Raw genomic sequence first — 72089 nt, 5'->3', positions numbered from 1 at the left:
CACTGACATAAAGTGACAGACTTTCTTTCCTGCAAAAAAGCCCACAAACAAAGAAAGCAAGAAATTATGCTCCACAATGGCCCCTAGTGACCACAGAGTATACAGCACTCCTCGCATAAAACTTGAGTCAGAAGTGCTCACAGCAGCCTCCAGAGAGCAGCAGCACACTTTAACACTGACACAGAAACCTGCAGATGAACACACACACACACACATACACATATGCACGCACAATCCTACACAAACACACTGACAGGCACAGATACATATAGAGCTCATAGTGTCCTCAAATGATCCAGGGACCTTTCGAGATAAGGGCTAAAACATTTCGGAGTCAAAACCGATCTTTGAATAATAAATAAATGGTATACAATACATTTTAGAATAGGCCTGTGTGTCTGTGCGTTAGCCTTTCTCTGTGTGTATTCTTCAGAGTTAGTGAGTGAAAAACCTATAAGATCAGAGTCCAGAGAGATGTTTTTGTGTGTGTTAAATGTAGACACAAAGCAGCTCGACTGTGATGCATACACTTTTAATAACCTCAATAATAATAAAAATCTATCTTGGTAAAAAATAAATAAATAAACAGCTCAGTCTGTACCCACAAGCAGGATAGCAGTGAATGCCAGAGCTTCAAGAATGTTTTCCATTCATAATTTACACCCAGCTAACATCATTTCGTTATAAGAACGTTCTCCAAATATTCAGTGTTGGTTCTGGGAACGTGAAAAATTTCCAGTTGTCTTGACGTTAGAGGAACGTGTTTTAAAAGGTATAATGTTCCTCAAACGTTCTTTAAACGTAATTTTCGATAAAAAATTCAACATGATAATAATGTTGACTTCTAACGTTCCAAGAACATTAAAATGTCCAGTTTCCTGAATGTTACTACACAACAAAACTCAAGAGTGTTAAAGTGTTGAAATTTGAGTGTTAAATTAACACTGAAGATGTGCTATTGCGTGATGATTGGGCATTTTTGAAGACACCTGATGATAACAAGCAGAATCACTGAAGAAAACTCAGATTTTAGTCACCATTATGGAGATCAGTGTTTGGTTTAGTTGGGCAGTTGACCTCTACATGTTTAACTTTAGATTTTGTTTGGCTGATGTACATAAGTTTGGATTTAAATAGGCAAATGTTTAAGAGTTCTTAACTGACACATCATGGCCATATTTCAGGATGACAAAGTCAAGTTTCATCAAGGTCAAATTGTCTCGATTGAAATAAAAGTAGTGATGTTTTTTTTTTTTCTCCATGAAGAGGTGCATCAATATTTGGTCAAGAACTTGTATTGACAATGCAAGAGTCCAGGACTCTGTAAAGTCTCCTCCAGCACATCCCAAAGACTTTCAGTGAATTTAAGGTCTGGACTCAGATGTGCCAATTCATGTGTGAAAATGATTCTTCATGCTCCCTCCCAACCATGCACAATTTGAGCCTAATGAATCTTGACACTGTCATCCTGGAATATGGCCATGATGTGTCTTCCTAAGTGGTTGTTTAATATATTAAAAGCTATACACTCCATCAATTAGGGTTAGAAGAACTGTATGCACATACAGCATACAGTACATGATTTATGAGTGATTCTATAATTGGAGATACTTTTGCATTTCAGGTTCAAGTTCAGGGAAAAACCTGTTCACTAACAGAATTATTTTCCAGTGTCTTATTGAAAACATATTCAAATTTTATAAACCAGTGCTTGCAAAACACAAGTTACATCCTTTTTTCATTTTTTTTCTTTACTATAGTATTGTTTGTTAATTCCGTTTCGGTCAATTCTGTTGTTGAAAAATACTCTAGCTTGGTAACAGAGTTTGGTGGCAGTAACAGAATTAACAATTTTAAACTTTTTAGTCCAAACTGTACTTGCTAGCATAAATGCTAAGAGCACAAGCATAGCACCAATGAAATCACGATTAAAAGACTTGATCGGTGATCGGTGATAAATTCTGTTTTCATTTTGATATTCTGGTAACTATTTTGACGTTTTACAAAATAATTTTTTTGATTCAAAAACTTTCAATGCTTCAGATCTTATCAGTGAGGTAAAGTGACATCATTTCTTGTATCTTATGTAGTTGTGGGAGATAATACCACCAATTTAAAGGCAAAGTATCAGCCTAGAAATCTAGACGCACCCTAGATTTCATGCGTCTAGATTTCTAAATAAAAACCTAGACGCACCCTAGATTTTAAATTATTTCGCAGCCATTGTGGTCTAGCAACCAGAGTTGGTGGGCGGGCTTCACATAATGACGACAGAGTTGCGACGGTTCACTGCTACTTGAAAACAAAGAATGGCAAACAGCTGCTGGTGAACAGCTTTCGGCTTTGACTGCTACTCTGGTTGATTTGAACTTAAGCTTTTCTTTGAAACCAGAACAAAGAAAAAAAAAAAAAGAAAAAAAAAATTCTGTTCAGAGTTTTGTCGACTGGATACGATAAAAGTTTAATATATCAACTTGCTCCGCTGGTGGGAATGGGACTCAGCCGTCATCAGCCTTCTTCGTTGCTCTGATTGGTTGTAGCGCTATCCAATTGTGTGCAGAGAGAATTTGAAAGACAACCGTTTATCCCGCCCCTCGGATTGAGCCCTGCCAATGATAGTTAGTTTGATTACACAATTATAGATGTAAAAAAAATATATACTGTATACACCAACCAATTCAGACAAGAAATCATGATTTTTAGCTATACTTTTTACAGAAAATATTATGTTGTTATGACGTGTCACATCTTGTGATCCATGCTAATATAACAAATTATTGATTAAAAATATAACCATTTGAAAAAAGCAGAAAAAAATAATGACTCTGGACACCAAATGTACCAGCAATTATAGAATCACCCATATAATTACATAATCATCATTTCTTAAAACTACATTTGAATTATTGTGATAAAATATAATATAAAATCTGTGTCCCCATAATGTATTTTGATTTCACAGGTATTGTGCAGATCTGCTGAAAAAAGAGTCTTAAACTCTACAATTTACCCAACCGTGTCTGTGTGTGTGTCAGGCCAGGACTGATATTGTTCCCCTAGTCTAGCCTGATTTGTTGCAGTCAAGCTCACAGAGGACAGAAAGAGCGATAGAGAGGTGGAGAGAGGAGGGAAAATAAAGAGAAACAGCCTCAATTAAATGATAACCATTTGCTCTTGAGCTTTCCTTTACAGAGCGAGCGAGAGTGAGTGAGATTGTTCATGGAGGTGAAGCGGAAAACAGGCAGTTAAGGTTAAATCTCATTCAAAGAAAATATGTGCAGCGGTTTATTTTCAGGAACAGCATAAATTGCTTCCCAGAAATAATGGCACAAAAAACACAAGCTAGTCTATGTGTGACTGTAACACAATAACAAACAGCTCATGTCTTTGAGTTTTCCTTCAGCAAGTTATATGACAAAAAAATAAAATAAAATAAAAATCACAAAAAAGTGAAACATTTATGATGTACTATTTGTTTGCTTACTACGCTGTCCTCTCTCGGCTCTTGTGGCACTCACGGCACATACATAAATGTTTAACTAGGGCAAAAAAAAGTGTGCTCATATCTGTATAGAGAGAGAGACATTTTGACGGAGCCTGTCCTATTTTAGAGTTTCATCATCATTGAATCTGTCTGTTGATTAAACAGTCTGTCCGTTGCTAGGTTACAGAGCGACACTAATAGGAAAGGAAGAGGAAGTCTGTAGGAGGGCCAGAGATAACGAGAGCGAGAGAGACAGAGGGAGAACGAGAGATTTTGACTGAACTATAATGACTTTAAGTAAAAGAGACAGGCATCTAAAGAGAAAGGATCGGGAGAGTGGGAGGATGGAGATAAAACAGGAGGGAGAGGATGAACAGGAAGCTGGAGCTGAAGTGAAGGCTCCCTGCATGTAAATGAAAGATGTCTAATGTAAACTGCAGCTAAATGAAATATGGGGAGACATAAGAGATCTAGCTTAACGAGAGCCGCTGTTACCCAGCATGCCTCACGGGTGGCATAATTCACCTTGATCATGTACAAAAATAGATTTAGATAGGTTTTTTTAATTACATTTATGGATTTTCTTCACACTAGTTTACTTAATTTGTCCACTAACAATGTCCAGCAGGGAACAGACACGCATCACATGAAAATTCTGTAATTTATTTCTGAAAGTCGTGAACTTTCCAGTTTTTCCACCATATAAAATATCAAGTATTGTGGTTAATAATTCTGTAATGGTAAAGACTAATTTGGCTAATTTCATGGATACCACTAAAATACACACACAGTTCATTTAATTTGACAAATGGTCTATAAAAATACTCACAAGTGATTTACCTCTATATTTCTTTGTTTTCTTCACACATCACACTTTGACATATTTTAAGATCTTAAATGACTCATTGTTAACAGTACACTATCTTTACAAAACTTTAAGTTGGTAAAGTTGTTGAAATGACATCACAAGGACAACTTTCATTTTCACATAATAAATATTTAAATGGTTTATGTTGAAGCTTTAATTAACACAGTAACATTTTTGTCACATATTTTTCTATGGTTATACTAAGAAAGAAGTCTAAAAGTTAAAAGGTGGTTGGAATGGAAAGTGTATAGGCCTACATAATGAAGGTATGGTAAAAAAGGTTTTTACTTTTAATGTGACCTTCAATAAGCAAAAAAATGTTTTAATAAAAGAAAAAAACACATTTCCTCTCATATTACAATCTTGTTTATCTATCATCATACCACCATCTGCAGACAGGAAATCTTCTCCCACACAGGTTATATTATTCTGCCATTTCAATGAGTGCTTGATGATTACAAAAATGATAGTTTCAAATTTATTTATGTTTACAAACATGCATTTAGAGACCATGTCATGGGTTTTAGCATACAACAATAACCCATGGGCCATGGTGTTAACAGCTACTGTATGAAGCAGAAATGAACTGCCTCTTTTTGTTTGTTCTCAATATCTTCACCCTTTGCTGTTTTGACCTCTTTTCTGTTGTTTTGTTTTTTTCTTTCATCCACATCCTCCAAACCTCTCGGTCTCCTTGTTCTGATCTTTCCCCCTTCAATCCACTCACTTTCCCTCCAAAATCAACACTTTCACTTCCAAATCAACACACACATGCACGAGCGCACACACATGCACGAGCGCGCACACACACACACACACACACACACACACACACACACACACATACACACACACACACACACACACACACACACACACACACACACACACACACACACACACACACACACACACACACACACACACACACACACACAGGGCTCCTGCCAACAGTGCAGCCCATGTCCAGAATGATTTCATATTTCAGCTCAATCTGTCAATGTAGAATAAATTGTGTGTGTGTGCGTGTGTAAATCTGCCAGCAGCTCTGAGAGTGAGCTCAGTCCTAAAGCAGAGACAACTCCAAGCATAACAATACCCATCTCCTCTGATTTATGCCACTCTCTATCCCTTAACAAACCTGCAAACGTCTGCACACTCTCCAGCAACATTCATATACACTTAAAGTCACCATGAAATCAAAATTGACAATTCTTATTTTTTTTATGGAAAATTGCAGTATAGGCCTATTTTTTTTTTCAGAAATGATTTATCCATGCATATCATTTATTAAAATTCATAAGCCCTCATATTATTAAATCAAAATAACTTCCTCTTGCAGCTACATCCCTTCTCTGATGAATGGCGTGAGGGCGGGACAACCTGTCACTCACATGAGATCCACCAATAGCAAAACACAACCACATCCAAACAATTCCCAAGACATTTTTGACCCTACATTTTTTTCTTGCTCAAAAAGCTGTTTCACTCTCTCTGATATATGTCACAATAGGGAAGAAAACAGCTTGTTTCATGCCGACTTAAAGCTCAAACACACTAAAACATGATTCAAAATGATCAGCTTCCATTTAAAAAATATTCTTGCTTCAGTACAAGCAGAACTCAATCGACAGCATTTGTGGTACAATTTATCAATTTTAGTACAACACCAAAACAAAGGCACACACATGTTAAAATACTCACTGTTTCAACAGTAAAGCCACTAGACAAACAATATGCTTTAGTATACAATACACATGAATTAAGATACTTAGTTGTCATGACAACAAAACAGCTAAAGCCATAAAACGACCATAAAATTGTGATTTTACAGCTCAAAAAATGGACAGATTAATGTAAGTGATTTTATCAAATTATAAGCTTCACATTTTAGCTATTACAGCTATTTTTCTATTTTTCTCGAATCATCCTCGACATTTGTAAAACATTAAGTGCATTTCGCAAAACAATTTGTACAAATAGCAAAACACAATGGATTACCAGCAAAAGCCAGTCTCTTGCTCAGAATCCTTAGTTCATTTCTCAAAAGTAAATATCTGTGTCAATGAACATGTCAGTGCGATCAGAGACATTGAACAGAGGCTATGAACTAATGCCTAAATGTTGTGGGGGGTGAAGCAATTCAACAGAGACCCATTATAATACATTTTGATCAACATGACATAAGCAATTGATAATGTAGGAAACAGCAGAGAATTGTACGTAATCATTTGCATGGATGTACCAAAGCATTTGTAACTTGTTCAAAGCAATGAGAAACTGCTTTTTTGATGTGCACAAATGACACAATGATGTGAAGATTGAACAGGTAGTTTTGAGAATTTCCATTCTGATCTGAGAAACGTACCAAAGAGACTGAGAAAAACTGTAAACACATTTCTGGAAACTATCTTAAACTATTCTCAAAACACAAATCCATAACGTCTCACCCAATTGGCCTTATGCACAGCTGCATTACTTCCTGATCTTAAGCCAGCTCCTTGTTTCCTGTCTGCCATTATTGGCCAAACTTGATTAATTCAGGTGTCTGATTATTGTTGCTGTGACTACTGAGGTCAGGCACACCTGAATTAATCAATTTGACCAATAATGGCAGACAGGAAACAAGGAGCCGGCTTAAGTTCAGGAAGTAGTGCAGCTGTGCAAAGTCAATTCCCCAAACATCCTATTTTAACATCCCTATAGTCATACCATGGACAAAGCCATGGGCAACTAGAGTGGCACTGCTTGTCTCTTTGGCCTTGCCCTTCCCCTTCGTCATCATCTTCCTCCACTCCCTACTGCTCTTCCTCCTCCTCACCTTGTCCTCTTCCTCCACTCCCATCTAATCCTCCTCCTTGTGTCCTCAACCTAACTCCTTCATGTTTTTTCTGGATCCATTCTTCCAAAACCCAATGAACCGACTCTGGCCATTTTATCTATCTATTGGAGGTTCTGATTGGTGTGTCATTTGTTTCCACTTGTGTAACTGTGTGCTAACTGAGCTGAAGCTGTGTGGTGAGTGAACAATGCTAGTGCTTTCTAAATGACAACATGGTGTAGACAATGAGAAATAAAGGAATTTGTGTGTAGAGTTTTGTTCAACAAATCTGACTTATGTATCAAAACAGGAGAGTGTTAAGTTTAGGGAGATGGGGGTGCTTTTGATAAATGGCGTTATGTAAATTTTAGTTCAAAAGCCTGGTTATAGAGTTTAAGCAATCAAGAAAAACTGTAAAAAAACAAAAAAAACAACAACAACCTGTAAATGCTCCAAAATTGCTGCCATTCACTTCCATTGTAAGTGCCTCACCATAGCCTCCATTTTTTTTTTTTTTTTTTTTGGATGGACAAGTCCTAACTGAGCACAACTCTCCTTCCCTCCTGTCTCGTCTTAAGCTGAGGAAGGAAATGTTCCTTGAGCACCAAATCAGGATCATGTGACACTGAAGAGTGGAGTAATGGCTGCTGAAAACTCAGCTTTGCCATCACAGGAAAAATTTGATTGAACAAACACAGCCTTGGGGAGCATGAGAGACTTCTTCTCAAAAACATTCAAAAATCGTACAGACCCTGAACTGTACAGGCCTATAAGTATGTATCTTTAGAATTAGAAACTGATTGGCTCTGATTGTTTGTGTTCTGATATCAATTTTCTTTAAAAGACAAGATTTAGGATCTAAATAGGACTGGAGAAATGGTTTTACCCATATGGTTTCACCATAAATCTGACGAGTAAAACGTTTTTTGTTTTTTTAAAATTAATGAGGGACGAGTCGAAATCGAGCACAACTCTCTGCCCTTCCTGTCCAGTATGGTATGAGAAAGAAACATTCAGATGGGCCACACTGCCACATACACACACAGACTCACTAGACCCATCACTCACACACATGTATACATACACACACTTCGCATGCAAGCCTTTCCGGCTCTGGCAGCCAAGACAAGCTGTTGACAGGTAACAGGCACAGCCGTCACTAACTTCATTGCACCCTCACCTCAAGTTCTCTCGCTTTCTCACTTTCGGCTCTGCGTCGCTGTTCTCCACCCCCATTCATCCTTCTTTTCACCCCTTTCCCCTCAATCTTCCCAAGAATAAAATGATAGGTAGACAGGTCCTGTGTTGTTGTAAACACTAGCCAATCTGCCAGTGTTCTGTGAAGAATCTTTTCTGACTGACACACAAAAACATGCTCGGACAACAGCTGTCAATTTACACCCACATCTATGACATATGGCTAAGATAGATGAATCACGATATATCAATCAGCAGAGATGTTTCAGATAGGTGAGTGACATGTGGGTTTATAAATGTCTATTGAGATTTTATATAATTCATAGTTAGACCGCGTCTTGTTATGATATAATGATAAAACTTCAAAAGTTGTTTTTTTTTTGTTTGTTTCAAAGTTCATTGCAAAGTTTTTTTTGTTTTTTTGTTAAGGTTTTGTTTACTGTGTGTGATAATGGAAAGTAGCCTGACTTCGTCATACTCATATTCTGGTCAGAATATGAGTCTGAGACCGCTCCGTAGGGTTTTGATTATGGGGCATGTCTTAACCGAACCAGGAAAAAATCATAATTACTCCTCAATGGATCTAGTCAAGACCGAACTTCCCGACCAAAAAATGTTGTGGGCTGAGTTCGGGCTGGCATCCAGGCTAAATGGAAAGCACATTCACTTGTCTTGCTGTTAATTTTAAATAGCAAGTAGCTAATCAGATTGTCTGCTCATTTATTCTAGACGAACGTCGCTCTGCATACGTCATCTCCTTCAGCGCTCTGATTGGTTTTAGGTCTATCTTGCGCCTTTGAGGCATTTGAGCTACGTCCGTTGGTGACGCCCCTCTGGAAATGATTTGTCTATGAAGCTTTGCCAGACCATAACTCAGTTACAAACTGAGATGGTCTGGTTTTAACCAGGCTAGGATATCGATTTATGTGATTCATATTTTTATTTGCAATTAATATTGTGATATTTGACTGTTTAATTAAGATATCACCTCTTATAAAACATTATACAAAAAGTTATTATACAAATTTGATATTATTGTTAAATCTCGAAATGTATTAATTAATAATCATTCTTACAAATGTGGTATGAATGTGGAATCAACAAAGCAAGTATTTTAAACAATATGTTTTCAATGCATTAAAATTAGAGACAGTATAAAAGACTTTTATGTACATTGTAAAAAAAAAAAAAGAAATAAAAAATCAGTTTCAAATAAATTTCCTTCAAACTTTCTATTTATCAAAGAATCCCCGCACCCAAAAAAATGTTTTCAAAAAAAATATTAAGCATCGTAGCTGTTTTCAACATTGATAATAAAAAAATGAAATAAAATTTAGGGCATCAAATCAGTATATTGGAACGATCTCTGAAGGATCATGTGAAACTGAAGACTGGAGTAATGATGCTGAAAATTCAGCTTTGACAGGAATAAATATATGAAAAATATATGTTAATAAATAGAAAACACTTATTTAAAATTATATTCATATTTCACAATACAGCTACTGTATTTAACTAGAAGCAGACTTGGTGAGAGGTTAAAAAAAACCAACAACATTTGTACAATACTGTATGCTCTTAAAGGGGTGATGAACTGAGAAATCTATTTTTCCTTGAGCTTTTGACATCTAACAGGTCATCATATTATAAGAATATCCTGTAAATTTCAGAACTGAAAACGTCCTTGTTAGTCCAATAAAAGCTTTTATTGACACCAGGCTCAGCACGCGTTTTTCAAAGTGGGGAACTATGACGAAGAAGAGGATAAAACACCACCCCCACAGAAGAAGATCAACTCCTACTTCAACACGACCGGTTTAGTCCCGCCCACCGATTCGCGCATTACACGCATAGCTAAATAACATACATGCCTACCTCGTGATGACAATCCGGATCGAGCTACCGAGCAATACAGAATATTGTGCAGTGCCTGGTTGTGGAAGAAGACAGTTGCAGCATAAGCCTCCTCTGGATTCCAATAGGATTGCATGGATAAACTTTATTTTTAATGACGTTCCAGCTGATGAGGTAAAACATTGTCCATCTGTTCGCTTCATTTCACTGAGGATTGTTTTGTAAACAAGACTGGATTTGCAGACCGATTAAGATTAAAGAACAGTGCTGTGCCGTCTATATTGGATCTGATAGGAATTGTGCAACACACTAGCCTGGTAATACCAGACTCTGCTACTTCACTTAGCGGAAGTAGGAAGTCTAGCATAGTCAGGCTAGAAACACATGGACTCTGGGTCGAACATGTATGGGCGAATCATTCCGATAACCATTTTTCAACATCGGACGTTTTCAAAACAATTGCACCGACGAGTGAGTTGAAACTCATTATAATATGCAAAACTGTTATCCACTCACAGCAGTGGGCGTTTACTTCCAAGTCTTTAGTGAGACGCCCATAAAAAAACGAGCGTTTTTCAGCTAGGCTCAAAACTAGGGTAGAAAATAGTTTATTACTTATTCATTTTGATGTTTTTGAATGCAAAAACCAAGCGAACGTCATAAGTTGACCTCAGACAAGAATATAATAAAATTTAAAAAGCCAGTTCATGACCCCTTTAATCATCATAGAATTAGAAACTGATGATTTTTTTCCCAATCAAAACATAAATGCAGGATTCTATCAAGACATGATCTATAGGATTGAAGACCAAAGTATCACCCACTTTAACATGAGTTTACAACAAGTTTCCCCAAAATAAAATTTTAGGAGCATTTTATGGCACTTATCGGAACGTGTTGAAACTCTTTAATGAAGCTATATGGTTATTTTTGTATGATTGTTAACCTTTGACTTTGATTGGGCAACAAGTGATATTTAAGGGGCCGTTTACACAAAATTTTTTTATGTTATGTGTTTTGGTCGTTCATTTACATCACAACAGCTTTTTGTGGGGTTGAAAGTGCAAACTTTTTAAAATGGATTTCAACGTGCAAGTTTTTGAAAACTATGTCATTATCATCATGTAAACTACAAAAACATGAATTTGTGAAAAAGTGACTTATATGCACATGCATATTATCAGCCCGTTCTCATCCCAAGGAGTCATATACTGACGCTTTTGCCAATGCGTAGACATCCAACACACATGCACCCTTTAGCGTCAATATGAGACGCAGATATATATGGGGCAGAAGGCGCCTCCTAGTGGTCTAACCCTAACCCTACCCCAGATCTAAACCTACCCATACTGTGTGGGTGTTATATTGACGCTAAAGAGTGTCATGTGCGTTGGATGTCTACGCATTGGCAAAAGCGTCAGTATATGACGCCTTGGGATGAGATTGCGTTGGTATTATTGTTCAGTCTTTATCCGTGTTCTGTTTCTTTACAAAGTGGCATCGCCAACTACTAGCCTGGAAGAACATTACAGCATTTTTTAGTAATGTTCTGCTATCTGTGTGAACAGGGATCATTTGACAACGTTGTCATGTGCACTGGTAAGGAAATTTTTTTTACGTTTTTAGCATCATCGTTTGGAAAACGTGCCCTAAGATTCAAAACATTTTGCCATGTGTGTCTATCATCTGTACTGTACTGTGCAGCATTATTTGAGGCAGTACTCAGCACAATGAGCACATAATGACTATTAGACCGCACTATTGTTATTTCTTGAGTCTTGGTTAAAGTATTGAACCAATGCCTGCTGTAACTTTATTGAAGTTACTCTTTTAGAAAAATACAGAGCCTATAAGCCGTTACATCACAAAGAGGCAGAACAACAACAGCCCCAACTTTAATCAATCCGAGACCGAATCAAAAACTGTCTAACAAGCTTCTCGCTACTAAGACTCTTCATTCACTCAGACTTGGACACATTTCAAAACTAACATGATTTTAAGGCTTAATCTGCACGACGACCGAAGATTTTGGGTTTGGCCTACTGAGAGATGTTTTGTTGATTTTACTGATGAGAATTTTAGAGAGAGAGCACACGTCTGCCTTGCGGGCTTTTGCTTTAATCTTATTCAACTAGCAATTTTAACACAAACCATCTGCCCCTGAGCGACGGAAAGTGCAGATACAAATATAAACGAGATAAAAATAATGACAAAAGGAACAATTAACTCATAATGAATACAAATAACTTTCATGTGCATTCACTCAAAGTCTGTTCATGATTAGAACTCCACTCCTTAAGGATTCACGCTGTGAATAGTTTTTTATCACAATTTAATGCATCAGTTATTAATCGGCATATAGAGAATCCAGCCTTATTGAATACTGTGAATGTTTTGTCAATATTAGCCTATTTTATGCAACATTTGCTTTTTCCATTACTCTTTGAATGAAATCTTTGGAATCAGATGACAGATAAAAAGTAAAAGAATCTAGATCAGTTCTCAGATCAGTGTGGGGAGTTCTTGGCTATACGGTCGGTCTGTTTGGAATGCACAGCTCATTAATTCAGCTTGGATGACTTCTCATTGGCTCACTATTCATGAATTTAATAATTTAGAATGTTTGGGCACAATTAGATAATCCAATTAGAAAATTAGAATCCAAATCATCAGGATTAAGTGATTATTCTTGATGAATGGCAGATTAATGGGAATAATTAAATTTTCATCATCTATGCAATGTTGTATGATTAGACATTTTGTATGTACATGTACACTACAAAAGTGTTTCAGTTTCCAGTCAGTCATATATTTGCCCTCTAGTAACTGAAATTTCTTGAACCTATTCTAACCAAACACAATCGCATCCTTGTACATTCTACAAGATTTATCCATCCATCCATCCATCCATATACGATCTATGTCTTCTATGCATTAATAGCAACAAAAAAAATCAGGGACTTTCAATAGATAGTCAAACCTGTACTTCTTCTGGTCAAAAATGACCACTTTGGAAATGAATGGGAGACTAAATTCATCTTGGAAACATTTGGTTATTTGGAACACAACTTATTTCGATTGATGGCTTTGGTTTTCTCACAGTTTTAGAGTAAACATAGTATTTTTGTGGCTTTTTCATAACAATATTATTAAAATTCTATATAATTTTCAAAGTTCACTTAAAAAAAAGAAACATTTTTCACTTCAGCAATAATCTGCCATGTGTCGTTTACAAAAAAACAGACCAATGTGTCGTTTACAAAAAACAGACCAAACTGAATCCTGTCCTCCAAAGCATTCACGATTTATGACAGTTTACATCAGAAATGACATATTACAAACAAACTTTATTGAACTACAAAATAGTAGCTACATTCATTTTTATAAAAAAAAAAAAAAAAAAAAAACAAGAACACCAGAGGGTAAATTTAATTTACTTTTAATTTTTCGGAAATCTTTGGAATTCACTGATTATTCTTTATGAATGGCAGAATAATTGAATAAATACATTTTCATACTGTATTTGCAATTTATATACATAAATTATAAATTATAAGTTATATAAGTTATTTTTTTGTGTTTGAACAATCAGTCAGCTATACTGTATACTTGACAGTTTGCTTTAAAGACTAAAGTACCACTCACAAACTTTCTTTTCTTTCCTTTTAACTATTCTTTTAACTAGCTTCCTCTCTCACACGCATATATCCTTGTACTCTGCACGATTTTCCCCGAACTTTCCTCTGTCTGAACAATGTTGAGAGGAAAAAAAAGAGATTCATTCGTTTATCAAAGCCACATTCTCTTATGTGATTTCTCACTCTCTTCCTTTTATCCACCTCTCCAGGCAATCACAAAGCCATGTGAATGTGTGTGTGTGTGTGTGTGCAGGGAGCTTCTGACGTTATCTCTCAGTGTGTGTGTGTGTTTGTGACAAAATTAGTCCCGTAAACACACTGGTCCAAATGACACGTCCTCACACACTTTTATCTAGGACTCATTATCTGTCACACACACACACTGTCCAGCCTTCCCTCGGCTCAGCACCCCCACCCTCATTGATCAGGGTGTTTGTTGACGTGTCTGATGTTTTATTCATCTTAGATTTACAGTGTGTTTGCAGAGCTGTGGAAAGGGAACTGATTTTATGCTGATGGCTTTTGATGAGACAGAGCCCCTGCGTGCAGGAGGAGGCATGAATACATTCTCTTCGGTAGGGCTGACTGGGCTAAACCTGTTAATACTGTGTGACTGTATGTTGGATTAGACCTGGTCGGTGCTGTAGCAAAGTTCAATACTCCATTCGTTTTGTTTATAAGCAATGGCCTGCACAAATATTGAGGTCAGATCGCAGGTTGCAGAAGTCACTCAAACCAATCAGAAAGCAGAGTGATTTATACTGAACTCACCCGCAGGGAAGGAAGAAAATATTCCACCCACAGGACGACATTGTGCACACATGCAAACACCTGCGAGCGCATTGGCACGTACAGTACGCCGTAAACACCACCGCTCCTATAATCTGTATTACGTATCTTAGATGCACAAACAGGAGCCACACAAACACACAGCCGTTTGAAATGTCAGTCCCCTCAGGGAGCGCTTTTGTGTTGGAGGAAAAAAAAAAAATATGGAAAGATTTTTTTTTTTTTTAATGCCACACTTTAACACCCTTGACTCAACCTCTGAAAATCCAGAGCGGCTAATTAAAACCTTTATTCTGAAACACAAATAAATCAAAACATATGGATTACTCCTGTAAGCTTTAGATCCAGTCAGTCAGTCAGTCAGTCATTATTGTACAATATCATAAAGGGGTTTGTTTTGCAATATTTCTGCACGGTACAGGGCTACTCGCCAAATAAATAAATACATATTCATGAAAGATTAGAATTATCGGTAACACTTTAATTTAGGGTCCAATTCTCACTATTAATAGTTGCTTATTAGCATGTGTGGTTGCAACACTATCTCACAACCAATTCGTACGAATTCGACGCATGATTAAAAAGTGTCTAATTCGTACTAATTCGTACGACCTCACTCGTACTAATTTGTACGATTTGTCTAAACCCACGTCATGGTTAAGTTTAGGGGCGGGGTAAGGGGTAGGTCATTCGTACGAATTCATACGAATTGGCCAATTCATAAAATATGTACGATTTAGCAAAATCGTATTAATTCGTACGAGTGAGGTCGTATGAATTGTTACAAATTAGCCACTTTTTAATCATTCGTCGAATTCGTACGACTTGGTCGTGAGATCGGGTTGGTATTTCTAGGCTATTAACTGTTTATTAAAACACATGATAATGCCTCATTATTCTACATCCCTCAATCCTGATTCCTACCCAATACCTAAACTTAAAAACTACCTTCTGACAACTAGTGAGCCAACGCGATCTCACAACCAATTTGTACGAATTTGTACGAGCGATAAAAATGTGGCTAATTCGTATGAATTCGTATGACCGATTTCGTACGATTTGTCTAAACCCACGTGATGTATAGGTTACAGGCGGGGTCAGAGGTAGCTCATTCGTACGAATTCATACGAATTTGGTAACTCATAAAATTTATATGAATTAGCAAAAAAAAAAAAACGTAATAATTTGTACGATTTAGGTCGTACGAATTCCTAAGAATTAGCCACCTTGTAATTCATACGAATTACCGTTTATATAGCGCTTCATACAATAAAAAGCAGCTTTAATTATAAATGATTTTAAATTATGAACATTAAAATAACTCCTGTCCCTCTTGCAATGATATTTCTTCTCTGATGATGCGTTAACTGGCATGAGGGAGGGACACCTGTCACTCACATGACATCACCGCGATAGCAATCCACAACCATCCAATCCATTCCCGATTGACAAAATCAAGTCCCACCCTACATTTTGTCTTGTTCGAAAAGCTGTTTGTACATCACATAGGGAAGAAAAGACTATGGCAACTTTAGTTTCACGCTGAATGTGTGATGTTTCCGGTGTAATCTACTTACTGTTCCAAATACACAATTTAGCTGTAGAAACAGTTAGTCATGCTGCTTAATATTGCAAACTACAATTTGTTATCATATTTCAATCTATGATCACATCACACTGGTTTGAGCACAAATAGTTTAACCATTTGCTATTGCAGAATTCTGTGATTGACCCAAAAAAAAAAAACGATTTAATGATATATCAGAAAATAATTCATGCACCAAATGAACTTCCAATGTAGTCTCATTCAAACAGAACGTGAACTTATGTATCATAGCACTTTAGTTTATTCAAAAAGACTAATAGTGGAGCCCATACTGAGAAACTGTCATCATCCATTGAGCATTTCGACAAACAAACAAACAAACAAACAAATATTCTGTGACACATCCGTCAGTGGACTATATAGGAGCGGAGGAAAAAAACATGGAGAATTGGCACTAGAGGGCAGCAGGATTGTGTGATTGTGTCAAAAGGACGCTAGATGTCAAGATGAAAGAAGAAACAAGAACTTTCCTTCTTTCACAGCTCACTGCTTGAACAACTTAATTACCATGACTTCTCTTCACTTGAGGGGCTTTGTGTGAAGAATGCACATGTGTTTGTGTGTGTGTGCTTTGATGCACCCATCGAAACAAGCACATCACACCTACAACAGCTCACTTAACTTGCTTATGAATTTTTGTCATATTACCTATTTTTATGAAAGTATCAAGTGTAATTCACAGACAGCTCCAGTCCATCACAGAAGTGCTATTACACAGCACAAAAGGTGCAGGAAAAGGGTATTATGAGGAGTAGAAATCTCACTGTCTTAAAGCTGGCCTTTTCTCATGTCTGTTCTCCTGGTTCTCTTCATATCAGTAGAGCTTTATACAATCCACCTGTTTATTAATACTCCATATGGTTCTGAACCTGCTTTTCTCAATTCATATCCAATCATTATTTGATTAAATCATGTTATCTTAACACTGTTTATGAAACAATGTAAAAAATGTCGATTTTACTTTTCTTGCATGTAAGACTGTAAAAAAACAAAACAAGTCTGTAAAAAATGCTACAGTAAAAACCCGTTAATTGGTTAACAGTAAATTAAAACAGTAAGGTAAAAACTGATATCTAACCGTAAATTTTATGTAATTTCTACAGTAAAATACTGTACCATGGTTGGAAGTAAAAAAACCCAAAACAAACCATCTTACAATTTACAGTAAAAAGTCATAAACTGTCAAACCCAGAATACCCGACACCACATATTTAAGGGTTTTATTACTAAAACTAATAGTTTTAGTAATTATGTTTCTTCTTAGTTTTTATATATATATATATATATATATATATATCAGTGTATAGTGTTGGAAATCCACAAAAACGTAATCCATCACACCTGATCTAATTATTTGACTCATTAACCCAATCATCCAAGAAAAAAACAAACACAATGGTCAGAAAAATCCAAAATAGTTACCAATAGCTAAATACAAAAAATGAGCTAACACAAAAATTTTGAGAATGAGCTCCAAATAAAGACCAAATAAAGATTTTTATTTATTTCTTGTTGACTATTTTGGATTTTTCTGGTCATTGTGTTTAAAAAAGAAAACAAAACAATAAACAAAAAGTCAACATTTCTCTCTTCTTTCTCACAAATGAAAATTATTAATAACTGTAAAATCATGAGCAATTGAATGATCATGATATTTTCACTTCCAGCACTTCTGAAACAAAATAAATAAGTTAAACCTTTTGAATGGTGGATTAATTTACCATCAGAAGCAACACATTGCACAAATTAATCGCATATGCTTAATATTAATCTCTCTCTGCTTATATTAAATTCTACTGAATACAGCCTGATGATTAATGATCTGTCCTGCTAAGGTTAAAGGTTCAATAACAATTATTAGTGATAGTGACCCGGGAGCTAATTATATCCCAGTCCTGTCACTATCTGCTCCGGTTTTCCATCATACCCAACCACTGTGAGCCTCTTAACCCCAGGTTACTCCATTGGGAATGTTTTTGCAGTTGCTCACTTGAAATGGAAAAAACGACTATGCTCGAACATGGGTTCAGTTATCCAAGAAACAAATGTTATACTGGACAATAAAGCTAGTAAGAACCATATGTTTTAGACAAGCTCACGTCATTCGAACAGAAATGATTAAATATCATGTTGTTGAAAATGTATTTTTTACTGTCTGTATGTTTGAGGTTCCAGAGACCCAAATGATGTCCAAAATGAAAACATCCAAAATAAAATCAGACTACAGTACAGAAAATCTTAGCATGTGGAAATAATTTTATGCTTATTAAAAAGTAATTGATTTTAAGATACATTTCTGATATGGACATTTCATGTAATTAATGTTGTTTATAAGTCATCTTCAGGAAGATGAGGGAAAATTAAACACTTAAGTTCAGTGTAAAATTATGTTTGTTTTTTTGAGCTATTAAAGGGGCCTTAGGGCCTCTCAGACACCAAACATAAGAGTTAAACATTGTGTGTTTGTGCAGGTTTGCTCACGAAGAGAGAGAGAGATAGTGAAAAAGAGGGATTACATACCATTTACAAAGACAATATGCTTGGCGTCTCTACACATTTAGCCCCTGGTCAGTGGTAATCTACTCAGTTATCAGACACACAGTGGATCAGCTGTGGACAGATTAAAGAAAGAGGTTATCCAGACACTCTCGTGCCTCTATCATTTGATCATCATTCGATTTCATTCACACAGCGGGTTCATAATCAAAACAGAAACATGATAACAGCATGCTGAAGTCCTGATGATGATGGCCTTATTTACATACCCATTAACATACATCTACATAATGCTCACTGTAGATGGAAACACCAGTTTCAGGCACACACACATTGAGAGAGAGAGAAAAAAAAAAACGATAATTAGCAGACCAGAGATTTTCAGACTTCCAAAAAAAAGTTCTGAAATATTGAATCACTATCAGTTATGCAAGATTACTATTCCATTAGCATGACTATTTCTAAATACTCTTCTAATGCTCAGTTTCTAAAATTCTCCCAAGTGGCAATATTCATAATTTTCAGCGCATCTGCTCAGTATATACAGTATTCATGTCACAATAATAAGACAAAAATGGCTCTGTGACTGTTATGCAATAATTAGCAACCCGATCTTCGCTCTCAGTTGTCTGTTTGATCGTCTTTCTCTATCAAAAGACACTGAATTATTGACAGACAAAAACGATCAAAATTCAATGGAAAATGTATGTACATAATAACATGGGGATCAAACCTCTGGCCAGAATCTCTCTCTATTTTTTCTATAACTGTATGTGTTTCACTCAGAGAGGGAATACAAGTGTTTTGATATTAACTATAAGCTACTGGCACAATATTCTTATGAACATCTGGTCTCAGTGTCCATGAATTGATAAATATATTTCAGGACACGAGAGAAGTTATAACCTACTTAGTCTCATAGCCAGAATTTATTATGGTCAAAATTAGGGATGCACGATATATCGGCCACCATATCGGCATCGGCCAATGTTTGTTCATTTTTATGTTATCTTCATCGGCCCGATAATAAAATTTGACTGATGTATTAAAGCTGATAAATAATGAATTATTTCCTTCAACACTTGACTCTTGAGACACTTAAGATGCGCACTGTTCAACATGATTGATCTTAATTGCTTGAAATATGATTGGAATCAAAAGAAAAATATAGTTAAGTGCAAAATGTGCTGGCATATCGGCTACATGAAAGGATTTTAATTGTGAAACGTTTGTTTTTGCAATCAGGCTCTGAGATAAAAATTGGATTTAGATTTATCGGCCGATATATCAGTTATTGGCTTTCAAGTATAAAGAATTATCGGTCTCGGCCAAAATGTTCACATCAGTGCATCCCTAGTCAAAATATGCACTTACAATTTGTTCTAGAACCACCTAGACAGAAAGAGCCAATCACAGTGCTCTTCGCAAGTTTATTTTGGATCTATATGAAGAATAGCATTTATTAGATACTGACAATATGTACATGAAGACATTTTGTACATAATGCCTATAGCAGTAGGTTTTTCTGAGAGAAATATACAACTCTGCTTTTGGACATAAGTACCTAAATCAAAAGTCTGAGTATCATTCAAGTATTTGATTCCTCAACTGTCAGACTTTGACAAATTCAGTGATGGGAAGAAAAAAAAAGAAAAAAAAAAACATAAACGTAAAAAAAATGTCTTGTCAAAATTGTCAGTTAGATGACGCCTTGGGATGAGAATGTGTTGCTTGTCAGCATTTATTTTAGCTTTAAATAGTTCTATGATATCTTGTGCATCATTTACAGCTACTTTTGCATTGTATTTCAATTTATTTTTCAATTAGTTTCGTTTTCATGGACTTTCAGTTTGCTTTCATTCATCACATGTTTTCCTTTGTTTGAGTTTCCCTAAAGACAATATTGGAACCTGTGGAATCTGTTTTAATTTAATGTTTTTAGTTTAATGTTTTTTTGTGTTTTTTTTTTTTTTTGATTCAGGTCCCACATGCGGATTTGTAATTGCTCAATCTTCTCATCAGTGATCAATGATAAGGGTCTTGTGGCCTCACGCTTAGTATGTTCTTAAGATTCAGCTTTCGAAATAATAAGGGCATGGAAAAAATAAACAGATCACAGATCATAAACTATTTATGCTGCAGCTATTCACCCAAAACTTTTCTGGGTTGTTGGCACAGCTGCTCCCTAATGGACATAGAGAAATATGATGAAACAGAGTTTCACAGTAAACAAAACAAGCTAGACTGAAACAGAAAAGTATTCCTAGAGGTCCTGCATTAACTGGTAGTTTTACTTGACAGATGTTGGGTAGTGGTTTGTGTGTAGTGCTATTTTTATTTTATTTGGAAAAAACAGTTTAACAGCTATTTAAAGTATAAATGAAATATTCATCATCTAATAATAATAATAATAATATGAGATCAAATATTGGATAACACTAATGATAAAATGCCCTAAAATGTGCAAAATTAATGTATAGATTGATTAATGCTAAAATATTATTTGATATCATAGGTGCAATGTCAAAAAATGGCTAAACAAGCTATTTATTTTTCCGATTACATATTTCTTTTGCATTGTGCGCTGAATTATTTTGCTTGTGAAAATATACTTCAGACAGCTTCATGCTACAAAACAAATGCAAATTTTTTAAATTGACTGCTGTCCACATGACAGGTTGGGATTTGCTTTCACATTTTCGAAAACCTGTTTGAAAAATGGTTTGTGCATATCTTAACTTTTGGTTTGTGACTTCCAAGTACTCAAGCTACTTAGAGAACAGATGGCAAAGTTAGACACATTTAGACTGCGATAAAGCGCGTCCAAGTGCCACATTCCTAGCAAGAGATGTTAGGTGTTTGATATGAATGGGCAAAAAGTGTGATTTGCAAACAAACATTCAGATTAAACGCAATATATAAACCTCAAATTAAAAAAGAGGAAAAGTAAACTTTGGCTAACGGCACAGATCCCATATGTGCACACAGAACTCTTTCCTTGCCAATGATCACATTTGACATCTCTTTTTGAACATTATAATAACATTATAACAATTCACATTAGCAAACAATCAGTAAAACAAACAGGACAATACAGCTTTTTAAAATGTCTCACATGTATATAAAATAATGTTTTTAATGTTTAATTTATACTGACATTTCAGTATATATTTCATATTAAACCTGACAGACAGACCTTTAGTATCGGTTTCATTCTTCTAAGTGTCTCCTGTTTGTCTCTAGCAAAGTAAGGTATTGTTCCTATTTAAATCACGAATACTATTGAGGTGGCTGGTTTCCTAAGAATAATTACCACCCTCCACCAAAAAACCCAGAATAAAACCTTATTTTGCATATACATTTGGAAAATAAAGAAAAAAGCGAGACCAAGTCGGCAAAGTCAGTGAGACTGAATTGAGAGAAGTGCTCATACCCGCAAACACTTCTTTCAACAAGGCAGATAAAAACGCACTTGAGTCTAATTGGCCCATCTATGAAGGTGTATGAATTCAGTCTCACAGTAATTAAAGTCAGGGAGTGAGGGACAAGAGAAACGTGGAAAGTGAAAGAGAGAGAGATCACAGGTCTGAACTGTTTCTCTATGATGCCTTTGTACATCTATGGCAAATTAAAGCACAGGGTCATGCAGTATGTAGTCTATGTTGATCTATCTATCTATCTATCTATCTATCTATCTATCTATCTATCTATCTATCTATCTATCTATCTATCTATCTATCTATCTATCTATCTATCTATCTATCTATCTATCTATCTATCTATCTATCTATCTATCTATCTATCTATCTATCTATCTATCTATCTATCTATCTATCTATCTATCTATCTATCTATCTATCTATCTATCTACAGTATCTATCTATGGTTTGAAACCCCGTAAAAATGGTCAATTATTTATTATGAAGTTAGAGATCAAATCATGTGTCTAATGGATGCATAATCTCAAAAACAAAAAGACAAAGAAAATAAATCAGTATATATCAAGAACATTTCAAGGCCTCAATAGAGAAAAGGTGTATTCAAAGAAAAAGCTGAATTATGTTACTCACAAAAGCCCTTTCTGATGTCAATGAAGTGGAGGACTGCTGAAACTCATGGAAATAGAATGTGCCAACAATTGACAGTTCTAATGACGTTAGAGTTGAGCGTTGTGAGAAGAAAATGTTTGTTCACATATATAAGTGAAGCCAAACATTCCCAACATTCTTATGACGCGATGCCTCATTAGTCAATATTGGGATGTATCGGTTTTGGGTCAAGAGTGTCTTCAAAATCCATTTCATTGAGTTCCAGTTTTCACTCCAACAAATTCCATCTTTCAATTAATTATTTGAAATGAATAATGGATAGAGAGCTTGAGTATAAATTAACGTCCCCTCAAAGGACTGCAAATCTGCTTGAATTATATGATTAGATGAAAGCGCTGTTACATATTTCTTCATTAGCATCAGTGGCGGTTCTAGACCATTTCAACTGGGGGGGCAAGCTGCACTCTTAGAAGAAAAGGTGCTATATAGAACCTTTAAAGGTTCTATCAGCGCTACATATTTGGAAGCCCTAAAAGGTTCTATACAGAAACCTTTTTAAGGGTTCAATAATAAGAACCCTTTAGGGTTCTTTGTAACCAGGAAAAAGGTTCTATATAGATCCTTTTGGGTTCATTTTTTATCATTTGTTTTGTCCTTTCTGAATTAAATATTTCATATTATTGACAAACATCAAGACCCTAAAATGTATTTATGAATGCATGTGAATGATCACAAAATTCAAGATATGGGGGTTAGAAAATGTATATATTTATATAATCTTATGAAGTGTATCAATATCACACGAAGAGTGCCATTTCAGTTTTTCTCCTCCAAAAATCAGCATGATTAAAATGTGATATTAAGTTACTACAACAGTTTAATAAACAATAATTTAACAACAAATCTTCCCACGAATTATCCTATGGCCTTTTAGGGGGCTTTCCTCTCAGGGTGAATGAGAGGATGCATAGTTGATTTTTTACCTGACATATTTGAAAGACAGATGTAATGATTAATGCATCCATTGCGAGGATATAATTATAAAATATGACATGATTTTAAAAGTGACCTATAACATCGACTATGCAATACACTTAGTCTGAATTAGGTAAATATGTGCTTCCATTTCAGTTTCCACAAATCCCTTCACTCGATTGGGATGTTCTCTTGTATTCTGGGCGGCAAGTGCAGTGACTGTAACATCGGGCATATTTTATTAAACACATATTTATACTGACTTCATAAGGCTCTGAAAATTCTTCACAAAGAACACAAAGAATGGCCTTCTCAGCTGCCGTAGTTGCAACTCTTGCGTCATCAGAACAGTGTGTTCAACGCATCACCGTTTCTGTTTAAAAAAATGTTTTGGGTTGAACACAGCCCTGCATGAACTCCAGGGGAGACACACTTGATTTCCAAAGAAATTGCGGCATATTAAATATATTATAAATAGCTTTTTCGCATGAGAAATACAATGTGTGATGGGAATGCATGACAAAAGACCGAAATGAGTGACTGTCACACTCAATGCGTGACACTAAAAAATGATTTCACACTCAAGGCCACAAGGGGGTCCAAGCTTGTTGTCACAGGGGCACCCATGGCCCTTTGGAAAGCTCTCAATCTCCTCCCAGAAACGCAAAAAAAAAAATTGGAGCTGTGCCATTATTTTGAACACAAATTCTTCATGTTGATCTAACCAGGGAGGTTCAGAATTCATGTGATAAAATAGCCGAGGCTCTAGTCAAGCCACAATAGATCCAAATGGTCATCACTATATCAGCATCAATTTCCAAGAGGAAGTCTTGGAAGACGCTGGATTATTATTATAATCAACAAATTCATGGAAGGTAAACCCCAACGTACGCTGATCTCAAAGACTTCACATTGATTAATTTTACCAACATAACATTATCAAACCTTTGCCATGTTAAGAATTGCATTTTTGATGTGGGAGAATGAGTGAAAATGACAACCTAATCAGTTTTACTATGCTACAGTGGTGAAAACTGGAACCCTTCTTTTCTCCTATAGTGGGCAAACCTAATTACATATCTAAATTAACCTGCAGGAGGAATTTAATAACACTGTTGGGCCGCAGGTGGTCTGCGGTCCATTTTGGAAACCCCTGCTCTATTTTGCTATTTGATCAATGTTGTCATCAGTCTTCTTTTGATATCTGCTGTTGTATCCTTGATAGAGGCAATTACCGATGAGTCATAGCAGGTAATGTAGTGTGCTAGAATAGGAGCAGGTAGCCGTGTCTTGATCCATTAAAAATGTGTCCTCTTTTGCTGCCTGATTTTAAGCCTGACTTAAACCACCAAAAAAGACTGAGCCATCAGAGTCGCAAATGGAAATAGTATGACATCATCTGCGCAGACAACAAGGATGTTAGAGGTGGAGACAGAAATCGGGATGAGATGTCATTTTATTTTTGTTGTAGAATTGATTAAAAGCTCTAGTCATCAGTGAGTCAGTATGACTAATTAAACCCAAGGGTTCAGAGAATAGAATTAGGCTAATTAGCGCTTCTTCAGTGCTCAGTAGGAGAGTAGCACATCTTTCTCACATGTAACGCACACACACACACACACGTTGTGTTTTCATGTTTTATGGGGACTTTCCATTGACATAATGATATTTATCCTGTACAAACTTTATATTCTATCCCCTTAGACGAACAGTACCCCTAAACCCACACATACACACACCTGATTAAGCACATATATCATGGTCGATGAGACCACTTTTCAAACATTAATGCTATAGTTCGATTAATAAATTAAATTCTAAAATATTTTAGAATAAAATGTGTCCTTTTTGTTAACTTTTTATCATCTTCATTCAGACAAAAGTTAACAATATAATGATACATTTTAACAAAAAGGTTCAACTGTGTACTTAGTAAAGGTCTTTTTAAGGTCTTGATATGAAGAGTTCAGATTCAAAAGCCTCTAAATGCCATTTGAAATTTTCTTCTAAAATGACCATTTTTATCAAGCTTGTATATTTAAGTTCAGTAATTTCACTTAAAGGACAATTAATAGGTAATCTTCATTGCCATTTAAGTGAAATTACTGAACTTAAAGGACAACTCCGGCGCAAAATGAACCTTTGGTCTAATTGCACATTGTTACCTATTCAACCGTTATCTGAGATTTTTTTTCATGATTGCCGAATCTAAATAGTTTTATCTATTAAAACAGTTTAGCCTATAATGCTAGTATAACGCTAGTCTATAGGGCATAGAGTAATGACAAATAAAAATCGCTTTTTATTACCACTAACAAGGCTCAAAATAGCCCCACAGTAACACGGTAGCACAATAAGGATCCCTACATGCAAAACGAAGCATTGAGAACTTTGTCAGTGTCCATACAGTTTAATAAGAAGATATTTTATACACACAGTCAACTTCACGAATACAGGAAGAAGCCATCTTTAAAATATAGTCTCTACCAGTCGATCTACGAACGCTGATCCAAGTGCGCTGAACTGTGCAGAATCTTATATGGTCCATTGTTTCCGGAAGAAACACAAACACGAACCATTTTCTTCTCTTTAAAATGTACATGTTGCCTACTGTTCGCGCTCACATTATCACTTTATTCACATCTCACCAGCGCGCTTGGATCGGCGTTCGTAGATCGACTGGTAGAGACTATTTTTCAAAGATGGCTTCTTCCTGTATTCGCAAAGTTGACTGTGTGTATAAAATATCTTCTTATTAAACGGTATGGACACTGACAAAGTTCTCAATGCTTCGGTTTGAATGTATGGATCCTTATTGTGCTACCGTGTTACTGTGGGGTTATTTTGAGCCTTGTTAGTGGTAATAAAAAGCGATTTTTATTTGTCATTACTCTATGCCCTATATACTAGCATTATAGGCTAAACTGTTTTTATAGATAAAACTATTTACATTCGGCAATCATGAAAAAAAATCTCAGATAACGATTGACTGGGTAACAATGTGTAATTAGACCAAAGGTTCATTTTGCGCCGGAGTTGTCCTTTAAATATACAAGCTTGATAAAAATGATAATTTTAGAAGAAAATTTCAAATGGCACTTAGAGGCTTTTGCATCTGAACTCTTCATATTTTCTCTTTTTTATTGTTTACAAACTGAATAACATAATTCCCATTATGACAACCTTAAACATGTTCTTACAAATGGTCAGTGTGTTTAATGAACTGTCCGTTTGCCTGTTCATGGTCAATAGCTTTTTAGTAGCCACAACTTGGCATATCTATACAAAGATAAAACTCACAATGAGAAACATTGACTGGAGTGTGACAACAAAAGAATGAAAATATGTTTAAAAGGGATTCAAAATGCAAGCTGTGTTTCACAGGCTGAGGCACAATCCTTTTGAAAAATGCAGAGACGGGGACAAATAAGAAAGATGTCTCAGCAAAACACATTCACAAAACACAAATCAATATCTCGGGTCCTCTTGTCTGGTGAAAGCATGTGAACAAAGAACTAACCTTTAAAGTCCCAATCAGTCCTCACGCTCCCTTTCAGCCAGAAACTACTGCTCTGTCTCCTGGAAGAGAAATGCTTTGGTGACATTTTGAATGTGAGCAAAAGCTTTTGTTCTTTGTGATTATGCGAATGTGCACGTGTGAGTATGTGTGTGCGCTTCGCTCCTGTCAGTATGAGGCGGGCGGCTATAACAGGGGAAACAGAGTTAAATCTCAGAAAGCTTGGCTCTTTCTCCTCTTCATGCTTGGCTAGTTAACACCTGACATTTGGTGTTGGAGGGGCAATCCCTAAGCACTCATCTCAGAGAGCGAGAGAGACAGAGAAGGAAAGCGAGGACAGGAAAAATGTGGATCAATAGCATTTGTGAAACCTCCTCCAGTTCTGGCAGGAATGCAGATATCCTTTTACCCAAACACTAGAGAGCAGAGGCAGAAAGGACCGTTCTGCATGAGCGACTTTACATCTTCACCAAACAAGCCCCAGATGGGTTAGTCTCAACAGAGAGACGCCGACTGTCAGATGGACAGACAGACAGAAAGAGCAAGAGAGATTACGGTGCAGGAGAAAATATAAATCAGATACCCAGGACATACTTGATCCACTCAATACTCATTTAGCAATTTAGTTCTACTCCTGATAAGTTACCATAGCAACAGACTTCCACTGCTCCAGGATAGCAATAGAGCAGCCAGGAAGTTTGTGTTTGGGTGTGTGTGAGCACTAAAGAAAATTAGGTTAAAATGTATATGTATACGAGCCCGATCTCATTAAAGTTTGTATCTGTGGCACGATGTCATTTCTCGTGCCATTTATACGCCAAAAACAGTTTTTGGGTGAAAACCATTTTTGGCGTATAAATGCCACGAGAAATAACATTCGTGGTATAGATACAGTACGCATTTTCATGAGATTGTGTTGATGTATACACAGTCCTGAATGAATTATTGAATTATATTGTTTTAATGAATCAGTTGAGTGAATGATTTAATGACTCATACTGTATAAAGACAGTCAGTTGTAACCTATAGAAAGAGTCAAAATTTCCTGCCTAAAATTTAATAAATTAGAGTAACTTTACAACATTTGAATCAACCTTCCTCAAGTGTTTCAAAGACGGTTTCATTCCTGAACGAATTAGTGTTTAACAAGTGGAGCGGATTATTCAATGACTCATTACTGAATAAACAAATCGGTTGACTGAATGATTTGATCACTAATAGAGACAGTCACTTGTAATCTGTAGAAAGTTACTAAAAATCCTCACCACTGTCTGAAATGCCAGCCTCTTCTCACGTAAATGCGTCTCTATAACACACATTGTGTATTGTTGTGTAATTTATACGCGAAAATGAGTTTTTACGTGCATATGAGACGCAGTTTTTTCGCGTGCATTTGATACATTTGCATGTAATACACAGGCACCCCACACCTAAATCATATGCATACGTATCATATGCATGTAAAAACTCACTTTAGCGTATAAATTACATGACAATGCGTGCTATAAAGACGTATTTAGTGTGATCTGGTTGGAAATGCGCAAACACCAGCAAGCGTGATTAGAACAGCGAAAAGTCCCAGTGCTGTTGAACTGTTAATTTAAACACAGCTAAGTTAATGTGCACTTTTGACATGCACTTTTTAGATTTCCTACTACTGAAATGTGCCTTCTCTACATTGACCACTTGATGATATTTCAATTCCACATATTTCCCCGTCAAATATGTTTATACTTAAGATTTGCATCTATGGTTGTGTACTGATTTTAATTACCAGATGTCACATTGCAAAAGAAGGATCTGTGGTGAGCTTACAATGTTTTGCACCTTACAACCATGACTGGATTTAGTTAAATTATAACATAAAATCTCATTTTAACACTAGTGAGGCAAAATTCACAAGTTGGATTTAGACTTCAATGGCTCCAAACTATGCATGCAGCATCACAAAAGAGCACTTTATTATGTGCAATTCATTCATTCATTTAACAGATGCTTATTTCCAAAGTGAATCACAAATGAGGAACATTACATAAGCAATTCCGAAACAAACAGAAATGTGAGAAGTGCTGCAATACACAATTCCAAATGTGAGCTAGAACAGAAATAGATGTTGTGATAGTGGAACAACTGTGAAAGATAAAAAGACTCATAAAAATAAATTAATAAAAACTTTCCAAATTCTGAAACTTTTTTAATGATCCATTATTTATTCATTTATTCTGATAGCTTTGAGCTTATCTCATGTTGACTAAATTAACTTTAAGCAGACATATTTTATAAAGACTGCTTCATAACATTCACATCTGTGGAAACTGAAAAAAATATGGATGAGTCATTCTGCAGGGATTTTTTAATGAGAATGTCCTGCCACCCCTGAATGTCATCTGACAAGCAAGTTTTTTTTTTTTTTGTTTTTTTTTACAACTGCCAACTAGCAAATTATAATTTGGAGGCTATTGGCTGTTAAAGGCTATTGGATGTTAAAAAAGGATATGGGGTTGATATGTCTTTCCCAAACTTTCTATTTCAAGAGGAAATACCAAAAAAAAAAAATCGCATAGCAATTCTTAACTTTTTTTTTAATTTTATTTTTTTTACGTTTTTCTTAATCAGTGTCTAATTCATACAAAATTGTATGATCTCACTTGTAAGTGTTCGTACGATCTGTTTAAATCCTAGTGTCGGGTAAGTTTAGGGGCAGGGTTAGGGGTGGGGCTTCATGAGTTTCTTTTGTACTATTCAAATCGTATGAATTGATACGAAATCGCCATCCCGTAAAATAGTTATTTTCCTGTGAGTTCAGGTTGGAAATACTGTGTGTCAGCACTGGTAAGAAAGTTTCACTTGACAAGCTAAACAAGTGTGGTTGTCATCCATTACATTGCAGAAATAGTAAGACTATGCTATTCCAAATTCACCCGGAGTTATAAAAAGTATAAATAAAACTAATTTAGCCTTCCTTTCTGCCATCTTGTTGCTCTGAAACCAATGTATTGTAGATAGGAGAACGTTTTATTTAAAGAATGTACATTGTAGTTTCTCAGTTGTCTGAATTGTACATGGACTCTGCGTTGAAAGAGATGCTGTTTAGACATGTAGCTCTTAAAAATTGGAAGACATACTAATAAGGATGAAAATACTCTAGATTAACCAAAGAATATGTGCATTCACATCTGAGTTTGTCTGAGGGGGTTTAAGTTTCCATTCTGCTGGTTTAGTATCCTTTGAGATATGAAGTTATCAGCCTACTATCACAGGGTCTGGGAAGATGGCAGAGGCAGACGTGCTCTTCTTTAATTTAGTAACCTAATTCCCTCGGTGGCCCATTTGCTAGGAGACAGCGGCTTGTGCAGCGCTGCTGGTGAGGATGACTCTCACTCCCGATTTAATGGGCGTGCAGGTTTATCGATAAGCCTTTGGGATAGGTACAAACCCTCTGTGATTTCCGCTGAGCAACCAGCAAGTACATATTTTATGCATATTTAACAATCGATACAATGAAAAGCATTTTGACCCGGTTTCACAGACATGGCTTAGATTAAGCCAGGATTCAATTAGTTCAATTTAAGTAGCTTTTATAAACGTGCCTTAGAAAAATTACTGGTGTGCATCTTGAGATAAAACAATGGCAGTGACAAATTTTAAGGGTAACGCAGGGTAACGTTAGAGTAACTCGGTGAGATGTGCGAACGCTATGTGTTTACTGTATACATACTCAGTTTGTAATGACACAATAACCATAACGCGTCGTTCATTATAATCGTGAGATTATTAATTATATTGAGAATGTTGTACATAGAAAACATGCCGTAATATACCCTTAGTGTAAAGTTAAACCGTAGCCGCAATCATCGTGAAGCTACTTCTTCGGGAGGTGCAGCAGGAACACGAATAATTGGTACCGATTCTTTTTTCAGGAGCAGCTTTTTAGCAAAATCAGCTTTATTGACCCTCGTTTATAAAGCACTCTGGTGAGAAAAGATTTGCGAGTCTACTGTACTTCACACAGAGAACCTGTCAATCACAGCTGTCAATTATGATGTTACAGCACCGTTTTTACAGCATCAAATAACTAAAAACAAACTTATTTTAAAAACAAACACTTAAATTAAATCAACGTGATATAAACTACAGTAAATGACAGAAACTATCTTTGGAAAAAGGATATGTGAAGGGTAATGTAATTGTTTAGTTGGTCTCACGTCCCGTTGAATAACATGGGGAGGTGGGGTTTATGACCTACTGTATACTACTAGGACCGGTCAATGGGGGGCGATTGAGACGTTTAGGCTTCAGTTTTGAGGGCTTGTGCGGCACACTTCGTTCAACCCAAGCGCTCTTTGATAAAGTGATAATTAAATAAACGTAACTGCAGATGATCTGTCCATCATCGTATCAAACCCCCTCTGGCAATTTGATTGACCCGACGATTTCTGAACCGTTCATAATTACTCCTCAATGGATCGAGTGCAGAGTGCGAACTTCCCGCTCAAGAAATGTTGTGGGCGAGGTTCGGGCTGGCATCCAGGCTAATGGCTGTGTACAGGCACTGCCAACTCACACTTCAGTACAGTCAACTCGAAAAAGTGCATGTACCATTACATGACCCCTTTAAGATATGTTGCAAGTTGCATTCAGTCAAAACAGTTATTTAGCAGTTATAAAACATTTTAGTCAGGGACTGGCGTTATCATTATCTGTGAAACGGGTGGATAAAATCTGGCTCCCAGTAAGGTTAATGTTGAATTACATCTTCCTGTTCTTCATGTAGATGAGCTTGCACAAAATAAACTGGGACATTTGCAATTTGTTAAGTGTTGTAGGTGAATCTGGGTGTGGCAATGAAAAGAAGGTAAACTAAGTGTCACACATTTTTAACTCTAGTAAATATTCTTAAATAGGTTTAAGATTTTAGCTATAAAAATTATTTCATAAGCAATTTTAGCTTTACATGCGGAAACTTGCCCTAAACTTAACATCTACCATATCAAAAGTCTCTGTGTTGTTTTATTATATGGTTAATTTGTGAAAAAAGGGTGATTTTGTCATTTTAATTTAGACCAGAGATGCTCAAGTTAGGAGCGTCTAACTTTTAACATTTTAATATAATATTGTTGGTTATAATGTAACATTTACTGTACTTTGGGCCCACAGCCCTCAATCAAGTGTGATTTTTGGGAACTTTGGGTTTAGACGGAATTCACAATGTTGTTGTGTAGCAGTCTTCTTTTGCTACAAGCAGTGGCTCAGTAATAAAACACTACATCTCTGTTTTTATGGCATGCACGTTTTGCAATGTTCCATCAGTTCAGTATGTAGGGGTGCTGTTAAGCACAGACAAGAACCGAGTGAGTTCACGAAGCAGGCAGAGGCACAGCTGAACAAGTGTATCAAGAGCACTCTCAGAGAATATCCCTGATCTCAAGTTGCTTAAGGAATCTTAAAGGGTTAGTTCACCCAAAAATGAAAATTCTGTCAGTATTTACTCACCCTCATGTTGTTCCAACCCCGTAAGACCTTCGTTCATCTTCGGAACACAAATTAAGATATTTAAGATATTAAGATCGCTCCTGCATACAGTCCATAGGCTTCTTGAGGGACTGGCTCTTGCTGTCCTCGAAAAGTCATTAAAGACATCGTTAAAATAGTCCAAGTGACTACAGGGGCTCAATCTTAAGTTTATCAAACGACGAGAACACTTTTGTGCGCAAAAAAACAACAAAAATAACGACTTTATTTCAACTATTCGTTTATTTCTCCCTCTGCGCGAGTCAGGTTACTAGTTTAATAGCGTAAGCTTCTGTTATTGTACGTCACACGCATCACACACACATGACCAGCGTCAGCCAATAGTGAGCCTACGTGTGACGTAGCTCTACGCAATCACACTACGTTAACTGACTTACAGGCTCATGGAGAAGGAAGTGATAGTTGAAATAAAGTCGTTATTTTTGTTCTCGTCGTTTGATAAACTTAAGATTGAGCCCCTGTAGTCACTTGGACTATTTTAACGATGTCTTTAATGACTTTTCGAGGACAGCAAGAGCCAGTACCTCAAGAAGCCTATGGACTGTATGCAGGAGCGATCTTAATATCTTAAATATCTTAATTTGTGTTCCGAAGATGAACGAAGGTCTTACGGGGTTGAAACAACATGAGGGTGAGTAAATACTGACAGAATTTTCATTTTTGGGTGAACTAACCTGTTGAGAATTCCTATGGATCACATGACATAGCCAATCATGGGAGGAGCTAAGTCTCCTCAGGTGCACTTAATGAATGATAAGGTACTATTGTTTGGTGTGATGGTGTGTGGCACATGCAATGGAAACAGATTGTCCTTTCTTTCTCTCCTAATGAGAGCCTTTGTAGAGTTTATGTGTTCCTGACAATGTAAGTTTGTTTGCTTTGTTTTATTATGTTAATTCTTGAGATTCTGTTTGTCTAATTTTGAAATGTATTATGTGATTAAGGATTTATTAGTTGAAGTTCTATGGTGTTAATTATCTTTAAGATTCTGTTTGTTCTTTTGTTTATAGAAACCATACAACTCTATCTGATTCCAATTCACCCTGTGGCCTTTCAATAAATGATAATGGACTGAGTATTGGACCCCTGTGTTTTAATGGACACACCATCCTGGTAGCACATTTCCTGAACTAAAGGTTTTATCAGAAATTTACATGGTCCTTCGAGCCGGAGAGGCTGCTAGGATGGAACAAAATGATTCTACGAGACCTAAACGGATATCAAACCCCCCCAGATGGCATCGAGATTATTTGATTCAGTCAAGGAAACCATCTTGTCCACAAGGACAAACTACGTCTGATTCTGTGCTTCTAGAAGTATCACAGGGGGCTGCCATAGCTGAGACTCGGGCTGAGGTGAGGGATCTTGCTTGTGACGTACAGCAAATAAAAGGAATGTTGTCAGAACTGAGCCAGAGTATGAGAACAATGCAGATAAGAAGTCAAAATTCTTCCTTTTCGATCAGTTCCAACCAGAGTTCTAAGGCAACATCTCCTGTTGTTGAACATAATCAAGAGGATGATAATTCTAGAGTATCTCTTGTTCAGGAATTGGGTGAATGCCTAAGACAACATGAGGCAAACCGACATTATGTTGATCCATCTACATCACCTCCTCAACTCAGCAGACAAAGTACTCTCCCTCCTCCACCAAGATCTATGCTGCCTACACCATTGCCACAAGGAGGAGGTGGATCATTAGAACCCAGTTCTTTACAGCTGCCTGAGGCCCGAATGTTAACAGCACCAGTTGCTACACAGTATGCTCACTCTCAGTTTCAGCCTTCAGAGAATCTTCCTGGAATGAGTATGAATCCAACTCAGTTTGGCAATGTTCCACCTTGGTCCTTAATCCAACAGCCATTGTATCCCATCTATCCAGCCAATGATTCGCGTTTCATAAGAAGCGGTGGGCCTGTCCCTAGCCAAGGGCAAGGCAATGGATTTCCTCCATGGATGTTTCCAAATTATCCTGTACCTGTTCCTCCTCCTGCATTATATCCCCCTTATGGACCTATTGTGTATCCAAGTCATGTCTTTCCGATGGCCATGCCATCATCGATTCAAGTTCCTTCGATACCTCCTGCACAGTTCGGACCATCCATGGGTCCTTTAGATGTGACTGCTACTAGTAATGTTCCTGTGTTTAGAACTCACACACCGCTGGGATCTTCAGGTGTGATCCAGTCCAGAGATTCAGTGGTGAATCAACCAGTAGTGACAGCTTGTGTTCACCCTTCCTCTGGGAATTCAAGACTGGCTGGAATTGAGAGGCCTTCATTTCCATGTTTCAAAAGAAACGATCCTCAAGAATTTGCAATGCTAAATATGGCATTAAAAAATCTATTGCCTTCAGAGGAATCAGAACAATACAAATACCATATTCTTTTGGATCATCTGAAGCTTGATGATGCGCGACATTTAGCCCTGGCATATGCTCATGATCCCCAGCCTTATACTACAGCATTACATGCCCTGCAACGGAAGTATGGCCAACCTCATCACTTAGTGTTGCGGGAGTTGGCTTCCATTCAAAACCTTCCAGCTATACGTTCTGGGGATTCCCTTGGGTTTGGTCAGTTTGCGCTACGAGTTCAGGCTCTAGTAGGCATGCTCCAATCATGGGGTCAAGATCAAGGGGCGAAGGAGTTGGCCTGTTCGTCTCATGTTCACCAGCTATTAAGTAAACTTTCAGCCCATCATGTTTCCAGTTTTGCAAGACATATTCGAACTGTGAATCAGAATGTTCCTTATAATTTGGTGGATTTTGCAAAATGGCTAGAGGAGGAAGCAGAATGCCAAAGTTTAGTTGTTCAAGTATCTGACCAATCAAAGGGGGCAACAAAGTATCAAATGAGAGAAGAAAGACCTCCCAAATCTTGGTATACAACAGCAACCTTTTTGCAGGGTGCAAATCAAGAGGAACATTACAACCCGAAAGGTAAAATGTTTCAGCCTACTAATTCGTATAGCAAACAATTAGACCCAGGACCTTTCTGTGCCTTTTGTGGTCATCAAGCTCATCACTTGAGTCAGTGTATGAAGTTCCAACAGTTTGATGCGGAGGGTAAAGAGAAGTGGATCCTGGATAATGGTCGGTGTTGGAGATGTGGTCGGACCCATCGTTCAGCTAATTGTGACTTGAAGAAGCCTTGTCCATACTGCAAAGAGCGCCATCTGGGAGTTTTGCACGAAGTCAATGTTCGTAAACCTGACTCTGGTATATTCTATTTGAGTAGACCAAGTGGCCTCAATTCTGTGCTTTTGAAGGTGGTGAAAGTCATTCTGAGTTATGAAGGGAGGACTGTGGAGACCTACGCCATTCTTGATGACGGTTCAGAAAGAACTATGCTCCTTTCTCCAGCTGCAGAGATGTTGGGCCTAAATGGGCCGGCTGAGTCTCTAAGGTTGAGAACAATTCGACAGGGTTCTGAAGAGATTAAGGGCACTAACGTTACATTTTCCATCGCTCCGGCATCTTTCAGCCAAAGGAAATATGAGATCAGTGCTGCATTTACATCCAAGATGTTGGACTTACCTGAACAGACTTACCCTGTCCGTACTCTTCAAAGATGCTATCAGCATCTTAGACGTATTCCTCTTGAAGAATTCCATCAGGTTAAGCCCCTGTTGTTAGTGGGAGCAGATCATCCTCATTTGTTATGCTCTACAGAAAGAGTAACATTTGGTCCTCCTGGAAGTCCTATTGCATTACATACTCGTCTGGGATGGGTACTGCAGGGTCCCACTTCCTTGATTCCTGAGACTGATTCTATCTCTCAGTGCCACTTCTTGGCTACTTCCACCGAAGATCAGTTACAGAGGGATGTAGAAAGATTGTGGCAAGTCGATGTTCTTCCGTATCATCAGACATCTAAGGCAGTTTTTCGGTCAAAGCAAGATCAATACGCTCTTGAGTGTCTGGAGCAGAGAACCGAATGCCTGGAAATGAATGGTGTTGTAAGATATGCCACTCCTTTACTTCGAGCCAAACATGCACCCAGATTGAATGTTCTGCAGCAATCAGTAATGCCAGCATTGCGTCGTACCGAACGCCAGATTGCAAAGAATCCAGTGCGTGCAGCAATATATGAGGAGGAGATTCAAAAGCTAGTGGAATCTGGCTATGTGAAGAAACTGAACCCAAAGGCAATGACTTCCACTGATGAATCTTGGTATGTACCCCATCATCTAGTTGAACATAATGGGAAACACCGTCTAGTATTTGATTGTTCCTATCAATATAACGGTGAAAGCCTGAATTCATATTTGTTATCTGGCCCGACCTTGGGTTCTTCTCTTCTCGGAGTCCTTCTCCGTTTTAGAGAACATCAAGTGGCAATCAGTGGCGATATCCGCGCCATGTTTCATCAAGTTCGATTACTACCTTCAGATAGGCCATTGTTACGGTTTCTGTGGAGAAATATGTCCAGAAATGCCCCAGTGGATGTTTATGAATGGCAAGTTTTACCATTTGGTACTACATCAAGTCCCTGCTGTGCCATTTATGCTCTTCAAAGACATGCAAAAAGAATCTCAACTACCTATCCAGAAGTTCAAGATTCAGTCCTTCATTCATTCTATGTCGATAACTGCTTGCAAAGTTTGCCTACCATTGACGACGCAAAGGAAATGATCTTGAAACTACGTTCTGCACTGAGTGAAGGAGGCTTTGAGATCAGACAATGGAGTAGTAATTATGCCTCCGTGGTTGACCACTTACCAGATGAAGCACGTTCCCTGCAAACCGACTTATGGCTGAGTCATGATTGTAATGATCCATGTGAGGGCACACTCGGGATGAGCTGGCACTGTTTACAGGATACTTTGGGGTATAAGCACCGACCTGTGGAATACCAGACCCTGACTTTGCGGATCCTGTATCGCATCCTTGCTCGACAATATGACCCGTTGGGGTTTATTATTCCCTTCACTACACGTGCTAAGATCATGCTCCAGCAGTTGTGGATCAAACCTGGGCGTGGATGGGATGATCCAGATATTCCTGAAGGCATTAAGAGAAGTTGGATGGCTTGGGAAGAGGAGCTATCTGGCTTGAGCAAGATCCAAGTTCCTCGGTGGTATGGATCAGTAGGATCAGGTGAAGAGAGGAGAGAACTGCATGTATTTTGTGATGCATCAGAGCGGGCTTACGGAGCCGTATCTTACCTTCATCTTTCAAATGGGAATGAAGTTGTCACCTCATTTATTATGGCTCGATCTAGAGTATCCCCAAAGAAGACCATTTCCATCCCACGTCTAGAACTATGTGCGGCTCTAGTTGGATCTCAACTGGCAAATCTTTTAGTGAAGGAACTTTCTGTGCCCATCCATAAAGTGACGCTTTGGACTGATTCAACCACAGTTTTGACATGGATCTGCTCTGAATCTTGTTTGTACAAGATATTTGTAGCTAATCGGATAACTGAGATTCTAGATTATACTACACCAGACCAGTGGAGATATGTGGATACTGGAAACAATCCGGCCGATGAAATTACTAGAGGAAAGAAGTTGACAGAGCTATCTCCTACTAGTCGTTGGTTTCGAGGACCTCCTTTCCTTGCCTTACCCTCTCATCAATGGCCAAAGTATCCAATAACTACTCCTGAAGTATCACTGGAATTGAAAAAACCTGTGTTTTGTAGCCAGACACAAGTTTTACCAAGTCTTTCTAAAGTGGACCCTGTCCAATTTAACACTTGGTCAGAGTTGATTTCTGATACCATTGAGAAGTTTTCTCTTGATCAAGCACCAGAGAACAAGCTCAATCAGAATCAAGCAGAGCTGTTACTACTTCGTCAGGCACAAGAGGAGGATTTTCCTGAGGAGAGCAAGTTACTCCAACTAAATCAAGGTGTTTCAGCACAAAGTAGACTTGTTGAATTGGCACCTGAGTGGGATCCTGTGACTGGTCTCATAAGAGTGGGAGGTCGCCTTCGGCAGAGCAAGGACTTGGAGTTAGAAACGATCCATCCCATAATTTTGGACCCTAAGAATCCTATAACTAAGCTTCTGATTGCAGATCTCGATTCAACTCTGTGTCACCCAGGACCGCAAAGAGTCTTTGCCCAACTTCGTAGAAAGTATTGGGTTCTACGTGGACGACAAGCTGTAAAATCAGTTCAGCGTTTGTGTCGTGAGTGTAGAAGATGGAAAGGGTCTCCTTCAGTCCCGAGGATGGCTGATCTTCCTCCCTCTCGACTCCGCCTTTACAAGCCCCCATTTTGGTCAACTGGAATGGACTGCTTTGGCCCCTTTAATATCAGTGTCGGCCGCAGACATGAGAAACGATGGGGTCTCCTTTTCAAATGTCAGACAACACGATGTGTTCATCTTGAGCTGTTATCTGGTTTAGATACAGACAGTTTTCTATTGGCCCTCCGGCGTTTCATAGCTCGCAGAGGTCGACCCTATGAACTTATCTCAGACCAAGGAACTAATTTTCGGGGAGGAGAGCGAGAGCTCAGAGAAGCGTTCCATCAACTCAGCCCTGCCCTTCAAGAATTGCTTTCTAAGCACCAGATTCTATTCAACTTTAACCCTCCATATTCTCCGCATTTTGGAGGATGCTGGGAGAGAGAGGTCCGATCCATTAAGGCCGCTTTACGGGTGACATTGGGCACCCAGGTGCTGTCTCCAGAAGTCTTGTATACAGTGCTGGTAGAAGTGGAAGAGATGTTGAACTCTAAACCTCTTGGATATGCGACATCTAATCTATCAGATCCTGATCCCATAACTCCTAACATACTGTTGATGGGGCGGCAAGATGCTTCTTTGCCTCAAGTAATGTATGCTGATTCTGAACTACTTTCACGTAGAAAGTGGAGGCATAGTCAAGTTCTATCTGATAGATTCTGGTCAAGTTTTATCAGAGATTACCTACCTTCCCTTCAAAGTCGTCAGAAGTGGATGCAGGACGGAAAGTCGATCTCATGTGATGCTGTCGTAATGGTCGTCGACCCGCAGCTTCCACGGGGACTCTGGCCTATAGGAACTGTTACAAAGGTCTCGCCAAGTCCTGATGGCAGGATAAGGGTTGTGGAGGTTCTCATTAAAGGGAAACACTACATGCGCCCAGTTAGTCGTCTGGTGGTCCTTACTAAGTTTTCAGATGACTTGAATTAAAAATTGGACAGAATTCTCTTGGGTCAAATGTTTACACATTTGGGGGCGGCTGTTGAGAATTCCTATGGATCACATGACATAGCCAATCATGGGAGGAGCTAAGTCTCCTCAGGTGCACTTAATGAATGATAAGGTACTATTGTTTGGTGTGATGGTGTGTGGCACATGCAATGGAAACAGATTGTCCTTTCTTTCTCTCCTAATGAGAGCCTTTGTAGAGTTTATGTGTTCCTGACAATGTAAGTTTGTTTGCTTTGTTTTATTATGTTAATTCTTGAGATTCTGTTTGTCTAATTTTGAAATGTATTATGTGATTAAGGATTTATTAGTTGAAGTTCTATGGTGTTAATTATCTTTAAGATTCTGTTTGTTCTTTTGTTTATAGAAACCATACAACTCTATCTGATTCCAATTCACCCTGTGGCCTTTCAATAAATGATAATGGACTGAGTATTGGACCCCTGTGTTTTAATGGACACACCATCCTGGTAGCACATTTCCTGAACTAAAGGTTTTATCAGAAATTTACAAACCCTTTAATATAACCAAAAATGCAAAGAAGTAGCATACTGTTGAGTTGCTTTTAAACGTTAGCTGCTTCATATATCACAGTGAAAACTGATTTTCTAACTTAGCTTCTATAGCATAGCGATTTACATTTTCAAAGTAGCTTCTGAACTGATAGATGTGAAGTGTTAACCTAAGTGCTACATTAAGGAAACACTAAAGTGTACAAATTGTTAAAAAAAGGGAATACTAGCGTACACTAACTGTATACCCCTTGTGAAAAAGTAGTATGCATATTTTAAGAGTATTTATTACAGATATATTAAGTATATACTCACAGTAAGTGTAAAAGGAATGTAATGTTTAAGACACTTTATTGCGTGTTAATTGCAATTAAATTAAAATGAAGGCCTATTATAGTTCAAATTTATATTTAAAGAAATGAGCTGAAATTTGACCCACTTATTTTTATTATGTAATTTCATAATTACTTCTGTAATATCAAAGACGACAGTTATTAAAATCAATAAAAGAATGTGCATGCACAAGAATGTGCATGCATCTTAATCAACACATTAAAACACTTTAAAGTAAAACAAAAGATTATAAAAACATAAAATTTAATTTAAATGTATTTTTAATTTGACATTATTACAGTGTCCTTTTAAGAGGTGTATTTAAGTGTTAATAACTGTCATCATTGTACTACATTTAAGTACATTTATTTCATTAATATTATATTTCTGCAAGTACAGTCTTCTAAAATACACTTTTAAGACTACGAGAACTACGGAAGCCCTGAACTGCAAGCTAAAAAAAAAAAAAAGTCAGTAAAAAAAAAAAAAAATCTGTAAAAAAAAAAAAAAAAAAAAAATCTAGCATTTCGAGATTAAAGTCGAAATGTTTCGAGATTAAAGTCGGAATGTTTCGAGATTAAAGTCGAAATGTTTCGAGAAGTCGAAACATTGTGCATTCATAACAGTGCGCGTCCACTGGCTCAGAGCGCGCCTTGACCCCGCCCCTAAACCTACCCATCATGTGGGTTTGGACAAATCGTACGAATTCGTACGAGTGAGGTCGTATGAATTAGTACGAATTAGCCACTTTTTTGTAGATATGCCTATGTCTATGTGGTGTTTTTAATGTTTTAAGACAAACCATGTACAAATTCATAAGTTAGCACCATTGCACCATTGCCAAAGACAATCTCAAAAAAGCGTTTTGAAATCACTGGTGTTTCTGACCTTATAAAATACCTTGTAATTATTCACGTCAACGTGTGATTGTCTACGAGTGTATCTCTTAACTGGTGCGAGTGAGTGGAGGTGGGGCTAATTTGCATATTTATAGAACAGAGAATACTAAATGAGGCAAGGGTGTAGAGTTACATTCAAGCTGTTTTAAGACATGAAGAAAAAGGAAAAAATAAATAAATACGCCATTTGGGTGATCAAGGATAAGTTTTAAAAGATACGTTATTGACTACAGGGGGACTTTCAAATTTTGTATATCCTTTGGCAGTATGATCAAATAATGCTTCAAGAAAGAGGTTGATTCATCACCCTGGAAATATAGGTCAAGTTGTGCACTTTGCATTATGAGATCCTGTACCATACCAAGTACATGCAGCAAATTCTGCTGTATATTTTTACAGACAAGTGAACAGTGTTCAGAATGACTCCCTTTGTCTTCCACAGAGGAAACAAAGTCATCCAGAATTGGAATGACACGAGGATGAGTACTAAACGATGACAAAAGTACAATTTTGGGGTGATCTAACCCTTTAATTAGATTTTATGGGACTGCAGCTGTCCTGTATTATATTAGGCTGTAGATAAGCTTGAATCTAGTTTGAGGGTCTCAGTGCTGAAAGGTCTTTGTATCGATTTAGTAAAAATTCACCGCTGTGAATGACCTTTCCTTCACCTTCTCCTTTCTTGAGCAGGGCAGGACAACATATTTAATTAGCCTCCTGGTACAGCAGGGTCTGGCTGGCTGGCACACATGCACCACACACACAAACACACACACACATGTATAAATTCATAAGTTTAAGTCTTTAAACAGCATAAATATGGTCATAAATATAAAAGGGTGTGAGTCAGTGTTATGGCTGTGTGATAGTTTCACAGTGTAAACTATACTCCAGAGAAATCTGTCATTTAATTAGACAGATGGTAAAATGAGGCAGTGAAAAAGCCTCTTTCTTTATCTCTCTCTCTCTCTCTCTCTGAAATGCAATCACAAACACACTGAAAAAAGCTCATGTTCTCTCAGGTGTCACACTGCCCTCTGGGGAATGAAAGAGGAAATGCATGCACTGCATCCATCAGACACACACACACACACACACACACACACACACACACACACACACACACATAAGAATCAAGAACAAAAAAAAAGATAGCATCAATAGATATATGCCCACCTATAGAAAGTTTCATCCATATGCTCTTAAGGCCACACGTGAGCTACTGTATATCTTCAAGATTATACTGATGTTGATTCTTGAGTCTCTGTGCCAAGGAGGTGGTTTAGGAACTAATGGAAATGAATTGGGCCAAAATCAAGCCAAAATACCAGTTAAGCACCATTTGGGTATCAATAAAAAATAAAACTGGTGGCTGTACAGTAATGAATCTCACAAACTGTATCTCTATGGGGCAACAGGGAATGTTGTCCGGAGCCCTGTGTTGACGGGGCCACATTGTCCACAAACATACTCATCAGGTCAGAAGAAAGATCCTGTACTAGATTTGGAAATGAGTGAACAAGCCTTCATACAATCACATTAGCATCAACAACTAGGGCTGCCAACCGTATTTGACACATACTGTAAAAGTCTTGTTCAGTATTCCTTGACCCTCCCCTTGAAGAAATCAGGACAGAAGTGGTTGAAAATGGACAAGAGACGGATTAAAACACCAATGTGTCTCCCTCATTTTCCTGTGATCCGATTGACCAAACACATCTTACTACCAGCTGTAAACGGGGCCCCTGATTTAAAAAAAGAAGAACCTTGCCCTAATTGTACAATACCTGTAACTTGGGGTTGGAAACATGATGGTGATCAGTTGGTAAGTGACCCTCAACACTTCCTTCTCAAGTGTCTGAAGGATAATTGGGGTGCAAAAGAATCAATCTTTCCTTGTTATATTGTTTCCTCAAATTTGATCCAAATTTATGCAAAAAGACAAGCACAAAAAGCTATCAGGCAATAGAAGGAGATTCAGAGCTTAATGAGAGAGAAACACACACACACACACACACACTTACAAAGAGGATGACCTTTCCCCTCTTGATTCCCTGACATTAAACAGCTGTCAGGCAGATCACAGGAACCGTAATTACACTGACACATTCAAAGAGGAATAGAGAGAGTGAGATAGCAAGAGAGTGACTGAGACAGAGAGAGAGAGTGAATGTCACTGGGAGCAGGTATTTTGGCTTTTATCTGGCCTAGGCTAATTAGAAAGCCTTGCAAGCCCTTTCAAACCGCACACACACAAACACACACAGGCAACTTTTAATTAAGGAGCCATTGCCTATGGTGACCTTGTAACCCCACCTTTGAATTTAATCTGACAAAAAATGTAACCTGTCATTGCAATAAGGCAACTTATCTTGGTTACTAATTTCTTCACCTATCCACCCCTCCAATCCACAGTTTGACTCTCTATCATTCTCGTTCTGTCTCTGTATGTATGTGTCTCAGCTGCTGTTGTATGGCTTCTGGCTACCGTATGTGAGTGATGGACACTGACATGGCCTTAAACAGCCTGTGTTCGGTGTACCAGTCACTCTGAGTTCCTGCTTGCTGTTTGTGTGTGTAGTGTTGGGGAGAACAGCTAAAACTAACAATGTTTCTAATTTAAACTACATTTTTTCTGTGACAGTAGCTCAGCTCTTTTTCAAACAGAGTAACTTTTGTCATACTTTTCCCACAGGTATTTTTGAAACGTATTGCACACTATTGAAACTAAAATATCTCAAAGTTCTGTTAGGAGATTCATTTGACTACATGAGATACCGATACCAACAACCCGGTCTCATCCCAAGACGTCATATAACTGACGTTTTGGGACGTCTTTTGACCATACGTCAATATTCGCCTTTTTAGGGCCCCCTTAAACGTCGGTAGATGAGGTTATGGGATCCTAACTCTACCCCAGACCTAAACCTAACCCGTCACCTAACTGACGTTAAAGGTAAAGCGTCAGTTGTATGACGGCCCGGGATCGCCATCTACCGACGTTTAAGGGGGCCCTAAAAAGGCGGATATTGACGTATGGTCAAAAGACGTCCCAAGACGTCAGTTATATGACTTTTTGGGATGAGACTGTGTTAATACCAACAATACCGATAAAATATCTCACAAGTAGCCTACTTTAAACTATACAGGGAACCATGGTACATTTCTATAATTTTAAAGGTTCAAATTGACAACAGAGCCTAAATTCAACTGCTATCATCCGATATAATAATTATACTCGAACAAAATATTTCTTTACAACTCAGCTCCACATAAGGTAGTTTTCATAAACACTTTTCATCCTGACATTGACAATCATTACAAAAATGATTAGTGTAGCCTACTTATATAAAGTATACTTTCAGACTGTCTACTTTTATGTATGTCTCATAAATATATTTTATGTACTGTAGAAATATACTTAACTTGACTCACAGACAGAAAGTCTAAGTATAGGCCTATTTACTTAATCTTTGATCGACTTTTTTGATTGAGTAGACTATTAATACAGTTTTTCACATATAGTTTTACTTCCACTCTGCGTCGTGGCCGCATTACCACTACAGGTGTGCATTATTTTTCCAAAGTGCATCATTCATAATTTTCTAGGTAATTCTAACAAATTTATACAAATTGAATTTCGTGAGCTTAGAATTATAAGGTTCTATCTCCGTTTAGGGTAGTTCTGAGATATTGAGCGTCAAAGTTTTTACATCCCAGCTGGCAAAACTGTTGTGTAGAATAATTTTCTATTATAGCTTTATCTATTAATCTTTTTTTTACAAAAATAACACCACACAGGCATTAATAAACACCTAATGGATCAGATTATGTCAAAAACTCAATTTCGACCAAAAGTGGAGATAGAACCTTATAATTCTAAGCTCACGATTTGGCAACTCGTAAAATATGGATGATTTGGCAAAAATTGTACAAATTCGTATGAGTGAGGTCGTATGAATTTGTGCAAATTAGCCACCTCGTAAAAATCCAACAAATCGCTGTGAGATCGGGTTGGTTTCAACAGTTACATATTATTAACAGTTTCCATGGCTAACTATCATAAGATCAGCTTGACTGTAGATAAATTACGAGTAGCTTGTAGCTTGACAAGATACAGATTCAAAATTGCTTTCCCAACACTGCATAAGCTGTTATCAGTCCACCAGGATACAGAGTCGTGTTTACAAGGTACCCGAGAGCGACACTGATACATGCACACTGTGATGTTCGTTAGAGCAGAAAAAAAAGTCCAAACTAGTAAAATTATTCTCTCTCTCTCTCTCTCTCTCTCGCTTGAATTTATGTTTGTTGTGTGTACTGGTGCGTTTATATATGTGAATGTGTGTTTGACACTCAGCGTAGCGTGACCACAGAGCTCATCCAATCGATGCCCATTTTCAGAGTATGACCCCGTTACCATGCCACTGACAAACTGCCGGCCCGTAGAGGAATGATGTGAGCAGAGTCACTCCACTGAACATGCACACTTTACCACACCAACACACACTCACACAATCTGCTGTGAGGATATATATCTCTGGACACTGGTATGTGTGCACCGGTGTGCCTTTCTAAAGTATAAAATGATTAAAGTGATTAATCATAAGGATCCAACAATATAAGTAGAACAGTACAGAGCTCAATTAGAAGTGTAACTGCAAAACTGTCAGAGAAAGACTAGACAAGAGCTTGTCTTTGAAAGATAATGTGGTGCCTTCACAAGGTTCTATGTAACAGTTATTGGTAAAACTTTATTTTACAGTGTCCTTGTTATACATGGAGTAGTAGTAACTATAAATGATGCATAATTACGAGCAACTAACACTTAGCCAACACCTATTCCTAACCCTTACACTATAGTAAGCACACATATTCAGTGCTTACATACATAATTAAGCTGTAACCCAGTTGCTGCTGGTCCTGTAATTTGATTGGCCAAATGGGTTCCATGGGTTTAGTTCAACATTGCAGACATGGATGTTTCAGACCAGTTTGTGAGCAATGTTTTTGATCCGTCGTTTACAGGCTCGGGAAAACATGCGGCTGTGAGGAGGCTGTGAGGAGACAGTGTGATGCAAGAACCACAACTGAACCTGATAATAAAGACCCAGAAGGCAACAAACATATAGTATTTGGTCAAAACCCTTGAGTCTCACTTAAACCTTCCCAAAAAAGAAACAATCTGGAGTGCACTGTCAATGAGTTAGAGCACCACTGCCGAGCCTATAGGACTGTAATGGCAAGATCAGAGGGACTCTTTAGGGAGGTCCACATGGTCTTCAGGTATTGGAGCTACGTTGAATCCTTGTTCAGTGCATTCACTATACAGTGGAAAATTACAGTGATGTGTAACCAAACTGTGAATTATATTTCATCATGTTTTATAATTAGGGCTGGGTAATAAATATCGATTTCTCGATATTAATCGATTCTCATTTTTATGAACCGATATCGATTCTTAAATCTCAAGAATCGATTAGTCATCCTGTTTCATTTGAATGAATGGGACATTGTATCACGGCTGCGCGCATCCAAAAAAATCGCAATAATCTTTGTCCTTTGTTACTATTGATTTGAAACAAAGTCTCAATTTTCAAATTACGTCCATTTTCTTTAGAAATTCAAAAACATAAATAGCGTTTTGGCGCTGTGGCGTGAGATCGCTCTGGCGCAGTTCAAGAGAAGCAGCAGCGCTGATCTCACTTCCGGGTTAATAATACCAGTTACAGCGCGAAATAAACATGAATGAGCATCTGAAAGTGTGTTAAAAGATAGAGTACAACTTATCGAAATCCGTATCATGTCATCCTAATTCGCCAATCAGCGTTTCAACCGTGGAAAGACGTCAGTCAAACAGCTTGTAATCAATGTCATGTATCGTCATATTTACCTCAGAAAACCCACATAAACTCGTTAGTCAGCTAGAAAAAATAACTCTGGAGAGGATATACACCATATTACATATGCATTATAATCTTAATGTTCTTCAATATTTAATGCATATTTGAATAAATGGCAAGTTTTTTCTATGACAGCCACCATTTAAATGTTTATATTTCATATAATCTTCTTATTATAAAAATAAATAAAAGTGTAATTTAAGTGTTTGTATAGCTACAAAACAGTTCATTATTACCTTCATATTAGGCTAATGAAGCCTAGGCAACAACTAGACTCCCATAGTTTACAGCATTAGTTAAGAGATTTGATTCCCTTGAGAAAAATGGCCATTTATTGTAACTGATATCCAAAATAATCTACATTGAATCAAATCGTAATCGAAATCGAATCGAATTGCAAGCTTGTGAATCGAAATCGAAATTGTGAAATTTGTCTCAATACCTAGCCCTATTTATAATCCAATTATTTAGTCGACCTAAACTCCTCCCCTCTACAATCGACTGCAAGAATTTTTGATTGCCCACAACTCAAAATCCACTCAACAACTGATGGGTATTTTTAAAAGCAATTAACCTTTTTAGCAACACTCACTGGACTATACACACTAAAACAACTCAGACTTGTAGAAGCAAGCTAAAATGGCATTAGTGAAAAGTTTCAAAACCTTGTTTTGAAATAACCGTTAAAAAATAGGTCAAACAAAATTGAGAAATATTTTAATGGTGAATACACGAAAAAAACTTGTTTTGCCAATTATATAAGACCTGGCTTGAAAACTCAAAAATGACGAATGTAAAAAAAAAAAATCTTCTTGCCCTGACAGCATGATGGGTGAAATGTTCAAACCCTGACACTAGAGCTGTAGAGGGCTGTGCTCAAATTATTCAACCTTTAGTTCAGACTTAGGAAAATGAATCCAAAAAATGAAGAAAGTTTTGCATGCCTTGATTCAATTTGGCATGATGAATTTGCTATGGGGTATAGTTGGCAATCAAATCTATGCATTCTAACAATACAGTAAATGTGCAATAGAAACTAGTGCCACATGTTCAGAATGTACAGAAAAGAGTTCCAACTCTGAAGTGAGTCCAACATTGTTCAACATTTACATTACATACTGTATACATTAGCAGTGCAGAACAGATTACAGCCGCTAGCCTCACTCTACAAAACAAAGAAAGCAGATTCCTGTATGCAGATGAGTCTCTGCTGTCGGCCTCCATTCAGACTGCAGCACCTGTGGCCTTCAGCTATTCCTATATGTTTGGATCCATTAAGTGTTGTAGAAGTTACTTTTATCTACTGCTCCAAACACCGTATTAACACAACGTTTTTATTAAAGGTGCTAAATGTAACTTTTCTTCTAAAATGAATCCTTTTTTATTGCCTGTGTGTGAAGGGGTTGTAATCACACATTACAATGATCCACTTGTCAGTTTTTGCTATTACCTCTGAAAGGCCAGTATTCCTATTTCTATGTGAAGTCTCCAGATTTTCTGCAAAATCCATCAAATGTGATGTTTTTTTTTATATACTCTCCTTTTTATATACAGTCTATGCGACGGCACTGCAGCTAACAACATGGGGTCGGATAACTCCAAAAAATGACCTTTCAAAGGACCTAGTCACCACTTTAGTTGAGGGGCCACACACATGATGAAGCCGTTGATAGATATGCTTAGTTAATGATGACTACAGTATTGGTCAGACCCCAAAATAGTCCAATCACAGCTCATAGAAATCAAATTCTGTTGGCATTCAAATACAGCAGTCATAATTAACTAAGCATTATCTATCAATGACTTCATTATGTGTATGGCCCCTCAATTAAAGTGGTGACTAGGTCCTTTGAAACACTGATGAACAATGTGCTATTAACGGTGGCATAACTTTGAACAAAGAAAACATAATGATCATGAGTAATAAATCATAATTCATGATGATGTACTCATCTTAGTTAATGTTTTAATTAAGGTGTTGTTCATCCATGAAGTCATGAATGTAAAACTCTTGTTAGTTCCTGATGATTCATGAGATATTAATGCTTGAATGAAGACATAATTCATCATGTATGAATTTATACATAAATTCATGTACCCTTACTGTAAAGTGTTACCCAAAAATGTATCTACTGAAGCTCGTCAGGCCAAACGTGAATCGGATCGACTTAGGACAAAAACACGGATCAACATTGGCAGAACGTATGAATCATGGAGAGACCTCCGCTATTTTTATTGTGATAAATTACAAGTTTTCAGATATGCTGATATAATGGTAAACGGTAATGAAATAGCAAGGTAAACTACAACATATATGAGACATGAAATGAATACAAAAGACTGTTCCAGAATAACAAAAAGTACGTGCTTTAGGATGTAACTTTTATTTTATGTACTAGATCTGCTGTCGAATGTCACTCATCATTACTATCATATTGTTTATAACACACATTTCCAGACACGTTCAGTACAGTAATGTTACATCCTACGATATTACTGTTCACCTATGTTGACATTGCTGATTGTGAAAGATACACGAGTAAGTGACCACAAATGTAACGTTATCATGGTAAAAGCATGAAGCATTAGTTCAACATCAAATTGTTAAAAGTTTCAAGCTGAAAAAACGAATAAAGGTACTATTATTGTAATGTTGCAAGTGGGAGTTTACATGAGTTTCCAGACTGATCTCATGAAATTGCATGTGTATGACATGGCAATTCGTGTTTCCATTTTTGGCGTGCTATCAACACGCATAAACGCTTTTCAGCGTGTTTAAATGCCGTTGACTTAACGTTACATTACTGTATAAATATATGAATTACCCTAAACCCCTTCCCTAAACCTACCCGTCACTGGGGTTAATGCCATTTATGAGTCTTCCCCTTCCATAATAGGAAAAAAAAATATCGCTGCCCAGATGTAGATCTACATTTTGCTTCGTTTCACTCGAACATTTAACGGCATGTACATCACGCGAAATCACTCGGACATTTAACGGCGTAGACATACACGCATACACGCGGATAGCTCAAAATGTGTATAGACAACATGCCACTTGAATTGAAAGTGACGTGTATGTTTATGCAAAAGTCATGATGTCATGTTGTGAGTTTCCTTCATGTTCGAGCACACGCAAGAGCACGAGCGCTCTTGTAAAAATTGGTTGCAATCTGAAACATCATCGATAGAGGCCGCTAAAAAATACATATAGCACCTTTAACCGTATGAGAAGTAAAGAGAAGGGAAGTTTAATGCTGTTACAGAAATATTTCATTCATTTCTATTACTGATGAAAATTTTGGGGCAAGGTCACATTACTGTTGACCTGTTTCAGAACATATTAAATTGATTATTAAGCATCACAACTGTTTTCAACACTGATAATAATAAAAATTGTTTCTTGACCACCAAATCATCATATGAAAATGATTTTTTTTTTATGTGACTGCATACTGGAGTAATGATGCTGAAAATTCAGCTTTTCCTTCACATGAATAGATTACATTTTAACATAGTTTAAATAGAAATAGTATTTTTCAAAATTCTACAAATTTGATTGTATTATTATGTAAATACATTTTTGATGCAAAGCTGGACTAAAAGCAATGGATTTTCACAAGCTAAGATTGTCAGGTATTTTGGTTGTATTTTTCTACATCAAAACTGCAAAAACATGACTATATTGAATAATGGTCACATTTCTGAAAAGAGCATGTCTACTTTGGTTTAACAGATAACAGGTTAAAACTTCAATAATTTCTGCCTGTGCTTTGAATGAATCAGAGAAATAACAGAACTTAAAGGCCAAATAACAGTTCAAAAAATCAAAATGAGTTTTAAGCAAGCATGCAGCATTAACAAAGTAAAGCCAGTTCTCTTTTTATAAAATAAATTTGCCCATGTGTTGTTGACTGTCATGTAATGCTTTATATTTAATTTATCTATTTAAAGACTGATGTTCAAACCACTGAAGAATAAGATACTGCAGAAACACACCGTAGCTCAGTCAACGGCAGTGCAGTTATATGTATAAAAGAGAAAATCTGAATTTGTGTAAGCTTATGTGCTGCGTGTGTGTTGCGGTTGAGGGTAGATGCACTCTAGATGAACATTGCAGCTCATTTCACTTGAAAATCTTCTGCTAAGCTATGTGAGAAAACCTGACTGCCTGATTACCAAGCATTAAAAAACAGTTTGTCTGCTCTCCTCTCCTGACCAAGCTATGGCTCAAAGGGAACAGCACACTCCCTGTTGACTCATACCTCATGCCTCATGCTTTCAGACACACACACACACACACACACACACACCTGCTCTCTATAGATAAGTGAAGTTTCTGGGCAGGCCTGACTCTGATGGAATTCTGCTCAGCCTGTTTGCCAGTGCGCTGCAAATGCTGCCAGCTTACACTCATCCCCCAACACTCGCCGCTTTTCTCTCTCAGTCTCCCTCATGCACCTCATCTCTTCATTCTGTTCCCCTGTCCATCCTCTACACCTTATTATAGAGTGCAGGGTTGAGAACCTTTCTCAAGACAAGCATGATCAGAGGCCAGAATTACCTTTTTGGCCTTACCTGCCAATGGCGGGTAAAATGAGAACTTATTATTATTTCGCTCATGCTATTTCTTCACAGCCATGAAACTGCATTTTGGATGTTGCTCCCTGTGACAGTGGAATCGTTTAGCATTTTTTTTTTAAATCTTTGCCTATTTGTGACAAAGAGCTATTGTCACTCATATATTAAAGGATTATAAGATTTACATATATTTGCTCAAATAAAGTAAAAAAGAAGATGATTAAAGAAAAATTTTATAAAACATGTATAAACGAATTTAGTTTTAATACACACAATTAAAGATATTTGTGCATAACAAATATACAGAAGCCTTAGGAGGCCATACATTATTATTTCGGTAACACTTAGTGTACGCCCATTAATTAACATTACAATATGGTTAATTCATTAACATTAGTTAATGTATTTACTAACATGAACTAGCAATGATCAATACATTTGTTACTGTATTAGTTAATCTTTGTTATTGTTAGTCAATAAAAATAGAGCTGATCATTGTTTGTTCATATTAGTTCACAGTGCATTAACTAATGTTAACAAATACAACCTTTGGTTTTAATAATGTATTAGGAAATGTTGAAATTAATATGAACTATGATTATTAAATGCTGTAGTTCATGTTAAATAAGGTAGTTACTAATGTTAACTAATGAACCTTATTGTAAAGTCTTGCTTTTTTTGTGTGTGTGATTTTGACCTAATTTTCTCATGATCTCGACATAACGAAAGTTGTTTTCTCGTGATTTAATTTAATTTTATCGTCGTCATGTCGACATGATAAATCTTCTGTAATTTTAACTAAAGTTGGTTTGAATGACATTCGTAAGACATTCAATCTTTTCTTCAACGTTCAATTATTTGTCCGATCACAAAATCGTTCATCTCGTTAAGATCATGCTTGTAAAGTATAATTACGAAAATAAATAGGCCTCTACAGACCTCATCAGAGTCCAAGCACCAATGGCCCATGTGAATGTAAAGACTTAACTAATCTAAGTCCAACTAATCTAAACACACATACACAAAAAATGGTAAGTGACAGAATGAAACCTGAAGCAAGAAATGGAACTATGGAAAAGATCCTTCTAACTATGAAAGAACCATCAGCATATCATTTTCAGAGCACCTCATTAAATGTATACTTGCATGGCATGAGAGTAAAGGAATAGCAGGCTGTGGTCAAGGTCTGCCGACACCCATGGGCCCCATTGGGGGTCCCCACAGACATCAATCCAAAGAAGCAGCAATAGAAACCAGAAAAAGAAGAGAGGGTCTCTGTGAATTTGTCTCTAATAAAGCCCGAGAAAAGTCCCCCTTCTCCGGGTTTGCTTGACCAATGAGAAATGTGTAATTTCCAAGCGGAAAAAAATACCTCTGTTGGCGATCTATGGATCTTTTATTTCAAGCGTGCTCATTTGCATGTGTAGCTGGATTGGTTGCTAATGAAGAAACTATGAAAGATTCTTAATATGTTGTGCAGCTATCAACATATTATATACACGATCATTTTAATCTTCAAGCCTACCAATTTATAGAGTCCAAACATGGTATAGGTGAGGTTACATTGACCATTGATTCTATTGTAAAATACACAGTATTAAAAAAAAATAAAATAATTAAAAGAAATAACACAAGACAGTAAATCATTCACAAAATGTTCTGGGACGCATGTTCATTTATAGATCAGTTCATCAATAAATTAATGCAGGAAAGTCTGTAGGTCTTTTATATGGCCTAGGTCTTGACCACATGACCACATTTTTCACAGCAATAAAGCCCTAGCGACTGCACCTTTCCTGCTCTGTTGTCTCTTTTGAGGGGACGTTTCATTCCTAAGAGTGGGCTTTGAAGCTCATTTAATGCAACAAATAGTTACGTGTCTGATTGTCTGTCGTTACATGAACAAATGGGCAAAGCTTTGCATCCACTCATCCACCAGCCAACATTAGTGTTGATGTAGATGTCAAAATTTTAATTTTGTGATTGATTACTGTTTGTATTACCATAGTTTTCCAAAAAGTATCATGATTAAATGGTGTACAACATTGTATCTAAAATATATAAGAAAATGTGAGGAAAAAAAAATACCACTCCATGCTTGCAAAGTCTGTGCATGAAATCCATTCTGGACGATCCTCTTGTTTGTTAACAAGTCTGAATCAAGTTCGGATTGGGATGAAATTTACACCATCCTTAATATTTAAACCTGAGCAGATGAAACTCATGGTTATGCAAGAGTGTGTGACATTTCCTGAACACATGCTTCTCCTCTAAGCTGTGCCCATCACAACACACTGGGCCAGCTGACCAATTTCATATTTTAGAAAGGAGGGGCTTCATCGGAAAAGAAACTACCAATGCACAATGTGAGACCAGACAAAAATGAATACAAATAAATATCACTAACGCGCATGCCCATAAACATGCAGACATGAGAATACATGCAATCATTCATAAAAAAAATTCATCAGTAATGTTTGTATATTAAGGATGGAGTTGCTGAAATAGCAGCCAACATTGAAATTCGTTTATTGAGGAACTTGTGTCAAAAAATCTATAATCTTTAAATGCCTGACCATCAACTGCGAGAATGAGGTCACGTTTGCAGAAGCACAGGGTTTTGAGCCTCTGCTCTGCAGCCAAACAGAAGTGTGCGGCAGACAGTTCATGTAGAATTCAGTGGTCTCTCGTGTTGTTGCTACTTCTGAAGACGAGGACAGATGTCTGAGCGTCTGTCGTCCTCCGTCCCTCCTGCATGATTCAGACTTATAGAAAAGCCATTCCCAGATGGGACCGGGAACACTATTGAGGTGGGGAATACCTGCGTGTTTTAATAAATATAAGCTGAGAAACCTCATGTGAACCATCATACACCACTGCAGTGAGCTGAATTTTGACCACAGATTTTTTATATTCATCCTAGATGTTTATATAGTGTGATTGTGTATGCAGATTGTTTAAGGGTGTATGTGGGAGTGTTTTTTTAAATTGGCTGTGCAAGGTCTTGCACTTGTCTAATGGCAGTGAATAGCAACCAGATTCAAGTAAAAAAAAAAAAAAGGCGCAAACGTATGATCCCATCCAACAACTGTTATATGTTCCAAGTGTTCTGGGGGTTGGTGAAAAACAAACTGAAATGTAATGTTTTATTTAATGAACATCCTGACCTTTGCTGTAGGTCTTCTGTGCTGCACTGCACGTTTGTTTTAACGCAGCAGTTCACTCCAACTCACCCAGAAAAAGCAAAGTTGTGAAAAGTCAAGATGAATAAAATGGATTAAATGGAAAAAATTCTGGGTGAGTTGGAGTGAACTGCAATGCTGATAGAGTCTCATGAACTTGCAGTGCAGCACAGAAGACTAATGACCAAGGTCATGATTTCATAATACATAAAATTTCTGTTTGTTTTCACCAAACCCTACTAAACCCCCAGAACACTTGGAATGTATGGTACTTCTCGCATGGGATCATTTTGTCATAGTTAGAGCCGATCCTGTCCTCCCTGGGGCCCTAAGCAAAATTATGTTAAGGGGCACTCCTAGCTGAACCATTTGCCATTGCCATACAGTCACACCTGAGACCATAGTTCTTCCACTACCATCCTCCTTCGTTTAGTTAGTACTAATGAAAATGTAATTCCTGATATCAGAAATAGGCATATTTTATATTGATATCAATAATTCACATTTGAAATAGTACAAATGTAATTATTGATATCAAAAATGCATCCAGTGAATTAATAAAAGCTAAAACGGCTTGCCATTGCATGTCACTGTATTCCCTTTCGAAAGGGAACTCGCACTGTGTCGACACTTGGGAGAAAGCCTCAGGCGTGACAGGTGTCTGAAATCACAATCAAATCACAGCAATCACATTGACCGGCAACAGCCCGTGAATCATTAGCTTGAATGATTAACGAGCGACCTGGTAGTATAAAAGGGCGCTTTGCAAACATGACAAATCACCCATCTGAAGGGACTGTCTGTGTGAAACACAATCCAAAAAAAAAATGAAACGTGCAGCGAAGGCTGATTGTTTTCAGAAGTCTTCAGACCTGTGCCCAAGGTTTTTGACGCCGGGTGACACACACGAGCTGTGCGTTTTCTGCCTGGGAGAAGAGCATGCAAGGGAGGTTTCCGAGGGAGCCTGCTGTGCAGACTGTCAGCGTTTTTCTGTGAAAACGCTCCACTCTCATCTGGGCCTCTTCTCGAGTGAAGAGGGCTCAGCATCTGGACCTCGTGGTTCAGGTTCCGCTCGTGCCGCAGCAGAGTGGTGGCTTGGATCATGGGGCTCCCAGATGGAGCTCGTCGTTCACCTTGAGAGGGCTGTAAACCTCTCAGATGACCCGACAACTGACGAGAGCGAGCTGCAAGTTGAGGATGAAGATTTTTCACCGACTCTTCCCACAGCTGATGCTTTTAAGGATGCGCAGGAGATGGCTGAAGAGGTGTATGATCCTGAACCTCCTCCGCCACCCTGTCCAGTCTATACAAAGCTGTTGGATGTAATGGAGAACGCCGCTGGCAGGCTGCAGCTGCCTTGGCGACACGCTAGAGGAGAGATCGTTCACGGCAGACTCGATGATTGGTTTCTCCCTGGCCATAGAGCACCAGCTCAGGCCTTGGGATCGGGGTCTGGATGGCCGAGCAGTCTAAGGCGCTGTGTTCAGGTCGCAGTCTCCCCTAGAGGCGTGGGTTCGAATCCCACTTCTGACAAACCTAACCTTTGGGCTGGTGATGGCGCAGTGGATAAGACACATACCTTTGGTGTGAGAAACCAGAGTTTGAATCCACTGCGAGACGCCAATGTGTAATGTGTCTCTGAGCAAGACACTTAACCCCTAGTTGCTCCAGAGGCGTGCAACCGATATGTATATCATCTATATGTCTGACATATATAGCAATTGCACGTTGTCTTGGATAAAAGTGTCAGCTAAATGAGTGCGGTTTATGTAAATGTAAATGATGGGCCTTGGGATCAGCCTGATGGGCCTTGGGATCTTCAGGCCTTGGGATGGGCCTATGATGAGAACGATGTTCTGATGGCCCGCCTAGGCTTGGGTAGTGAGAACGCCTCTTTCAGACATGTAAAGTGGTGGACCACAGGTTCGTATAGAACTATCTGGTGAGTCTTCACTCCGCATGCTGCAGGTGAGCTGTCTGGTCAACAGTCATTAACAGTCATTTTCTGTGAATTAAAATTCTGAAATGTATCTCTCTACAGACCTCATTCCCTGTATAGAGCTATAGGGTCATGTCAAGGTAATAAGGTAAGAGACATTTCCTGGATTATTAGGGCCCTGAAGTTCCCCGTTAGGTGGCCAGAATGATAACAATGTTAGCTTTCAGGCTGTAAGCCACCTCAGGGTAGAGAAGTTGGTCTCTCTCTCAAAGAATTTTTTACTTGGAATGTTGACTGACGTTAGAGCTTCAGATTTATGTCCGGCCCACTGGGCCCTGATTTGTTCCTGAGTATTTCGCCCCTTGAGCTCTTTTGGGTTTTTCAGTAGAAGGACCATGTGCTCCCATAAATAAGGGTCACTATGAATATGCGGACTCCTGAGTCTGGCCAGACGGTCGTAGACCTCACAGGAGATCAGTTAGATCAGTCCTTAGGCCTTCACAGGCCTCCTTAGTGTTTTGAAACATAAACACTGGGTATCTCCGTGGATAAAGTAGAGAAACTCCCCTCGCTGGCAAGGGTTGGGAAGCACAATGCTGAGTCATACTCTCCGGGATATCTGTAGGCAGGTAGACCTGTAGACCCGTCCCAAGAAAACACTCACTGTCCAAAGTTTTTCACGAAGAGCAGGGATGCGCTGGCCCATGTCTGGCCCCGCTGCCCGCCTATGCTTTCCTCTCATCTCGCTCCTGCCTCAGGTATTAGAGTGAATCTGGGGAAAGGATGGTCAGTGCTACTTGTGGCTCCGCTCTGGAAAAACCAGGCATGGTTCCCAGTTCTGATGCAGCTGACAAGCACTGCCCCATGGCCAATACTGACGAGGAAAGACCTTCTCTCTCAGGCCAAGGGCTCTATTTGGCATCCTCGTCCAGGGCTATGGGACCACGTGTTACATGCATGGGCTATCAACGGGTACCCGCAAACTTTTCTGAGGGAGTATTAAACACGATCATGCAGGCTAGAACGCAGTCTACTTATTCCTCAAAATGATCTGTGTTTTCTGGTTGGTGCAAAGCCCGAGGCTTAGACTAGTGGGCTTGGTCTAGCGGGATTACCTTGCAGGATATCTGTTTGGTGGCAGGCTGGGCCTCCTTGTCTACATTTATACGTTTTTACAAGCGAGAGGTTCCCGCCTTACATGCTAAACTAGTTTCAGTCTAAAATCAGTATTGTCTGCCCTGTTGCTTCAGCTCAGAATACTACAACTGCTTGAGCATCGCTTGCTGATCGATAAAATTACTCCATGGGCAAAAGTAAGACCCGTACCATTACACCGTTCAGGCCGAACATTTTCACCCTGACTATGTGGTGCAATTTTGATGTGATTAGCTCCCTTAGGTCTTATTGGGAATGACACTTCTAGTCTCTTCTCAGACTCTTTGTGAGTCCCTGGTAATTATGCACTATACGAGCCCTGGGCAGCTGCCCTTGGGACTTTGGTGTTGAATCCCAGCAGGCACAGCGTTTTACACTGTGATCCCTTAGCATAAGATTACGCAGTACGAGAGAACTTCTCGTAAGAGGACATACTCAGTTACTAACGTAACCTAAGTTCATTCTAGAAGAAGGAACGAGTACTGCGTAACATTGCCGTGCATGCAACATGCTCTGGTTCGCTTCGGCGATGAAAAAAACTGAGTATATCAGCCCATCAAGCTATATTTATAGGCCTGGGCCACGCCTGTTTTGGCGATCTGAAGTTAAGGGCCTCTCTCAATAGGCTGCATGCTGCTGCTGTAAAGTGTTTTACATTAATTAAAAATTAAGGATCATTTTTGGCTTCAATATCTCATGGAAAAGAGGTTTAGCATAAGATATTACGCTGTACTAGTTCTCTTTTCTAGAGAGAACCGAGGTTAAGTTAGTAACTGAGTACGTCTTTTTCTTTTTCTTATCAGTATTGTTGGACAGTAGTATTACACAGACAGTGGAAGATAACACTGCAATTCCTAATGATTATGATTATGCATTTTGACATATATATGATTTTTTTTGTTGCCCTGCCTCTTTACATCCACTTTACATCAGACAGAACTGACTGTGTTTACAGTAATATCCCACCAAGATCGACATTTTAAACATAAAGTGCATTTTAGTGTTAACATGCAGAGCCACATTACAGTGAGTGCTCTTCACAGAATGAAACGTTGGAAAGCAGCTTGCAGCTGCATGGGCAATGGAAGGAAGCTGTATGTCAGTCACACGGCACTCGGGGAACTGAGCTGATACTCTATACTGGAATCAGTGCAAGAGGTCAAGAATTTAAATTCTGCTCAGAATTTATTTTTTATTTTTTACGTTTTTGAAAGAAGGCTCTAATGCTTTGCAAGACTTCATTTATTTAATTAAAAATACAGAAAAACAGTAATATTGTGAAATATTATTTCATATTAAGATAACTGTTTTCTATAAGAATGTATTTAAACACACTTTATTCCTGTGATGGTAAAGCTGAAATTTTGAAAACATAGTGTAGTAATGTTTCCATTTACTTTGTTTATTTAATTTTGTTTTTTACTATCGAAAATTCAGAATGCAAGACAAATATTTTTAGTTTTTTTTGTAAATTAATATTAAATATATGAATATTAAATAATATAATTTTGAATCACAACAACAGTGTATTTCATGTTTTTTTTTTATTACTTACTGATTAAATAGTATATAAGACCCTTAAGCACTTCCTTGCGGCCCCCAAGGGGTCCATGGGCCCTAGTTTGAAAACCCCTGCTCTAGATAGTAGTCGTGCCTCTCTTACCCATTCTTGGCTGAAGGAAAGAATAATTCTTAATGTGACATATCTTTACATTTTTTAACAATTTGTTAAGGGAGGATTGTTGTTCCAAGAACCAACAAAGGACATTTAGGAACAGGTCCTACTTTTGTAAACAGTCGATGTGACTGCTAGAGAGCTCTATTTTTCCTTTCAAATGTAAATGATTTAACCGTGACTCTGAAATTGATATTAAAAATGCAGGGGGATACATTTACAATGGCAAACTGGAAGTGTTGTCACATTGTGAAAATTAGAGTGAAACTGAGACCATTGTTTGTAAATGTCCTATGCAATCTGAATGCAAAACTCTCAATGATCATCTCGGGTTGTAATGTTACCGCCACAAGGCTATGTGTCTTTGCTTTTATATTCTGCTTTTGTACTCAGGGCAGACTGCAAGCACACGGTGATTGACAGTTGAGTGGATACAGCGCAAGAGTTACACACATGACATACAAAGGTCTGTACAATTGCTTTGAAACAAGTCTCTAACTCTTACTCAAGGCTACATTTATTTGATCAAACATACAGGAAAAATACAGAAATATTATTGTAAGGTAATATATGTCATATATTATTTTAATCTATGTTCAAATGTAATTTATTCCAACGATGAAAAGCTAAATTTTCAGCATCATTACTCCAGTTATCAGTATCACATAATCCACCAGAAATCATTCTATGCTGATTTGATGCACATTTCTTATTATTATCAAAGTTGAAAACAGCTGCACTGTTTAATATTTTTGTTGAAAACGTGACTTTTTTCCTCAGTAGTTTTGGATGAACTGAAATTTCAAAAGAACACCATTTATTTGAAATCTATTTTTTTTGAAGCATAGAAGTCTGACTTTAGATCAACTTTATGCATCCTTTGCTGAACCAAAACGTTTGAACGGTATAGTGTAATATATCTTGAATTCATGCTTTCAACATACAGAGGTATTCTTAGTCATGCTGTTTTCATAAACACCAATGTGTTAAAATGTAAAACCCTTATGAGCATCTAATCTCTCAAAATAAACAAATAAACATGCACATTAAAACAGCCATAAGTGAGCCCGAAATAAAAAGTCGCAAACACAAACCCAGCAACCCGACCAGATGGTGTGTTTGTGTGTGTGTGCGTGCGTGCGTGCGTGCGTGCGTGCGTGAGTGTGTATGCATGTATGTATGTATGTGTGTGTTGAAGAGTGTATGTGTGATATTTAGCAATATTTCACCTCCCTAAGAGATCATTTTCAGGGATATTTCCCTCCCTCTGAAATGACAGATTGTGTGTGAGTGTTTCTCTTTATGACAGCGAGAGGGTGTGTGTTTCATTATTTAAAAGTATGCTCCCGTTCACACTGACAGCAGATGAGAGGAGAAAGAGAGGAAGCATTGCTTTCTGTGGAGGCTGTCTCTCTTTTTTTCCAAACAGTGATTTGCATTTCAGTGTGCTGCCAAGAAGCATGTAAACACAGACACACACACACACACACGCACAAACACACATTACCAGCAGCACCTTGAACTGAAATGCTGCACTGGAAGTTGAGTAGCATTTAAAGTTTTGGGGTGTTCGCTTTAAAACATTTTTACTGTACTGGTTATTGAGTTTATTGCGTCTTAAAGCAGCAATTCAGATCGGACAGACAAACAGTTGTGTGCCATCATCCTTCATCATGCCAAAGGATTTATGACCTCTATGGAAATATGTAGACTTTTAAAAGTCAAGTTATATTATGTTCCGGAATTTCCAATACAGCGAATATAAATTAGTTTGTCAATCAAACAGAACAAGGATTACAGCAGGATTGCTAAAAGACTTTTAAGATTACTTATTTTCTGGAAATCATTTTACACGCAGGTCGTTCCAAACCTGAATGACTTTTTCTGTAGAACTCAAACTAACATGTTGTAAAGAAAATTGGTAACAAAGCAAGCAACCCTTGACTTCCAATGTATGGAAAAAACATTGTATAATAGATTTCAATAATAGATTTTAAGATCTATTCATATAATCATAAGATTCTCCATTGATGAAGCGTGCCTGGAACTCAGGCCGGGTTACTCTCACGTGATCCTGAGACCCCGGCCTGGATATGTGCTCAAGGTTCCTACCACTCCCTTCCGGGACCAAGTGGTGAACCTGCAAGCGTTGCCCCCGGAGGAGGCAGACCCAGCCTTGGCACTGTTCTGTTCAGTACGTGCTCTCCGCGCCTATGTGGACAGAACGCAGTGTTTCAGGACCTCAGTCCAGCTCTTTGTCTGTTATGGTGGGAAGCAGAAGGGAAAGGCTCTCTCCAAGCAAAGCCTGTCTCACTGGATAGTGGACGCCATTGCTTTGGCATACCAGCAGCAAAGTCGACCGTGCCCCCTTGGTGTGACTGCCCACTCCACTCGGAGTGTGGCGTCCTCTTGGGCTCTAGCGAATGGCGCCTCACTAACAGACATCTGCAGAGCTGCAGGTTGGGCGACACCCTACACATTCGCCAGATACTATAATCTCTGAGTGGAGCGTGTGTCCTCTCATGCACTCGCTTCAATAAGCTATACCGGACCCGCTCAGGTGTCTTCGCTTGCTCACCATTCCACTCTACGGACTGGATGCGTGCGAAATTTCCTCAGGTGAGCCTCATAAGCCCCGAGTTCCTCCAGCACCCCTGATGTTGGCACCAGGGTCTATTGCCTGGGCGTCGGCTAGGTGTCTCCTGTGTGCGACCCCCACATGTGTATTTCCACTGTAAGACTCTGAGCATGTGTCTTTCCCTCGGCAAGCCACCTTGCCACCCCTGGGGTTGAAATATTCCACCTGCGGCTGAACACCCCAGTGATTCCCCATGTGCATCCCTCTGGGTCATACAGTATGTGTATTCCTTAATTATTTCATTTTATCTGTTTTCGAATTTCCCTCGAATTTCATGTCAGGGGACCTTTAAGAAAATGTATTTTGTCATGGTAAAGCACTCTCTGTCATCCCCTCAGACATGTCGATTTCTAAGTTGCGTTACAGTAGCGGAGTGCATTATACACTTGTCCAGCTGTTGAGTTCGGCCTCTGCTGAGGACATGGGTGATACGGTGCTCCGCACTTTTGGGCAGAAATCCCATTACAGAGAACAGGCTCTCACCTCAGATGCTCTCCAACAAACTGAAACTCAATATCACAGGGTTACAAGCAGTGTATCATCCACTCACACTCAGTAGGCAATGTATTGGGTGGGTGAGCGGAGCGCATCAGCGGATTGTACCGGAGTTCAAAAGACACGGCAAACGGCCCACCTGAAGTTATGTTTACTGAGAGAGACCGGAATAGGCAATTTGGAGAGTGGCCGATTGATAGAGAGAGAGAGGGAGTGAGTGAAGGATGAAAAAGTAAATCTTTATTCATTTCACATCAATTCTTCTCTTTTTCATCATCTCAGGCAGGAATGTCTCTCTCTCTCCAGTTACAAGTTCCTATGATGGGAAGATCTCCCTGTAAGATGCTGTGTTGCCAGCGATAGGGTTGAGCTCAAGGATGGGAAATGAGAGCGCAGCTGTCAGGCTGACTTCTCTTCAGTGCGCCTGCCAACTGATTTCAGAACAGTGACCTGAACTCTCTTACAGTCAGTCTGTGCATCAAACAAAGCTTTTGATGCCTAATTGAAGCATGTTGTCCTCAAGAATACGCTCTGAAATTACAGAAATAGTTGAGGGAAAATGTAAATGCTGTCAATGTTAATGCTCTTCTAGTTCTTTTGTCTTTTTCCAAAGACGTCTTTAATGCCTTTAGAAAACTGTCTGTTAGCTTTTCCAATCACCTAAAAGATCAACAAGGTCTATAATACCCGAAGAAAGCTAACTATTAGCATTTCCATTCATCTCAATGGCAGTTGTTTGGCTGGTGCAGAATCCTCCAAAGCATGTCAAATCTTTCATCTTTGCTCATGCAGGGGCACTTACTTTTGCTGCCAGGATGTTTTGAACCAAAGCCATAAATTATGTTACAAACCAATCTGGGGCTGCAGAAAAATTAGGTTATGTTGCAACATCTACTCAATAATTTAACTTAATTTGAAAACGGAAGAAAAATAAACATGGAAAAAAAAAAGATCAGTGATTATCAAGATGTAGTATGCCATAAGAAGACTTGGAATTAGGGTAATATATATTTATATGATACATAAATTAATTATGAATTATAATTAACCAATCAAAAAGCTGTTTTTTTAATATAAGCACGATTGAAAATGTGTGACTGATTTTATACAACAGTTCAATAGACAAAAAGTTAACATTAAGCAAGTTACATTTTAGCACAATATTGTCTTTCTATGCAAAAATTGTTCTAAGAGCCAAAGATGAACCGTTGCACACCTTTGAGCAACACAGTGGGGGTTTAGTTCCTAAATGAATCTGAATCTGTTGAGTGAATGATTCTATGACCCAATCAGAGCAAGGCTTCACAAACTAATTTGGGAAGGAATCATAATTAAATCATTAAAACATCATTAAATCATTAAAATCATAACACTAAAAAGTTTACAATTAATTAATACATTTAAAATAAAACATTATATATATATATATATATATATATATATATATATATATATATATATATATATATATATGAAGAGTTCAGATACAAAAGCCTCTAAGTGCCATTTGAAATTTTCTTATAGAATAATAATTTTTTGGACATCTACTGAAGTCTATCTGTCATTTAAGCTGCACAGCAAGAACAAGTAAGTTAGAATTATTAGCACCCAGCCGACGTCGACTGGAGACGCGCTAGGGTTATAGGATTAGTACGCGTCCGACGTCGACAGGAGACACACCAGGGTTATAGGATTAGTACCCAGCCTACGTCGATGTGTAGACGCGCTAGGGTACAGGAGAGGTTTAGTGCTCAGCCGACATCGATGTGTAGACACGCTAGGGTATAAGTATAAGAATTGGCCGACAAGGTTCAGAAAAAAATCTATGACACTGCAAACGATCGAAAACGGTAACGCTATACACTTCAGGTCTTGGCCACCTTGATTCATAGGGGTCCTGCCCACAGTGGTGGGCCCCGAGCAGGCTTTGGTAATGGAACAGGAGGTGAAAACGCTCCTGCAAAAGGATGCTATTGAAGGGGTTCCTTTTCCCAGCAAGGAGTCAGGTTATTACAGCTGATGTTTCATCGTCCAATTGAAGGATGGGGGGTTGCGTCTCGCTCAGTAGGGAAGTTCAAGTTGCTCACTCTCAAGCAGATCGTGTCACAAATCAGATCAAGATAGATCTAAAGGACGCGTACATCCACATTTCCATTCTTCCACAGACAGGAAGTTCCCGAGGTTTTACTTTCGGGGGCAAAGTGTACCAATATAGTGTTCTTCCGTTCGGTCTAGCCTTGTCACCCCATTCATGAAGTGCATGGATCCAGCGGTAGTTCCACTCCGCTTCCAGGGCATTCGTATCCTAAACTATGTTGGTGATTGGTTGATTCTAGCTCAATCGGAGCATCAGGTGGTTTGGCATCGAGATGTTGTTCTCGCCCACATCAGTAAGTTGGGGTTGAGGCTGAATACCAAGAAAAGTGCGTTGTCTCCATCACAGAGGAGCTCTTTTCTGGGTGTTATATGGGATTCAACGATGATGCAGGTGCGCCTGTTGCCTGATCGTATCGCTTTGATTATAAAGCAAGTGAATTGTACATAAATTGTCTCGATATGTTAGCGGTGTTTCAGGGACTGAAATACTTTCTCCCAGATTCAAGGGGCCACCATGTGCTTGTTCGATCAGACCACATGCCGGTAGTCTCTTATATAAACCATCAAGGGGGTATGTGTGTTCGCACCCGTTATACAAGTTGGCACGCTAGATCCTCCTATGGGCCCAGGGGAAGCTACTTTCATTGAGGGCAATTTATATCCCAGGGTATCTAAATCAGGTGGCAGAGCTCTTGTGGAAGAGTTTCGGTCATGCCAAGGTGGACCTATTCACTTCAGGGAGACTTCACACTATTCACTGCGGTTCTCCCTCAGCCAATCAGCCCCGCTGGGGTTGGACACTATGGAGCAGGCGTGTGCAGGCCGAGGTCACGTCTGTACCCATTTCCCCCGATAGCTCTGCTCCCAGGAGTTCTGGAAAGGGTTCTGGAAAGGATTCCGATCAGGAGGGATTTACTCTCTCAGGCGAGTGGTATGATTCTTCACCCTCATCCAGAGTTGTGAAAACTTTGGGCTTGGCCTTTGAGAGGGCCCAGCTCATAAGTTCAGGTCTTTCAAACGAGGTTGTTAAGACCATCCTCCACTCCAGAGCTTCGTCCACAAGAAAGTTATATCCCCTTAAGTGGAAACTTTTGACTTCATGGTGTGGTGAACACCGGTTGGACCCAGTTAACTGCCCAGTGGGTGCAGTACCGGAGTTCTTGCAGGAACATTTCTCCACAGCGTTATCCCCCTCCACACTGAAGGTTTACATGACTGAACTAGCTGCTTACCATGTTCCTTTAAGTGGAGTTTCTTTAGGGAGACTAATAACACACTTTCTTTGTGGCACTTTGAGGCTGAGGCCAACAGTTCACACGAGGGTGCCAACCTGGGATCTGGCCATCGTATTAGAAGGTCTCTCCCTGGCTCCCTTTGAGCCCATTGAAGAAGTTTCTGAGAAATTCATCACTCTTAAAACTATCTTTCTTCTTGCTATCTCGTCTCTCAAGAGAATTGGACACATTCAAGCACTCTCGGTTTCTCTCTCATGCCTGGAATTTTCACCTGGTATGGTAAACCCTGTATACAAATTCCCCAAAATCGACCGGTTCAGACTCTACACCAAGCTACGTTCCTAAGGTTCTTACTAATATTGTTAGACCTATAGTTCTGCAGGCCTTCTGTCCTCCTCCATTTCTGAAGTCAGACCAAGTACCTTAATATGCTCTGCCCTGTTTGGGCCTTAGATGCCTACATCTACATGCCTACAAGACACTGCGTCTTCCTCCCATACTTCCTGCATTCCCGTGACCGACTTGCTTCTGCCTATCAGAGACTGTCGTGGTTGTGTTTTCGAATTGAATTAGAGTTTTCTGGTTGATGACGTCACCTGCCTATGATGTTCCGTCTCTCCATTAGACTGATTCCATACACGCTTCAGGATGCAATTACGCAGGGGCGTTCTCGCAGCATTTGACACAGCGTTTCGTTCCCTATTCAGGGAACTAGGGTTACATGCGTACCAAGACGTTCTTGTGATTGGTAACAGCATTACACTGATTAAATGTTAGAATTTACTGTAAAAGAATTTGCACAAATTGAAAAAGTTGAGAAAAATTGCCACATAAAAATCCACTGGAAATCAATTTAGGGTGGTACAAATGGTTCCTTAATGGAAAAGTTTATTTCCGTCAATGCTTGTAATATAGTCTTATGGGCAACTTTCAAATACATATTATGTTTGTGTGTTTTAAATAGTCTGACAGCCACTGCTCACATAGTAGCTTTCGGTTTTATTGAATAGTATAAGCAACAGAATAAACGTTTCCTTTTTGTGTACCACAGGCGAATGTTGGCAACACAAGGGAAAATAAATAATGACCGAATTTAATTTTTTTGGTGAACTATTCCCTACAGTTCAAAATAAAGTTAGCAAAACACAAAATACAGCAAAATACAGTTATTAACGGCATTATTGCATATTTTAAATGATGTTATGCGTCACTTTAAAACAGGGGTGAAGTGGTTTTGGATGCTGGGTCGATGCAGGACGCTCACCAACTAGGCATGTATTGCCTAGAGCTGCGATTAAACAGTAATCAGCCACGGAGAGGGTGGGAGTGCTGAGTGTGTGTGTGTGTATGTAGCAATTTTTGAATTCTCTAAGGACGGCAGATAAATAGCAACTCCAGGATTAAGAGATTTGGTGGACAAGAAGCAGCCAGCGCTGTACTAATGCTGAAAGGTGCCTGTTTTTGCTTAAAACCTGAGAAACAACGTCCACATCCTGCAAACAATGGCAACGTTTTAATCCTTCTACTTCAGTCTGAGTACCACTCATTAATATGGTAATATGGTATGGTAATATCAGTCATTTAATATTTGTCAGAGAATTATATAACTTGCTGTCAAAAAGCTGCAATGCTGTTTGTGTAAGTGTGTGTGTGTGTGTCCTAAAACCACCGTGAAAAGTCCTGATTAGCTACGGCCTGAGAATGATTAATTAATACCAAACACACATTTCCATTTTATAGTTTCCTATCAATTATTGAGGTAAGATGCATTTTAATGAACTGCGGGTGGAGGTGTTTTCGTGTGCCGCACACACAACCCGTAATGTACTGCATGCAGAAGGTCTTATTAAAACACTTTTCTCTCAGCCAATGTTTATTTGAGAAGTTGAAAATAATGACTTCATTCCTTCTATCTTTCGCATTCCACCCACACCAAGTTTGATTAGTTGCGTGTGTGTCTCTATGCAACCTCATTACTTCACTAGGTTCATTAATTCATGTCCTTTAGTGCGGCCTGTGTGACTATATGTTGTTTTCCCAGAGTAGGCCTATCTCTGTATGTTGTCTGTCCTGTGGAGTTTAATTGTTTGATTGGGAAAGACTCTAAACAGTATTTCAATGCAAAACCAGCCTCACTATATCTCTAAATTATACTGAGCATTTTTTTCAGTCTGAGTAAAACTCTATTAATTAAAAGAACTGGCTCCTGTTCATTAATTTTGGAAAATGGGATACAAGGTTGCATCGTATGTTTTTGGTTCACTAAAAAGAACCGTATCATAAGAGTCTTTTGTTTGTGAATTGTGCTACAAGGTTGTGCTGGATGTTTTTGATTCACTAAACATAACCAGTTTTTAACATAATATTCATATGTTTGGTAATCAGGCAATGCTGGATGTTGTTGAATCACTAAAAAGAACCAGCTCACAAGACCACCAGTTTTTGCACACTGTCTGAAAGTTTAACTCAGTAGACATTCCTTACCATTACTTTGTGGTAGCTACATAAATATACTTACCAAAAAATGCCATTACGCTAAAGATTTAGCAGTAAGGGACCTTCGCTAGGTCAAACTGTTTAGTGAGTTATGGTGCATTTCATTTGTCTTCAGAAGTTGGAAATTCCTCTTTACCAATAGGAACTGTTACAACTGGGAAACTCGGGAACCAAGCCCTGACTCCAATATGGCTGCTCAGAGCATCAAATGTAGTGAAACAGTAGTAAATTGTTTATTAGCACTTCTGTTTATCAGTGCCTCAAACTCAGTGGTGCACACAGTACTACTCAACCTATATTTGTGGTACTTCGGCATTATCTGTGCAAAATACAGCTTTTTAATATGTTTGTATTCCAAAAGAGCAAGCAAAACAAAGGTTTGCCTGACTGCGCCCAACTTGGTTTTCTGACCTGTTTACTGGAATGGGGTCAACTCGTGATTGCCAGCTTCAGAGGTAAATGAAACGCAGCATTAGAAATGCAGCACGCAGTGATGTGTAGGACAGGAAGCGTTGTGTTTTTATGCATCCACTATTTATTTATCCACTGAAAATAGGCAGAGTAAAAGATCCATCTGGATATTATAATAGTCTGGATTGTTCTAGTCAACGTGCCAGTGCAAGAAATACATATTACCTTGAGTGAGAAACAACTAACAAACATGACGCTATCAGTAAGAACCATTTATTCTTGTATTCCTCCTTGAATGATGATGTACTGTAGGCTTGTGGCTGAATTCTTAAAGGCTGAAGGTTCAACCCCCTCAAAACTTGATTCATGTAGTTTGACCATTGTGTCCTTGATCAAAACACTTCACCTCACCTTGCTCCAGGCGAAATGTCATTGTACTAAGTCCATTGTAAATCACTTTGAATAAACTGTCAACTAAATGACTAATTAGAGTGCTTTTGCAAATTCTTGTGAGGACTACATTTCTGAAAATTTAAACCCCTAAAAAACTAAAGGCACACAATATTTTATTCCACTTCTAAAATGCCAAAAGGTTAGGTTCAGTGCTGTATGTGCAGTAACAAGTAAGTATTATTAGCTTACACTATGAACAACAAATAAATGGGACATCTTCCATGGAGAATTTTAATTTTGGTTTAAACATGATGATGGTCAGCACTGGTTTGATGCAGGACTAGCTGATGGACCTAGATTTCCATTACACGAGAGTAGATGTTAAAACTTCATGCTGATTTGTATACTAGACGCTCTGCTGAAGACGCCATGCTATTGGCGCTTGAGAGCGTTTTGGCAGCGCAGGGTTTTTCCGTTGAGACTTTTCGTTGCTATGGTACAGAATATCCACAGCACAGTTTACTTGTAACTAATTTTGCAGATAATTTGTTTCATACTAAAAATGCATTTTTCATCCATTTTGTTCGGTTAGCTTTGTTGGTTGATGTCGTTGTACAGAAAAAATGTTGTGACAGTTGGTTGGTGTGATATTAGTCCCGCCCCTCCTCCACTGTGATTGGACGGCTGGGTAAGAAGTGACAGTGATGAGCGCTGCGTTTTATCCAAAGTTGAACATTTTCAACTGTCAGCGACCAATAAAATGTCGGCTGCTCAGCAATTCATCGTGAAAAAAAACGCTCATCGCCTCGTTAAGCTCATGCCGTTTAAAAAACGCAACGCTCCCATTGAAAACAATTGAAAACATACGCCCGGCGCGTGGAAAAACGCTTTGGTGGACACACGGCCTAAGACTGTCGAGCCCCACTGTCTTCGTTAAAGTAGGTTCAGTATCAACGGTTACGTACTGTATGGCATACTACCTCCCGCAAAACACAATTTCTGCCCAAACACCAACCCTCATTCACACAATACACACAGGAACATAATAACTGTAATGCAAACTATACAAATAAACTAACAGACTCTTCGAGTTTTTCAAGAATTCTACGAAACCGTAGCGTGCGGCCTGTACACGGCCAGCCAGAATCTTTCCGTCTCAACTACAAAACATTATCTGCTCGGAGGATAGTGGTGAACAAGATAGTGGCAATCTCAGGTGGAAAAATAAGCCGTGGATCAAGAACAGCCAGCATTTCACAGTCCCTAGCAGTTTCCAGTTGTCCTGGGCGAGAATTGGTTTTAACACCTTTTCTTGGTGGTCGCTTGCCTGGGCGGAGGAATATCACTTGGCGTTGGGTACAAAGCGCAGGGCTCAAGTGCACTTAGCATAAGTCCGAATCCACTTTTGCTAGTTTAACAACGGGAACAATGGTCGGCGCACATTGTTCAAAACGGATGTCCCTATTCTCTTGGGTAGAGAATACGAGTAATGGGTGTGTTTTGGGCGTAACCAACCAGAGTCTCCCATTACCTTTAAAAGCCAGCTGCGTTCGCGCCATGGCAATTTCGCTATTTGCAGGGCGGAATTTGCAAGCGGAAAAAACTGAACGCTTCTATAGCGAGTAAACTGATCTGCTCGTGTGTGAGGTTAAAGCTTGTGAGCAGACCATCTATGGGACAGTGTATGCGTGCTGTGGACCCGCCTATTGGCACATATTACTAACGTGCTTTTTAAAGAACAATCAACTTCACCAGGTTTCAGTTGGTCAATGGCACAGTCTATTTCAGTTGCCTCAAAATAGCAACATGGCACAGGATGTTAAAATGATAACCGCGTCAAGCTGAAAATTAAAGCTTTAGCATAAGTTCTGCCAAGAAGACTTAATTACCACGTCACTTGTTACCTTCAGGTTATCCAATCATGTTCTTATTCTTGTCGTATGTTTGAGTTCGCGGATACGACGCGACAACATTTTCCTTGTCTTGGTGCAACGCTGGCTCAAAAGAGCGAACTTAGCCTTCTGATCTGGTCCGAGACATTAGAAAATGGTGAATGCTTAGGCTGTAGGACACTCACTACATCTATGTGTTTGTTTTCTGTGTTAATGTAGGATATGAGATTGCTGTCTATGGTTGAGGTTTACCAATGAGGGAGGCATAAATGAGTAAGTCGT

The 72089-nt window shown here is 38.4% G+C and overlaps 1 protein-coding gene across 2 annotated transcripts; it reads left to right on the top strand.

Moving 5' to 3' along the window:
• Positions 1-33508: 33508 nt before the first annotated feature.
• Positions 33509-40487, top strand: LOC120466828 (uncharacterized). 2 transcript variants are annotated; one of them, XR_016146009.1, is made up of 2 exons: positions 33509-40192; positions 40339-40487. XR_016146009.1 is itself a non-coding variant. In XM_089118539.1 (2 exons), the coding sequence occupies exon 2, from the start codon at positions 33981-33983 to the stop codon at positions 39951-39953; it is 5973 nt and encodes a 1990-aa protein (XP_088974665.1). In that variant the 5' UTR covers positions 33509-33690; positions 33837-33980; the 3' UTR covers positions 39954-40487. The 2 variants fall into 2 exon arrangements, 1 of the variants encoding a protein (XP_088974665.1); XM_089118539.1 differs by having other exon boundaries at positions 33509-33690; positions 33837-40487.
• Positions 40488-72089: the final 31602 nt, after the last annotated feature.

This window comes from Pimephales promelas, chromosome 13 (assembly GCF_988280905.1).
Source record: "Pimephales promelas chromosome 13, fPimPro1.hap1.1, whole genome shotgun sequence".
Classification (NCBI taxonomy): Eukaryota; Metazoa; Chordata; class Actinopteri; order Cypriniformes; family Leuciscidae; genus Pimephales; species Pimephales promelas.
The sequence above is the reverse complement of the archived record's forward strand: the minus strand, read 5'-3'. Positions and strand labels throughout refer to the sequence as shown.

Excerpts from the sequence above, each read along its gene's own strand:
- LOC120466828 (XM_089118539.1), top strand. The coding sequence starts at position 33,981 with ATGGTCCTTCGAGCCGGAGAGGCTGCTAGGATGGAACAAAATGATTCT.